The following is a 71534-nucleotide window of genomic DNA, read 5'->3' as shown; positions in this document are numbered from 1 at the left end:
TTTTAAAAATCACTCCAGAGCAAGAACTCAAGAACCATTCACTAGAGTTCCTGGCAGAGGCCAGCATGCTATGCACAGCTGTGTCAGGTGGGCAGCATCGGAGACTAAGCTTGCAGGACCGAGACAGCTCATGGCCGTTGGTGTGTTGTCCTAGGGACAATTTCACTAAACTTGGAATTACAGTCATACAAACACAGATTTTATGCATCAATCTCTCTATATAACAAAAAGAAAAGAGACAAGATAACATATTCAAAATATTTGGGTCTAAAGCAAGTCCTCTTTCAAGGTCAGGACACTTAAATTCTAGAATTGCTATAAATCCTAGATAGTCCAGGCCCTAGACTGCCTGGAACAAGTACACACAGGCCTGGCCAGCAGCGGCAAAGCTCAGCTTTCTCTAGGGCACATGCAGGCTTCTTCCCTGAGCTCTGAACACCTCGGTGGGAGCAGGAATCACTAGAACCCAGTTCTTAGCAGAAAGAATGGCACAGAGTTGGAACCCCAGAGAGCAAGACCACGTATTTAAAACAAACCTGCCTAACAGACTTTGGCTTACAATTCAACAATTTGTTAGCTTTTGCTTTCTCATTAAATCTCATTCTTTGTTTGCCATGTTTGTGGGGGTTTTTGTTTGTTTGTTTGTTGTTGTTGTTGTTGTTTTTGAGATGGAGTCTCGCTCTGTTGCCAGGCTGAAGTGCAGTGGTGCGATGTTGGCTCACTGCAACCTCCGCCTCCCGGGTTCAAGCGATTCTCCTGCCTCAGCCTCCCGAGCAGCTGGGACTACAGACGCGCACCACCATGCCCAGCTAATCTTTTGTATTTTAGTAGAGACGGGGTTTCACCATGTTGGCCAGGATGGTCTCGATCTCCCGATCTTGTGATCCGCCCGCCTCGGCCTCCCAATGTGCTGGGATTACAGGTGTGAGCCACCACGCCCGGCCAACCATCTTTGTTTTTTAAACAAAAAAAAAAATGTCCCTGTTGAGGATAGGGACATTTTAAGCTAATTTAAGGACACTTATCTGAGTTTTGTACTGCGCCTCTCTCTTCCCCCCTTTGATTTTCCTGTGTCTTTTCTCCTAAGGTGCTTCAAATCCCTGCAGGATTAGGGAGGAGGAAAAGTAAGCAAAGGAAAGGAGAGAATGGAGAAGAAGGGGGATTAGAAAGAATAAGAGAGAATCAAGCAGACAAGAAGGCACAAATTGTGTAACCCCAAAACGATGAGTTTCCCCCATATGCATGGTGTGGTGCCCTTCTACTGCCTAGCTCTGGGGTGCGGGTTGGGAGAACAGGTTGGACAAAAACAACAAAACAAGCTTCTTTTCACACCTCCTGTTAACAAGCTTCCCTTGAACAAAGCCAAGAAAGGAACTCTTTGTCTCTAATCCCACACCATGTAGAAGCTGCCTTGGCATGCCCCAGTCCCTCATCCATTCATAGGGCAAGAGGCCCCTCTGCAGACCTTACCTATCCCACCAGAAGTGCCAATGCGGATGATAGTGACGTTGGAGCACCGGGCATAGTACAGCAGCTTTATGAGCTCATGCAACATGATTGAGATAGAAGGAATGCCCATACCATGCTGGAACCAGGGAGAAACACCCATGTTAAGCCAAGGTTGTGACTTTGTCAATGTTCTGGCTGATGTTTCATGTGATGTAATTCAATCTAACATGCCCATTGACATAGTGATGAAAGATAAACTTTTTAAATATAAATTTAAGAACTAGTAACACTTTGGGAAACTTTAAAGTGTATGCAAAGCTGTCAAAGACAAAACCCCATTTGATCGACACAATTTGTCAAATAGGTAACAGCTGAGGACCCAGGGGCTCAGCAGGGAAGCAGCAGTCTGCTATTGCCAGGTAACAAACAGCTCCTTCTAGCATCTGAAGCCCTGCATAAATACCCACCCTATTCTCCCACACCCCACCACAGGTTAAAGTTTTATCTCCTTTCTCTTTTCTCCCTACACCCTCTGCTTCAGACAAACTAAGTAATCAGCTGGTTCCTCAGCCCACTGGACACAGGATGCCTTGCTGATCTTGTCTGCCTGTGCCTTTTCCTCTCTTGGGGTCTCTGCATACCTCCTTCTCCTGCTCTCCTCTTCAGAGCACCCCCCTAGTGTCACAACTTCCGTGATGCCTCTCCCCGGATGAACTCAGCACTTTCCAGGGGCTGTTCCTGTGGCAGAGCCATACAGTGGAGGCATCCCTGCTAGAATTGGTCACGGAGCCTTACACACAGGAAAGCCTTGCACAGATTATCAGTAACTGAATAATGTCTTGGCTCCCTGATATGTTCTAGTTGGTTGACATAGCTAGTGTCCTCAGCTGACTGGAGAGGTAGGGGTGCACATCTCAACAAAAGGGGTTCCCTTTCCTTACTCTGCAGCTGTTCATTTATATTGCTCCTGACAAAATCAAAACTGAAAAATGAAAAGACTTCTATGGTAGAATCTGGAGATTTCTGTGTTCACCATGCTCATTGCTAAATCAAAATGTGTTTTGAAGTAACTCACTGTGAGGTGGTAGAGGGGATTAGAGGCCTGGTACTTTGAGGCTCTCCTTCCATCCTGCTCCAGGCAGGGTGCCCCCTACTGTCCCTCCTCTACACCCCAAGCACTCTAACTCCCTGCACCTGCCACCCTCACACTGTGTAGACAGACAGCAGTGTATATGCATTTGTGTACTTAGTCGCCCCTGGAGACTGAGCCTCAAGGACGATAGCCTGAGTTCAATAATCTCTGAATCCCAGCTACTGTGGGCTCACCCTGCTCCCAGCCATTTACAGTAAGCAGGTGTTAGGGGACCAGCTGTCTGTGTGTGCAGAGGGGTGGGGCACAGGGGGTTGCAGAGCCTAGAGACTGAGCACAAGGGAAGGCAGGTACTCACACTGACAGACAGCACCGGTCCTACTTTATACATGGCATAGCGGTCAGTTCCCGCACAGATGTTGGGATAGTCTCTACCTGGGCAGTCAAGGCCCAGCTCTGCACCAACGCACCTGATGAAGGCTTTCATCCGGGAGGGGCTTCCACCAACACACACAAACTGCAGCCAGAGAAGAGAGACCCCCATTAGTGCACTGTCTATAGCAGAGGTCCTCAAGTGGGGCCCCTAGATCAGCAACATCAGTATTACCAATGAACTTGCTAAAAATATAAGTTCACTGGCCTCACCAGGACCTGCTGAATCTAAGGGGCCCAGGAATCTGCTTTAAGAAGGCCCCCTGGTGAGTGGTCAGGGTGGGCGGCCAAGCATCAAAAGGCAGTCAGCTCCACAAACGCAGGAATCCAGACCCTTGCTCTCTCTGAGGAGGTAATTCCAGGTTCTGTGCACCCTCGGCCTCCCTCCGTCATGTAGAAGGCGGCTTGTGGAGACAGCCTGGGTTTGAAACAGAGGGAGCAACTCCTCACTGTCCCTCTATGTTACCAGGGCCCCACAAAATGGGCTACTGATCGCTCTCTCACCTGGTTACTTGAGTGCCAAATAGCCAATGCTTGAGAAGAGCCAGCTGAAGCCTAGAGGAGGCTCAGGAAGTGATAGCTATTCTGGATGGGTCTCTCTCAGAGAAGTAAAAACTTTAATTTGCAGAACATCATGTAAGAAAATGTTAGTTTTGAAAAAAAAAATTTTTTTAAGTGAGTAAGTTTTTAAAGAGTTTGAAGATGACTGGGCACAGTGGCTCACGCCTGTAATCCCAGCACTTTGGGAGTGGGCAGGCAGATCACCTGAGGTCAGGAGTTCCAGACCAGCCTGTCCAACATGGTAAAACCCCATCTCTACTAAAAAATACAAAAATTAGCTGGGCATGGTGGCAGGTGCCTACAATCCCAGCTACTCAGGAGTCTGAGGCGGGAGAATCGCTTGAACCTAGGACAGGGAGGTTGCAGTGAGCTGAGATCACACCACTGTAATCCAGCCTCGGCAGTGAGACTCCAGCTCAAAAAATTAAAAAAAAAAAGTCTGAAGATAAAAGAAAAGAATTACTAACTATTCTCTAAACATAAAAAAGAAAATTCCATAGCCTGGAATAAAAATCACTATGGATTAACTTAATAGGATGAATGAAATTTTAATGAATTAAAAGCACATGGGAAGTTGTCCACCATTTGAAACCAACACTATCAAAGAACAGGATGATTGATAAGACATAACACTATTGTTTAATTATGATCCCATGTAGCAGCACTGGATTCTAGCGTCCTAGTATATTTTGATTTTTAATTCTACATGTCAGTTCATCTTTACCCATTAGACATTTCAAAGTCCTACGTTAAGATAAATCAGAACTAAGGGACTTAAGACTTTGTAGAAAAAATTAACTGGAAGCTGCATGAAGCAAAATAAGACATTAAAAGCAATTAACTAAACAGAATATCAATATGTATCTTATATTACAAACAAAATACAATGACCTTTATTTACTATCCTTTGCTTCCCTAGGAAATGTTTACATCTTTCTCTTCTCTCAATGAAGCATTAGGAAATTTGTTTTATATGTAGTTTCAAATGCATAGTCATGCCCCATGTAACGATGTTTTTTGGTAAGCAAGGAATCACATATACACAACAGTGGTCCCAGAAAATTATATAATACCATGATTTTACTGTAGCTTTTCTATGTTTAGATATGTATAGATACACAAATGCTTACCACTGTGTTACAACTGCCTACAGTATTCAGGACACTCACATGCTATAGAGGTTTGTAGCCTAGAGGCATATGGCCCAGGCAAGTAGTAGGCTCTACCACCTAGGTTTGTGTGGTTACGCTCTATGTTGTCCACACAATGATGAAATACCTAAGGCTGCATTTCTCGGACCGTATTTCCAGAGTTAAGCAATGCATGACTGCACTAAATTTGCAAAAGATGAATTAGGGAACAATTTGGCACTACTTAGGACAGTTTTACTTGCTAGTTCACATACTTGAAAGTTAAAAATTTGCAAAAATTTGGTAAACATTATGTCTTCATAAACTTGTCAGCTGTGGTCTCTCAAGCATTTGTGGGTTGGTCTACCTGTATAATATAGGAGGAGGTTGATCTTAAGACAAATTCCAAGGTGTCAACACCTGGCCTCTTACCTTCACATCTCCAAACAAGGCTGGGAAATTGTGTCTGCTAGTGGTGAGATTGAAATGATAGAGAATATCTTCTTTCATTTTTGCTATGTTTGGATTTAAAAGTCTGACGGGGCAATCACTGTTAAAAAACAAGAAAGTGGAAGGCTTATAGAACATCAGTGCCCGACAGCCGACATTATCACAGAAGTGCCCTGTGTCAGACACGAGGCTCATGGTGGGAGAAAGACAGGGCCAGATCCCGGAGATAAGACAACCCCAACATTGCCAAGGTCCCCACTTCTCTGTTCTTCCCCCTTCTCCTCCCTCTTAACCCCTGTTGCTCCCATGGCTCTGTTTGGAGGGCAATAGGGATGAAATCAGAAGAGCACACGAAAGTACACAGATGGAAATGTTTGATCTACCCATACAAGGAGTAGGGAGTATAGCCAGTTGCTCCTCTAATCAAGTTCATTCAATGTATAAACTTGAATTTATTTTAAAACTACTATGTTTACCATAGGAAATATGAACAGAAATAGAAGGAAAAACAACCTCTAATCCTACCTCCCAGAGATAACCTTTCCAATCTGCATACCTTCAATTTGTTTTTGTTTTTGTTACACTAGCTACCACTTCTCCAGCACGATATCCAATAGGAGTGACAAGATAAGACATCTGTTTATCTGCTAGAAAATGTGCTCATGGCACATGCTGGTCTAGAGCAAGCATCAGCAAACTTTTCTTCATAAAAGGCCAGATAATAAATACATGTGGTTTTGCAGGCTGCATGATTTCCGCTACTTCTCAAGTCCACCATAGACATGTGAAAGCAACTACAGATAGCACACAAATGAGTGAGTATGGCTGTGTTCCAATAAAACCTTCCTTACAAAACAAATGCCCCAGGTCTAGATGGGTCCCTCAAGCCTGTCGAAGTCCCTTAGAGCCAGCCTCAAATGTAGCTCCTTCAACAATGTATGCCTTCTGAGTCCTAGAGAAGGGTGGGCTCCCTTACAGGAAACAGAGGCAGACATGGGACGCTGATGTCAGAGCAATTGGGGACTTCTTTTTCTTCCTTCTGAGTCTGACTTTCTGCCCTGAACCCCACGGTCATGTCTCCTCCTCAATCTAACTCATGAGAAAAGAAAAAGATACAAGAGAGGCAAGGTCTCAGCTGCCACGGATTTGGAAATAACAGTTAAATAAGGGATGCACCCCCTTCACAGACATTGTCCATTCTCTCCCCACACGATGCTTGTTACACCTTATCTATATTTTAACACTGATATACATAATTAATGTAATAACTTTACCTCCAGAACAAAAATTTCTGGAGGCCATGACCACATCTTATATATCTCTGAATCCCACGTAACACACCACAGACAAGAAAAACAAGGTTGAGATGGTCCTGTCCTATTTTATCTATCATTTTATCAAATCCCTATTTCTATCTGGCACTCATCAACAGCAGACACCCAGGCTCCAAACACACAGATGGCCTATACCTGACTGCTTCCTCCTTTCATGCCTGTCAAATGTTCCTTCCCACCAATTCCCCTAGAGTGGGGCCCAGGTGAGCTCACATCTGAACATTTCAGAAAGGCTGATATAGAAAACTAAGTACAAAGGGTTATACACAGAGACAGGGAGATCTTTGTATAAGGGGACAGGGGGCTAGGTGACTGTCTCCTGTGTGGGCAGGCAGGGACTGTGCTGACTATACTAGTGAATCTGCTGAAAACCCTGCTCAGGAAGGCACAGCAGCCTGCCTGAAGCACAGAGCCACACCCGCCTGCCCCTAAGCCCACCTCTTCCTGACAAGCTATGGGGGGGAGGGGGTCTCCAGAATCAGGGTTCATTCTACTCTGGAATGTGGGGCAAGGCCATTTTTCAAGGGACCAAATCCAGAATCACGTGTGGTAAGGACCATCCTTGAACTTTTCTCAGAAAGCCTTTTTGATCTCTAGGCCAATCTGAAATTCTGACAATCTGCACACCCCACAGTATTTTAGGATCCTTTAGTGACAACTATTTTTCATGTAAGTAACATTTCCATTCTCCTCCTTCAGGATGTTAGAAATACACAGAGTACAACATAGAAGGGCTAAGAGTCATGCTTCAAAATAACAAAACAGGATGTGATTAAGACAACTTTGTCACATATTTCAAAATAAAATACTTGTCTTTTCTCCTTGATTCTGAGAAATGAAGAAGGAAGTAGGGTGTAACCGTGAAGACAGGCAATGATTTTAAAACATGAAAATTTGGCCGGGTACAGTGGCTCACTCCTGTAATCCCAGTACTTTAGGAGGCCAACGCAGGTGGATCACTTGAGCCCAGGAATTCGAGACTAGCCAGGGCAACATGGTGAAACCCTGACTCTACAGAAAATGTAAAAATTAGCCAGGCATGGTGGCATGCACCTATAGTCCCACCTCCCTGGGAGGCTGATGTGGGAGGATCACCTGAGCCCAGGAGGTTGAGGCTGCAGTGAGCCCTGATCACACCACTGCACTCCAGCCTAGGTAACAGAGTAAGACTGTCTAACAATAAAAAATAAAGTAAAATTTAAAAAGTAAATTTAACATGTACCATAATGAACCAGTAGATGCCCCAATTTATTTTTTGAAGGATTTTAAAATAACAAGTCAGAGACATACTACTTGGAAAAAAATATTTCTCTAGTCTACACATAATTTCAAGTGACTTTATTCTGCTTTATTCTACCACTTTATTCATCTAGCAAATATTCATTGAGCATCTACCATGTAAAAGAAATATATGAAATGAAAGAAATGAAAACTGTCTGGGCACGGTGGCTCATGCCTGTAATCCCAGCAATTTGGGAGGCTGAGGCGGGCAGATCACTTGAGCCCAGGAGTTTGAGATCAGCTTGGACAACATAGTGAAACCCTGTGTCTATGAAAAATACAAAAATTAGCCAGGTGTGGTGGTGCATGCCTGTAGTCCCAGCTACTCAGGAGGCTGAGGTGAGAGGATCACTTGAGCCCAGGAGGCGGAGGTTGCAGTGAGCTGAGATCACACCTCGGCACTCCAGCCTGGGTAAAAGGGCAAAACCCTGTCTCAATAAAAGACAAAAAGGAAAAAAAAGAAAGAAATGAAAACTGGCTTCTGATTCCAGGAGTTTATCAGCAGGGAAGACAAAGCAGTATCAACCTTTATATAAACTTGCCCAAATAGCTTAGGACCGGCACATGTGGAGACAAGAAGAAAATGAGATGGGTGAGACACAGGGGCCTGAGGTACTGGGGAAGGGGAAGTGGGAGGGCTCCAGAAAATGCTGGCTGAATCTCGCACCAACCAAGCATCCTGTGCTGGGTGTACTGAACATAAAGATGAGTAAGATCCAGTTCCACTCATGGAAGGCTTTCGACTTGGGGTAGAAATGAAGTTATTAATAGCTAGCACATATCAATTCATTTAATACTCTCAGTATAAACTAAGTACCATCAGTAACCCCATTCAAAGTCCAAGGTCACATCCTTCCTAAGAGGCTGTACTCCTGAGCTCTACACCTGACTGCCTTTCAGCAAGTGGAACATGATTAGCAGATAGCTGACGATAAAACAAGGGAGGGTAAAATAATTACTGAAGAGAGGGAAGGGGAGGAAACCCTCACTGAGTTGCTTGGCACTTGGTGTGCCGGCCCTGTTTTCTCCAGCCTTCATTTCTACCACTCCCCTCCACCCCCACCAGCCTCCTACTGGGCCTCAACCTCAAGCCATGGCAGGAGGAGGAAGGAGGGGAGCTCCAGAAACTGGGGACAAGGCATTTTTGGCTGTCAATGACTGAAAACATCAGGAATACTATTAGTTCAATTAAAAAATAATCACTGAGGCAGGCCACAGTGGCTCACGCCTGTAATCCCAGCACTTTGGGAGACTGAGGCGGGTGGATCACTTGAGGTCAGGAGTTTGAGACCAGCCTGGCCAACATGGTGAAACCCCATCTCTACTAAAAATACAAAATTAGCCAAGTGTGCTGGCTTGCACCTGTAATCCCAGCTACCTGGGAGGCCGAGGCACCAGAATTGCTTGAAACTGGGAAGCAGAGGTTGCAGTAAGCCGAGATTGCGCCACTCACTGCACTCCAGCCTGGGCGACAAGAGCAAAACTCCATCTCAAAAAAAAAAAAAAAATCGCTGCAGGGAATGTCCACATGCACCAGAAACTCCAAAATGGACACCAGGACTTCCGGGGAATGGAGGAGGAGAAGAGCATTGTCCATATGGAATTATGACCTGGGTATGCAGCTGTCACATGTGAGACTTCAGAAAGGTCTCAGGGAAGTTACAGAGGAACAAACGTCCAGGAGTCCAGAGCAAGGGGGGCCAGAGGTCACCACAACCCTGGGTGGTGCCAAGGTCAGAGGCCACCAAGACTGGGGAGAGGCCATGGCGGCAGGACAGAAGGCCTGCCCAGGTAACCCCAGCAGAGGTGGGAGACAACTTGGGGGGTGAGAAAATAAGAATAATCAGCAGATTAAAGTTCACATAGGAATCAGAATGAAGACAAGAAATTCTTGCTTTTCTAGCAATGCCTAAACACAAGTGGTGTCATGCCAAGCATACCAGAAGTATGACAAACTGCAAAGAAATAAGAAGGCATTTAAAATTCAGAACCAAGGCAGAGCTGAGTGATAAGCAGGGGATTTTGTTTAAGAAAGTGGCACACAGAGGAAAAACCTACTAGACAGAGATTTGAGCAGGGACTTGTCTGGTTTTCTGAAACAATATGTCCTAAGAATCAAGAGCTGAGGCCCCAGCGCCCAACCCCGGAGGTCTTTAACCATCTAATTTACGAACCTCCTGAGTCATTAATCCCTCCAGGCCTCAGTCTCTTTCACAAGCATCAAATGTGTTAATATATGTCAAGTCCTTAGAAAAATGTGTGGCACAACATATGCTCTATAAACAACCCAACCCCACCCAACCCGACCTGGAATGAAATGGAGCCTTACTTGTGACTTTCAGCTTTCTCTGCATTGGCTCCCGTGGCCGCCATTCCGCCAACTGAGGCAGGACCCTAAGGAAAAAAAAACCACAGAATGGAGTGAATCCACTCAGTAGAAACCAAGATCGTGCAGAGCCCCACTAATATGTAGAAAGTCAGTGCAATGAAGTGGAATTCCTTACACACCTGATGTAAGTGTGTGAATTGTGTGAGAAATAGAGAGAGAGGAGAGTGTGTATGTGTGTTTATAGCATTGCTAGTTTCAGAGAGGAGGTGCTGAAAATGTGCCAAAAGCCTAAGTGGACAGGCACCTCACACCTCCAGAGAACCTGTCCCCTTTATGCCTGTAAACCCAGTACTTTGGGAGGCCAAGGCGGGTGGAGATCATGAGTTCAAGACCAGCCTGTCCAATACAGTGAAACACCATCTCTACTAAAAATACAAAAATTAGCCAGGTGTGGTGGCAGGCGCCTGTAATCCCAGCTACTCTCAGGAGGCTGAGGGAGGACAATCGCTTGAACCTGGGAGGCAGAGGTTGCAGAGCGACACTCCGTCTCAAAAAAACAAAACAAAAACCTGTCCCTTATTCCCAATTTCCCAGCCCAGCAAGTCAAGACTCACTGACCCAACACATCACACCTCTCTGCTTCCCTTTTCTTTTTTTAATAGAGACAGAGTCTCGCTCTGTCACCCAGGCTGGAGTGCAGTGGTACCATCTCGGCTCACTGCAACCTCCGCCTCCCAGGTTCAAGCAATTCTTCTGCCTCAGCCTCCCGAGTAGCTGAGACTACACACACACGCCACCACGTTCAGCTAATTTTTGTATTTTTAGTAGAGATGGGGTTTCACCATGTTGGCCAGGCTGTTCTCGAACTGCTGACCCCAGGTGATCCACCAGCCTCGGCCTCCCAAAGTGCTGGGATTACAGGTGTGAGCCACCGCGCCCGGCCTCTGCCTCACTTTTCTAGAATCTCAGATGCTCTTCTCCCCAGGAAGAATTGGGTCAAAGATGGGTAAAAGGTATCAGCTCCAGGGGGAGCAGCGGGGACAGGGGACCACCATAGGAGGGAGAGGGACTGAGGCTGACGTGAGTCAGCCCACGGCCCCGTCTCCACTGCAAAGTCCCATGAAGGAAAACGTGGCATACCTGCAGTTATTCTACTAGGGCTCAGTAGTCAGAAACCCCCAAGACCACTTCTCTGTGTGGAGAAGGGCAGGGTTTTGCCAGAGCTCTTTGAAGGAGGGTGAGACTCACGTTTTGAACTCAGTTAATAAAGCAACAAATCCTCAAATGCCGTGTAATGGCCAGGCTCCCAACTCCCTGGAAAGCCTTGCAGAGTGGGCAGGATTCATGCTGAGAGGAAGAGAGTGAAGCACTGGGCCTACGGGATGATCCAAGGCTCATAAAGACATCAGTAGGAGTCTGTGAAGTGGAGCTGCTTTCCTGAGGTCAAGCCAGTTGTTTCCACCACACGGTTCTCACCTTCGTAACTCAGCAGTCTCTTGTCACCAAGCTAAAACCCAAAAGGTCCCTTTTTGGAGAATGGGATTTATTATTACCATAATACAGTGATCATTTCCAGCAAATTTTGAATGCCAGGGAAAACTACAGTTGTTAGGTGTGGGGAAAAATGTTCCCTCCAATTGCCGCCTTAAATCTCTCCACCAGGCTTTCATTCTCCCTTAGCATTTACACAACACTTCTTTGGAAATCCCAGCCTACTGCAGTCCAGCTAAGGAGAGCTAAGAAGGGGAATAAGGTGTGGTGTTGTTAATTTTTTTTTTTAATTCAACACTTTATTCTTCATTTTTTAGAAACAGGGGGCCATGCACAGTGGCCCACGCCCCTAATCTCAGCACTTTGGGAGGCCGAGGAGGCCAGATCACTTGAGGTCAGGAGTTCAAGACCAGCCTGGCCAACATGGTGAAACTCCATCTCTACTAAAAATGCAAAAAAGTAGCTGGGTGTGGTGGCGCATGCCTGGAATCCCAGCTACTCGGGAGGCTGAGGCAGAAGAATCGCTGGAACCCAGGAGATGAAGGTTGTAGTGAGTCGAGATCATGCCACTGCACTCCAGCCTGGGTGAAAGAGCAAGACTCTGTCTCAAAAAAAAAAAAAAAAAAAGAAACAAACAGGGTCTCACTCTGTTACCCAGGCTGGAGTGGAGTGGTGCAATCACAGCTCACTGCCGCCTCAAATTACTGGGCTCACGTGATCCTCCCACCTCAGCCTCCAAGTAGCTGGAATTACAGGCATGAGTCACAACACCAGTGTGAAGGGAATGAGTTTTAAAAGAGGTATCACACCTTGGCCCCCGCTTCACCAGGGGCCAAATGAAGGACAGTGTAGGGATGAAGCTTCATGAATAGGCAGAGCTACCTCTCCCTACACATGTGGAAGGAGGAGAGAGAAGCCGGGGCAGTGCTTCTTATCAAAAGGCACTACAGGAGGATCCCGGGGCGTCGGTGTCTGGTCATGATTTCAGGCCTTCTTCAGGATCCATTAAGCAGACCTACCGACTGAGGGAAGAAGTAGGGTTTAGGGTCAGGCAGAGTCCTGATCCCCAGGGCCAGTTTCTGTGGGGCAGGAACATTCCCCCGTAAGAGTGGCTCCTCTGAAGAATGTGCCCTCTTACAACCTCCCCTAAAACTCTGCCCCCTCCAGGCTGCTATTTTTATTTTTGTCTTTAGGGGTAGGGAGCTAATGGGAGGGAGCAGCCCCCCCAGTGAACCAGGCAGGGGAAGAGCTAAGAGGTGAGCTCCCTTGGGCCAGCAGCTGAGAACATCCCACTGAATCAGAGACTGCTGAGTGGCCCCTGGAAAGCTCTCCAGAGAGAATCCAACCCCATTTGTAGAAAAGGAAACCAAGCCAAAGACAGAACTTCCCATCTGGCCTTGTAGAGTAAGGATGTTTCTCTCTAGGTTTGGTTGCTTTTCTTTACTCTGAACCAGAGAAACCAAGGCCACATCAGCAGAGAAATCAGTTCCCTTGTCCAGTCACTGCCTTCCACTGGCTCCTTCCTAGTGGGCTCCAGGACCAGCCTCACTCTCTTTTTCCCTTTGTAATCTTAGTACCTGCAGGATCCCCCCTCCTGGGTGTGAGTGTCCTAAGAACTAACTTCTCTCCACTTTTCAGCCCTGCACTCAGGGAGGGTCTATTTAACCACACCCATGTAGGCAGAGAAAGTTGCAGATGTCTGCAGTGCTCCAGTGGAAAAGACCCTGGTGTTGAAGATGTCAGACTGCGCTGATTTTAGAAAACCTTTCTCCTAACATTGTACCACAATGTTCTCCAACTTCCGTAAGGAAATGAAATTCAGTTTCTCAACAAGTCTTCTCTCACCTCTCTAGAAAGCCATGCTCTTCGCTCCCCTCCCCACATAACAGGAGAGTTTTGCTGGTTTTACCTGGGCTGCAAATTCTACCTCCCAGGGAAATCCTAAACCTGGCTTAGGATTTGGCTCCCCAAGGAAGACTCTTTTCGGTGATCACCTGGGGCTTCCTACCTATTACCAGCCAGATCCATCTTACTTAAAAAAAAAAAAAACTGAAGATGTTTTTGATTTTTTTTTTTTTAGTTTTAACCCGTTAAACTCAAATCAGATTGGTAAGTTACTTGCATAAATAACTTAGCTTGTAAACATTTAAAATACTTTTTTGAATGAACATATTTCAAAAGCAAATGTGTGTGAGAGAGAGAGGAGAAGGAAGAAGAATGTTTGTTGTTTATCTTTAGGGAAGAGGAAAACCTAGAAGTTTCATTTTCTGTTATATATTTGATTTTTGGTTTTTGGGGTTTTTTGTTTGTTTGTTTTTACAATAAGTTTGCGTTAATTTTAAGATCAGTAAAGTCAACAAAATTCCACTTTGACAAAAAGCCCATGTAAAGAAACACTAATTTATCCTTCTTAAATGAAACATGAATGCCCACCAGTGCTGAAAGTATTGGAACCAAGAATATAATTTGTGCTCGATACACCTGTGCTGAATTAAAACGGTCTGCGGTGATGAGGTTTAATGCAGAGGACTAGAAGGTCAGGGTAGCCTCTGAAAAAAGAAATAATGTAAGAGCAGCTGAGAAGTGGGGAAAGCCTGGGCCAAAATGCAGATGGGCAAACAAACTGAAAGGCGGGAGAGACAAAGGCCTGCCCTGGGAATGGCTCAGCAGCGCTTGTAGAAATCCAGAGTAAGACATTCTTTCTATTCAAGGAAGTCACAAAGTCTTTTAAAGACCCGCGGTTACAGCCAATGAATGGAACCAATGGTCTTTTTAACCGTAAGACCCCAGGAAGGTAGAAAATGAGCCAAGGAAAGGCCAGGCAGGGGACAGTGGGGAAAGGAAACAGGGATGGAGAAGCAGAGAGGGAAGTGCAGAGACAGGTCACCCAGGCGCCTGGAAACTGCCTCTATGGCCTTCACGGGAAACGGCCTCTTTCTACTCCGGATCCCAGACTGTGTTTCTTTGAAACTGACCGTCAGAGGAGAGCGGCTGGAGGCGGACAGACGTCTGCAGTGGGAGGCGCTCCAGGCGTTCCAGGCAGTGTCCTGCCGGCGAGTCACCCGCGACCGCGAGTCACCTCACCAAGCCCTGAATTGGGACAGGAGACGAGACGTGTCGACGAGCTGCGGAGTTCCTCGCTTCTCTGGGCCCTGCCAGGTCCAAGAACAGGTTGCCATATAAAAGAATCGTGAAGGGACCCCCTTCCCCATGCAAATTATGTCATATAACGCATATGCCTGTGAAGTTTCTCTGCGAAGCTGCCAGATAACTCGATGCCAATATTTTATGCGGTAACATTTTGTTAAATGTTGACTCGATGGCCACTTGACGCCATCTGAACTCTGAAAGCTCGCGTAACAATCATCCTCCAAATGAAATTTTACCCCCTTCTCCCTTTAAAAGGCGGTGGGGACAAAACATCACCTCGTCACTTAAGTCACCAACTCCTTCCTCTTATCTGGGGCTCCCAGCATAGTTCTAGGGGTTGCCGCACTCCCCGTCCGGGTTTGGGCTGCGAGAAGCGCCCGCCTGCGCCCTGCGGGACCTGACCCTGCCGGCTCTGCCTCCACCCTCGCTGCGCCTCGGCCCGGTGGGCTCCCCGCCCAGGGCCCCGCGCGCTCCGTCGCCGGGACGTGGGAGAGATAGGCACGGGGTGGACCCGAGGAAGCACATCCCGCCCGCGCGCTTCCCCCCACGCCCACCTCGCTCCGCACACACCAGCCCCAGAACCTCCCGGCCGCGCGCCCGCCTCCCCGCGCAGCCGCGCCGGGCCGCTCTCTGCTCCTCTGCAGCTGACAGCCAAGGTGCACCAGAGCCTCCGTCACCGCCCCTACAGGTAAATGGGCACGTGGCCAAGGCAGGGGACGGGCTAGACCCCTGGGAAGAGAGAACGGCGGGAGCCGGGCCGCGGGCGACTCACCTACTCGGCCTGCGCAGAGACCCGCTACACCCGCGGCGCCATCCTCGCACTGCGACACCGGCGACAAACACAATGCTCCAGGGCCGGACGAAGGGACGGCTCTCGGGAGGCTCGCGGACGGCGGGGCGCGGGTCTGTGCGCCGGAGCACTCGAATGAGGGAACCACTTGCGAGGTGAATCTCATATGGAGTCTGCGAGCGGCCCCGCCCTGCCCGGGGGTTACCGCTAGGCTCGGGCCCCGCCTGCCCTGGGCCGGCGAACTCAGCTGACCGCATCCTGGGCCATCCCGCAGACAAGCCCCGGCCGCCCTCACCTTCCTCTGCCCCTCTGGCCCCGCCTCCCCCGCCTTCCTCCTCTCCCCCCTCCCGCGAAGGTCCTGGGAGGCTCCGCCCGCAATTGCTTCTCCCCTCTGCAGAGCACTTGGGCAATTGTAAAGAACCAGCAGCCAGTTCTGTTACTCATTAAACAGCCCCTACTACAGAGGAAATCTTACCCACGTGGTCCTAACCTGGGGCGGAGGAAACCGGGCTAGAAGCGGCTCTAGTACTAACCCAAGGTCACGCCGCCAGGCAGGATCCCCGGTCTGTCTGGAGGTGGCCCCGCGGCTGGGGCCAGCGGAGAGAAATGACAGCGTGGAACCAGCCCTGGCCCGGTGGTCGGGAATGTGGAGCTGGCACTGTCACTGTGTGTACCCTGGATCTCTCTGGACGGCCTCGGCTTCCCCCCTGGGGAGTTTCTCTGGGACCTTCCTGATCCTGGGAGTTCCCGCTTGCTGGGGCAAAGCCAGGAGCTCGCCCGAGGAGGGGAAGTGAGTCATTCATTTCGAGTCGCAGCTAAGTGGCCGAACTGCCTCAAACCGGCGCTGCACTCTGACCCCCAGGGGCCAGACCTGCCTGCCCCCGGCCGGTGCCCACTCTCCGTCTCAGGCGTCTTTCCTGGTCCTCTCCCTGCTTCCCGAACGCGCACTCTGGTGAGAGCACAGAGCCTGGGAAAGAAGACGACCTAGAGGCCCGGGCAGCCCAGCACCTCTGTTACTTGCTTCCTAAAGGGAACTCCAGTTCCTGAGAAAACATGGGGTTGGGCCGGGAGTGGTGGCTCACGCCTGTAATCCCAGCACTTTGGAAGGCCGAGGCGGATGGATCACCTGAGGTCAGGAGTTCGAGACCAGCCTGCCCAACATGGTGAAACCCCGTCACTACTAAAAATACAAAAAATTAGCTGGACGTGGTGTCGCGTGCCTGTAATCCCAGGTACTAGGCAGGCCGAGGCAGGAGAATTGCTTGAACCCAGCGGAGGATGCAGTGAGCCGAGATCGCGCCGTTGCACTCCATACTGGATGACAAGAGTGAAACACACAAACAAATCAAGGAAGGAATTAAGGGTTTTATTGAAAATGAAAGTACGGCCAGGCGCAGTGGCTCACACCTGTAATCCCAGTACTTTGGGAGGCCGAGGCGGGTGGATTACAAAGTCAGGAGTTCAAGACCAGCCTAACCAAGATGGTGAAACCCCGTTTCTACTAAAAGTAAAAAAAAAACAAAAAACAAAACAAAAAAAAACCTAGCCGGGCACAGTGGCAGGTGCCTGTAATTCCAGCTACTTGGGAGGCTGAGGCAGGAGAACCACTTGAACCTGGGTGGCAGAGGTTGCAGTGAGCTGAGATCATGCCACTGCATTCCAGCCTTGGTGACACAGTGAGACGCCATCTCAAAAAAAAAAGGTAAATGAAAGTACACTCCACAGTGTGGGAGTGGGCCTGAGCATAGGGGCTCAAAGGCCCCATTCCAGAATTTTGGGGAGTTTCAATGTCCTCCACTTGGGGCACACACTATGTAAATGAAAGGGATGATGCAAAGTTACAAAGTCATTTACTTGGCCTACGCAGAGGCTATTTCCTGTCATAGCTAAAGTGTGAATCGGCCTTATGTTCCCTGCCTCCAGACCCTATTTTGCTGTCTCAGACTGAAGACTGAAACTGGCCTGGTTAGGAAGTTGGCTATTCTCTCTCTCTGAAGGTAGATTAACAACTTAGTTCTGGTTTTGTTACCGGAAAAGGGTCCCAATCCAGACCCCAAGAGAATGTTCTTGGATCTTGCGCAAGAAGGAATTCGGGGCCAGGGTGAGTCCACCGAGTAAAGTGAAAGAAGCAAGCTTATTGAGAAAGTAAAGGAATAAAAGAATGGCAATTCCATGGGCAGGGCAGCCTCTAGGGCTGCTGGTTGGCTATTTTTATGGTTATTTCTTGATCATATACTAAATAAGGGTGGATTATTCATGAGTTTTCTAGGAATTCTTCCTTTTAGAACATATAGGGTAACTTCTAAATGTTGCCATGGTATTTATAAACTGTCATGGTGCTGGTAGGAGTGTCGTTTAGCATGAGAATGGATTGTAATTAGCGAATAATGAGCAATGAGGAAGACCAGAGGTAGTTTTCCTCACCTTGCTGGTTTTTGGCAGGTTTTGGCCAGTTTGGGCTGGCTTCTTTACTGCATCCTGTTTCATCAGCAAGGTCTTTGTAACCTGTATCTTGTGATACCACCTGCCAACCTTCTATTTCATTCTGTGACTAAGGATGCCTAACCTCTTGGGAATGCACTCCAGCAGATCTCAGCCTCATTTTACCCAGCTCCTATTCAAGATGAAGAGTCTCTGAGTCGACCCCTTCTGACATATTTCCTGACTCTACAACCCTTAGGATTAAGGGTTCCCTTGTAAAAGGGAAGGGGGAATAACCAAATAACTCACCCCTTTCTTGGAAAACTCAGGAATAATCCACCCCTTGCTTAGCACATATTCAAGAATAATCATAAAAAATACCCACCAGCAGCCCTTGGGGATGCTCTGCCTATGGAGTAGCCACTCTTTAATTCCCTTCCTTTCTTAATAAACTTCCTTTTACTGTTCTCTGTGGACTCACCCCAAATTCTTTCTTGTAGGAGATCCAAGAACTTTCTCTAGGGCTCAGGATCAGGACACCTTTCCAGTAAGTTTGGTGACCTGGAACTTTAACATGGGTGACTTTATTTTTATTTTTAGTCTTGTCTTTTGGGGCCTAGTGCAAGAGCTTAGTCCAAAACAATGGCCTCCTATAATTTGTGTTTAACATTTGTCAGGTTAAAACCTTGTCAGTGTGACAAACTGGAAACAAAATTGTGTCGGGCCACTACTAAACCACACCCAAAATACCTGTGTCATCAATGTTTGCAAGCAGAGAGCAAATGCAGCCCACCAATGGCCACCTACAGCAGCAGCTGCTAGAGGCAGGAAAGTCTGGAAGAGACCCAGGGCTTGCAGGCTCAGCCAGGATCCCCCTGCTCCTCAACAAGGTCTTTGGGCTCTTTCAGAGATGCAGTTGGCCCTGAACTCTGAGAGGTGGGGAGGGAAGGGGTTGAGAGGCTGAAGGCCAGGCCACACCAGATAGTGACACACCACTGCCCTTCAGGTTTCCCAAATCTAAGTAACTTCAAACTATTTGAAATTCTCCCAAAGCTAATGTGTCTACCTAAAAGAAAGATGAGACAAAATTAACATAGAGAGTTTATTTGTGCCCAGGTTGAGGACTGTAGCCCAGGACACACTTCTAAGTTGCCATGGGGAGTGCTCCAAGAACAAAAAGGAGGCTCAAGTTTTTAAAGAAAAAAGAACAGCTCAGGAGATGGGGCGATTGCAGAGTTGTCAGGAATCCTCACTGGTTTACAGAAATAACATTGGTTAGTGATTGGCCACACAGTGTTGAACTATAGGGTGGATGGCATCTTATGGCTAATTGGCCTCAGTTAGTCTACAGCCACATAGCAAGTGGCTTCAAGAGGTCACCACTTAGCTGAAGGGGGAGTGAGCCATGACTGCTGTTCCGTTCTAAATGTTCTCTGGGCCTGATAATTTAAAGGCTCACCTTCCTCAGGAAAAGAAATGTGTTTGTTGTTTGTTTGTTTGTTTTCTTTCTCAGATAATATTTTAGAGATAGTAGCTGAGGCTTCTTCTCTGTTTGTCCTCACTTCCCAATTCCTCATGCAATTGCTCTTTTCTTTCCAACCCAGCAGCCATACAGATTTCTAGAACACCCCTCAGAGAGGGCAGAAATTGAGCCGCAGTGTTTTCTAAACAGCTGCCTGGTCCATTCGTGGGTCATGAAACCCATGTGGTGGGTCACAGCTAGCATTTTCATTGTCAGTGAGACAGAATGGAGTGGAAAAGCCTCTGCCTGCTTTCCACACCGGAGCACGTACTTTTGTCACACGAACTATGACTCAGACACCACAAACCCAGACCAGGCCTCCAGGTCAGAAGTTGACTCCCCTGAGGCCTGTGGTGAGACTACAGCATGACTCAGACCCCTGAGATTTCAAATTCTTGCCAAAATACAAAAAGTGAGATTCTTCCCGCCACCTCTCACTCATCATATAGAGCTACTCAGTCCCCTGACCCACCCCCAGCTCAGATAGGCTCACAGTGGCAGGCCCACTCCCCTGGCAGCTGAGTCCAGTCTGATGAGCCATCACTTTCCCAGGTTGCTGGTCCTAGTAGTCAACAAAGAGAGTCAAACTCTGTAAAATATTTGAAGAGATTTATATTCTAAGCCAAATGTGAATGACCATGGCCCGTGACACAGCCCTCAGGAGGTTCTGAGGACACGTGCCCAAGGCGGTCAGGGTGCAGCTTGGTTTTATACGTTTTAGGAATGCATGAGACAGCAATCAAATACATTTAAGAAATACATTGGTTTGGTCCAGAAAGGCAGGACAACTCAAAGCAGGGTAGGGGGCAGGGTTCAAGGCTATAGGTAAATTTAGACATTTTCTGGTTTACAATTGGTTGAGTTTGTCTAAAGACCTGGATTGATAGAAAGGAAATGTCCAGGTTAAGATAAAAGATTGTGGAGACCAAGGGTATTTGAAGTCTTATGGTGGCTGCCCTTAGAGACAATAGATGACAAATGTTTCCTATTCAGATCTTTAATAAAAGGTGCTAGACACTTAGTTAATCTCTTTTTTTTTTTTTTTTTTTTTTGAGATGGAGTCTCACACTCTCGCCCAGGCTGGAGTGCAGTGGCGCGATCTCGGCTCACTGAAAGCTCCGCCTCCCAGGTTCACGCCATTCTCCTGCCTCAGCCTCCCGAGTAGCTGGGACTACAGGCGCCTGCCACCACACCCGGCTAATTTTTGTATTTTCAGTAGGGACAGGGTTTCACCATGTTAGCCAGGATGGTCTCGATCTCCTGACCTTGTGATCCACCTGCCTCGGCCTCCCAAAGTGCTGGGATTGCAGGCGTGAGCCACCGTGCCCGGCCAGTTAATCTCTTTAAAATTGGGAGCGCCTGGAAGAAAAAGCTCTAGCTATGTTAATAGAGATTTTTTACAGATGCAAATTTCCCCCACAAAGGACAGCTTTGCAGGGCCATTTCAAGATATGGCAAAGAAACATGTTTTGGGATAAAATATTTTTATTTTCTTCCCTGTCTTGTAATGTTATGCCAGAGTCAGGTTGGAAAGTAAGTCACGATATATAGGGTTAAATAAAACCCATCTCATGAGAATTCATCGTTTATAGGGCATGACTCCCCAGACCCCTTAGATAAGAATTTGGGCAAGATAAAAAAAAAACGTCAGAGCTTAGTCCTCACAGTCAATGGCTAGCCTCCAAGGAAGTGGAGGATTCCCACAGGATTCCAGCTGCCCAGAGGCTTCACAGGCATATCCATGTTTACAGAAAAGATAAAGGCCATGAGATATTTATACAAAACACTTAGGAGTCACAGCCAGCTACCCAGCGGATGCCAGTGGCTGACTGGTTCTTGCCCTCTCAGTCTTCACCTTTAGGAGAGGTGGTGCTGGCAGGATGTGGTATTTCTCATTCAGGGCCTCTGGAACCATCCAATCTAGGAAACACCCTTGTCTCATGCCTTGCTGCCACACAGCTCCATTTGCTCTCCAGTTTTCCAAGAAGCCTTCTACCTGACTGGTTTTGCTCTAAACCACTATCTCAGACTGAAATTCTTCACAAATTCCACCCAGGAATAATAAGGGTTCATTTCTGAACTGGACTCAGCATGCCATATGACCCATGGAGATATTTTCCTCATGAGATTTGACACAGGGGTCGTTGGCCATGCCGCACCCTAGCTGATGACTGGGCAAGTTACCAAAAACCATCTGAGCCAGCCTCCTCGTCTACGCGAGGGAATAATATGGTTCTGCAGGATGGTTGGGGTCAGGGAAAAATGTATTCAAATTAGCAAATTCTTGCCAAAATACAAAAAGCGAGATTCTTCCCACCAACTCTCACTCATCATATAGAACTACTCAGGGCCCCATGTATACATATGTAACAAGCCTGCATGTTGTGCACATGTACCCTAAAACTTAAAGTATCATAATAATAAAATTAAAAAAAAAAAGAAGGCTTTTCTGGTTCATTGTTCTGTTATTCTGCTGCTTATGTTTAGAAAACACGCAGAGAGCTAGGATGAGGCATTCTTGGAGCCACCTCGTTAGAAAAATGAAGTCTGATGCCTTGCTTTCACAATGGCTGGTAAGAGTATAGTTTTAATCTATCATTGTTTCCTTATGCTTGCTATCTCACATGCCAGGTAAAGCTATTTGCTCCCTCGTCTCACTCTATCCCATTTGTACCCCTAGGTAGGAGAATGTGGTCTGGAAAATGAGGTGTCACTGTTGATCAGACATCATCACTTTTCTAGTGACTGTCAGCTTAGTTTTGTCCTATAGTTGTCTTGATTTCCAGCTAGGTAATGAGTGTGACATATCTTTAAGGTTTGGGTGTGCCAATGTACTGGAGACAGAAAATTGACTCAGTAATTAAACCATAGCCTGAAACTTGCATGTTCAATACAGGCCTGCAATTTCCTTTACCTAGGCTTGGTCTCAGGTATTCTTCATAGTAAAGGTGATATTGCTATTGTATCACTATGATTCATGGTGTTAGGACACCAAATTCCTCATTACATCTTTATTTTAAACTTCTAAACTAGTATAGCTCCTAGGATTAAAAGGATTGCAGATTTTTAATTTTTTTAAAAAAGAGGCAGTATTTAGGTGTACCTGGTAGGGGAGAGAACAAGCATAAGGAAAAATGAATAAATTGGGGCTGTACTGTTACCAGCCATTTTGAAGACAAGGTAAAGCTTTTTCATTTTTCTGATGAGGCAGCTCTGGGAATGCATTATCTTGGTTCCCTGCATGTTTTCTGGGCATGGGAAGCAGCATAACAAACAGAACAAAGGAGTAGAAAGCTTTCTATTTCTTACCCCATGCAATTGTTTGATTTTGAGATTTGAGCTAGGTATTTCAAGGACTGCCATTAACCAGCTGTGTAACCTGGTGTTAACTGTTAAGTTTTACTCACTTCAAATTTGCTTTTGTTTCTCCAAAACGTTTTGCACATTTATAAGATAAATAAAAATCAGCATTTTTAGAAGGCAGCTATCTATGATCACCACTCTACCACCAATGCCACTAAAATCTGTATTCTTGATTACCTGCTGGAAATAAAAATGTAATTGCTAAAATACGCAGTATAAGTTAAGTGATACATTACAAGTAAAGATCTATCATGTGTTGTTTCAAGTTTCACTTAATGTTCTTAAGAAAATAATGGTAGTTTGAATTCTCTACAAATATGTTCAGCCTATAATATTCTAAATTTACAGATGCTTGAGAACACACAATATTTTTGATTAACTGAATGTCAAACTATTATCCTACCTTGTAAATAGCATAGAAATTTTAACTATAGTCTTTAAAAAATCAAATTTCATTGGTAGGGAAGTGTAAATGTATGTTTTTTTAAAACACAACATTAAAAGGTTGAGGTTATAACTTTCATAAAGATGAAATCACTATTTAAAAGCTGCACATACACTGATTATTATTGTTTGTTTGTCTTAGAAGATGTATCTTTAAATTGCTGGAAGACATCATGAATATTTTCATTGCTAATTATTGGTAAAGTCTTTAGTATATGTCAGTTCTGTTTGTGTGGGTATGGTTGCTGTAGTGCAGCTTAAAAAAAAACAATGCTTCATATCAGTGAAAACTCTTCTTTGGTTTAATTTGGGTTGTGGTTATATTGTTTTTTCACATCATGTGAGCTGATTGCAAGGGGTTAACCCAAAATGAGCCACTTCACTTAAAATTATTCTATATGTTAGTTTGTGAATTCTGTTGTTGGTATTTAAATGTATATCATAGTTTAATCATATCACATAAAGTTGTGATTTCAGGAATACTTTATATTTCTTTTGCTGTTTTTGCTTGTGACAATTGACTAGTCCACCACATAGAATTTCTTAGTCTTTCTAACACTAGTTGAACATTTGAACTGACCAGATGATTTTATGGAAAGAGCATGAGACAATGGAAGTCAAATCTCTATTCTATACCTTGCTTTGCCCCTTTCTGGCTACAGGAGCCTCAGAAGTCACTCAGAGATGCAGCAAAGTGCAGGGGATCAAACCATTGATTGCTGAATTTGAGTCTTACTTTCGTCATTTGTTATTAGCTGTGTGACAGCTGGTAAATTAACTTAATCTCTCTGTCTCTGTGTTTTCATTTGTAAATGGTATTAATATTAGTGCCTCTCCCCCAGGGTTCTTAAGGAGATTAAAGCAGTTGATATTTGTAAAGTACTTAGAATATTGCCTGTACAGCTAATTATTTAATAACATTTTAATATGATGTGACCTCATTAGATCTGATGTCTACAAACAGTAGTTTGAGAATTGTTATCATTTTAAGTGTTTCTTGCCTTTGTTTTCAATATATCTTGAAATTATTAAACTTCAACTGGTGAAAAAAAAAAAAAAGAACTACTCAGTGCCCTGAGATACCTTCTATATCACTGCTTTTTTAAAAACTTCAGGTTGGTTAAATCTTACATCTATGTTGTCATAGATCAGCAGTCCTCAATTTTTTTGGCAGATATTTTTTCTACAGACGTGGGAGTATGGGGGCAATGGTTTCAGGGTGATTCAAGCACAGTTCATTTATTGCTCATTTATTTCTATTACATTGTAATGTATAATGAAATATTAAATAATTATGCAATCCATTATCATGTAGAATCAATGGGAGCCCTGAGCGTGTTTTCCTGCAACTAGACAGTCCCACCTGGGGGTGATGGGAGATAGTGACAGATCATCAGGCATTAAATTTTCATAAGGAGCATACAACCTAGATCCCTCACATGCACAGTTCACAATAGGGCTCATGCTCCTATGAGAATCTAATGCTGCCCCTGATCTGACAGAAGGCAGAGCTTGGGTGATAACATGAGCAATGAAAAGTGGCCATAAATACAGACGAAGCTTTGCCCATTCACCCCCTGCTCACCTCCTGGTGTGCAGCCCAGTTCCTAACAGGCCATGCACTGGTTCTGATCCATGGTCCAGGGATTGGGGACCCCTGGCAGAGATGACCCTTAAAGGTGTGCTGATATAAATTACTAAGGGGTTCACTGTTCATTTTCTGGAAGTGTGGTGTGGAAATGTCCAGGAGTCTGTGAGAGGACAAGTGCTGTCAGATCATCCAGGTGCCTTGAGCTGTCCCCACGGGTTCCTTTCCTGCTCTCTGAACATGTCCTGCTGCTGCTCCATGCCTTTCCACTCAGCGTTCACTCACCCTGCAGGCGTCTTCTCTTCCTTCCTCATTTAGGTCTCACCGTAAAGGTCATCTCCCAGATAGCCTTCCCTGAACCCCAGTTCTTCTAGAGCCCTATTCCTGAAATTCTAGCCCATTGACCCCTGCATTTTTTAAATTGCATTTTAATTGATTATGAAGTTTTAAGGAATAACACAGAGGGATCCCTTGTACTCCTTACCTGGTTTCCCTCAGAGGTAATGTCTTGAAAAACTATAGGAGGGTGTCACACCCAGGATATGGCATTAACATAATCCACCAATCTTCAGATTTCCTGTTTTTCTTGTACTCATTTTGTGCTGGATTTAGTCCTATGCAATTCTGTCACAGTGAGGCCGGGCACGGTGGCTCACACCTGTAATCCCAGCACTTTGGGAGGCCAAGGCAGGCGTATCACGAGGTCAGGAGATCGAGACCATCCTGGCTAACACCGTGAAACCCCGTCTCTACTAAAAATACAAAAAAAAAATTAGCCGGACATGGTGGCGGGTGCCTGTAGTCCCAGCTACTCAGGAGGCTGAGGCAGGAGAATGGCCTGAACCCGGGAGGCAGAGCTTGCAGTGAACCGAGATTGCGCCACTGTACTCCAGCCTGGGTGACAGAGCGAGACTCCGTCTCAAGGAAAAAAAAAAAAAATTCTGTCACAGTGTGATACCATCGCAGTCAAGATCCTCAGCAGTTTCAGGATCCCTCATTTGGTCTTTTATAGCTCACCCATCTCACCCCCAATTCCCCTTCACCCACTCCAACCCTAAGCCTTGGCATCCACTAATCTGTCTTCCATTCCTAAAATTTTGCCATTTCATGAATGTTACATACATGGAAACATACAGTGTGTAACCTTTTGGAATTGGCTTTTTTCACTCCACATAACTCCTCAGACTTTCACCCATGTTGTGTGTATCGGTAGTTCATTCCTTTTTATTGCTGAGCCATATACCATGGTGTGATGTGCCATAGTTTAACGACTCACTTGTTGAAAGACATCCAGGCTGTTTTCAGTGTTAGGCTATTAAGAATAAAGCTGGCATGAAATTTCATGTATGCAATTACCATACAACTCAGCAACAACTTTTCTTCCCTCTTGGATAAATGCCCAGAGTGCATTTGCTGAGTGGTATGGTAATTGCATGTTTAGTTCTATAAGAAGTTGCCCAACTATTTTTCAGAGTGGCTATAATGTTTTATATCTGTTATCTAACTGAGATAGAGTCCACTCACCTGGCATGGGAAGACCAGTTATCCACACTGAGGTTTGTAGGCACCAAGTAAGGAGCATCAGCCAGCTCACACTTAAGTCCTGAGCTCCCTGATGCCTATCAGCTAAGGGTTTTGTTTTGTTTTGTTTTGTTTTGTTTTTGTTTTGAGACAGTCTTGCTTTGTCACCCAGGCTGGAGTGCAGTGGCGCAATCTCAGCTAACTGCAGCCTCTGCCTCCCGGGTTCAAGCGATTCTCCTGCCTCATCCTCCCGAGTAGCTGGGACTACAGGTGCCTGCCATCATGCGGGGCTAATTTTTGTATTTTTAGTAGAGACGGGGTTTCACCATGTTGGACAGGCTGGCCTCAAACTCCTGACCTCAGGTGATCTGCCCGCCTTGGTCTCCCAAAGTGCAAGGATTACAAGCCACCACACCCGGCCAGGTAAGGCGTTTTTAAGGCAGGGGTAATTTCAGGAAAGCACACGCTACAGGCAAAATTTTAAATCAATACATGGAGGTCACACATTGGTTTTGGCCTAAAGGATGGGCTATGAAATGGGAGCTTTCAGGTCACAGGTTAATTCAGAGATACTCTGATTTCCAACTGGCTAGGGAAGAGAAGCTTTGTTTTAAAATTTGGGGTCAGCAAAGAATGTTACTTCTGGCTCATCCTGTGACTTCCTCCAGACCCCTCAGGAAAAAATTTAGAATGAAGAATGATAGTCAAGAGTTCAGTCCCCAGTTCCCCTTATCTGAGGTCTATGTGCTGGCAGATCCATTTGGTAGGGGTCTGGGTTCCTGAAAAACAACTCAGGGACATATGTGAAGCTATTATCTTTAGCTTCTGTAGGGGAACCAAACATCCTGTGATTCTAGCTTCCTCGGCTATTGTTCTAAGCTACTGTTACCTTCTTATCAGGTTGCTTATGTACTTCTCAGGGCCAGCTACATGCCTAGAATTTCCCTTGAAGAAACTCAGGATTTTCCTTTATTGCTGTGCTTGAAGGGTGGGGGACCTGCAGGTCCCTAAGAGGGGTGTCCTTGCTCCATCTCACATTCCCACAAGCAATTTATGAGAGATCCATGTTCTTTGCATCCTCACCAGTATTTAATGTTGTCATTTTTTAAAATTTTAGGGATTCTGATGGATGTGCAGTGATGTTTCAATGTCTCATTGTGGTCTTAATTTGCCGTTATTGGTGGCTAATAATCATGAGTTTTTTTTTTTTTTTTTTTTTTGAGACGGAGTCTCGCTCTGTCATCCAGGCTGGAGTGCAGTGGCGCGATCTCGGCTCACTGCAAGCTCTGTCTCCCAGGTTCATGCCATTCTCCTGCCTCAGCCTCCCGAGTAGCTGGGACTACAGGCACCCACCACCATGCCTGGCTAATTTTTTGTATTTTTAGTAGAGACAGGGTTTCCCCATGTTAGCCAGGATGGTCTCGATCTCCTGACCTCGTGATCCGCCCGCCTCGGCCTCCCAAAGTGCTAGGATTACAGGCGTAAGCCATTGCGCCTAGCCAATGTTGAGCATCTTTTGATGCTTTTTGACATCTGTATATCTGCCTTGGTGAAATATTTGTTCATATCTTTTCCCCATTTTCTAATTGAATGGTTTGGGTTTTCTGTTGTTGTTGTTGTTGTTGTTGTTATTCTTATTGAGATTTGAGAGTTCTTTGTATATTCTAGATATCAGTCTTTTGTTGAGTACCTGTTTGCAAATATTTATTCCCTGTTTTAGTTTGTCGTTTTATCCTCTTCATATATTTGAGCTGTTATAGAGCATTTTAAAAAATTTTCGATTTTTTTTTTTTGAGACACAGTCTTGCTGTGTTGCCCAGGCTGGAGTGCAGTGGCGTGATCTCAGCTCACTGCAACCTCCACCACCTGGGTTCTAGCTATTCTCCTGCCCCAGCCTCCAGAGTAGCTAGGATTACAGGTGCCCACCACCATGCCTGGCTAATTTTTATATTTTTAGTAGAATCAGGGTTTCACCATGTTGGCCAGGCTGGTCTTGAACTACTGACCTCAAGTGATCCACCTGCCTTGGCCTCCCAAAGTGTTGGAATTACAGGCGTGAGCCACCATGCCTGGCCTTAATTTTCAATTTGATTTTAATTTTTAATTCATATATCATCCCTTTTGTGAATTGTGCTTTTGTTGTCAAGACTCTCTTCCCAGCCCTAGATCCTGAAAATTTCCTTTTATGTTTTTTTCTAAAAGTTTAATACTTTTCTTCTTTGCAGTTAAGTTTATGGTCTGTTTTTAGGTGTGATGGTTGGATGAAGATGATTTTTTTTTTTTTTTGCCTATGGATATCCAGTTGCTGTAGGACCATTCATTGAAAAGGCTATCCTTCTCCGTTGAATTGCTTTGGCATTTTGTCAGAGTTTAGTTGGGCTTATTTGTGTGGGTCTGTTTCTGGGTTTTCTATTCTGTTCCAGTCGTGTGTGTGTCTGTCCCTCTTCTGTCGATATTGTACTCTTTTCATCACTGTACTAGGCTTTAATATAGGGTAGAGTGATTTTCCTGTTAGATTCTTCTTTGTTAAGATGTTAAGCTATTCCAAGGCCTATCCCTTTCCATATACTTTTTTTTTCTTGAGACAGGGTCTTGCTCTGTCTCCCAGACTGGAGTACAGCGGTGCGATCATGGCTCACTGCAGCCTTCACTTCCTGGCCTTAAGTAATCCATCTGCTTCAGCCTCACTTGTAGCTGGGACCACAGGTGTGTGCCACCATGCCCACCTAATTTTTTAATTTTTTTATACAGACAGGATTTCACCATGTTTCTCAGACTGGTCTCAAACTCCTGGGCTCAAGTGATCCTCCCATCTCAGCCTCTCAAAGTGCTGGGATTACAGGTGTGAGCCACTACATCCAGCTCGTATAAATTTTAGAACACACACATCTATGTCTGCGAAAAAATAAAACAAAACATACTGGGATTCTGATAGAGATCGTATTAAACCTATAGATCAATTTGGGTAGTGACTAAGCCTCTCTTTTTTTGACCAAGCTTGAGTCAGATTCCTCTGAGTCCCCTTTCTTTTTTTTTTTTAATGGAGTCTCGCTCTGTCACCCAGGCTGGAGTGCAGTGGCGCTATCTCGGCTCACTGCAGCCTCCGCCTCCTGGGTTCACGCCATTCTCCTGCCTCAGCCCCCCGAGTAGCTGGGACTACAGGTGCCCGCCACCACGCCTGGCTAATTTTTTTGTATTTTTAGTAGAGACGGGGTTTCACCATGTTAGCCAGGATGGTCTCGATCTCCTGATCTCGTGACCCGCCTGCCTCAGCCTCCCAAAGTGCTGGGATTACAGGTTGAGCCACTGTGCCTGGCCTCTGAGTCCCCTTTCTGACTAGAACCTGATCTGTCCTTAGTCCATAGTATATGTCCACTTAGTTGAGTTTTAGCAATAATCCTGCTGAGTTAATTTAGCAAAAGTCCCGTATGCTTGATATCTGATCAAATTTCTAATTATTTGCCCTAGATACCTTATCACCTTGCCTTGTCTTCAGCAAGTAGGTTGATTCAGTTTAGCCAAAATCCCCTTAGCCTAGATGTTTCCTCTTAGTAATTTTCTATCTACTGACCCTGTACAGCTCCTTGGCTGTAAATTCCCACTTATCCTTGTACTAGTTGTTGAACCCAGCTGTAACACCTGATGGGTTCGTCCTGGCTGTTGCACAGACAAAACCAGTTCACTGAGACCACGGTATTGCAGTAAAGAAAGAGTTTAATTAAAGCAAGGCAGCTGAGCAGAAGGACTGGGGTTATCACTCAAATCAGTCTGAAAACTCAGAGACAAGTTTTTATAGATAACTTGGTGGGCAGGGGGCTAGGGAATTGGTGCTGCTGATTGAAAAATTGAGCCAGCCTCTGGGTGTGGGCTACATGCCTGGTAGAGCCATGAGTCATGGCTCCAGATGAAGTCAGCTGGTTGCCAGAAGGCAAAAATCTGAAAACCATCTCAAAAGACCAATCTTAGGTTCTACAATAGTGATGTTATCTACAGGAGCAATTGGTGAAGTCACCAATCTTGTGACCTCTGGCCACATGACTCCTGGGAAGTAAAGAATTATAGAAACTGTGCCTACATTTTAGCAGAGTTCAGGTCCCTCCCATGATCCTAATCTCATGGCCTTTCACTAATTTTGAGTCCCTGAGCAAGGAGGGGCTTAGTTTTAGGGAAGTGCTATTGTTATCCTTGTTTCCAACTTAAACTATAAACTAAATTCCTCCTGTGATTAGCTTGGCCTATGTGCAGGAATGAGTGAAGACAGTCAGCCTGTGAGACTAGAAGCAAGATGTTGTCAGCCATATTGGGTTTCTCTCACTGTCATAATTTTTGCAAATATGCTTTCACAATCTCTTTCTCCTACTGTAAAAACCCATCACAGTGGTGCCTATATCTGTTGCAAAAGTCCTGAATAAAACCTCTCTACTATCTTTAATAAGAGTCATGAATAATATTTTTCTTTAACAGTAGAAATGACATGTTTACTATGTTGAGCCTTCTAATCCACACAGTATGTCTCTCTATATATGTAAGTCTTTTAAAAACTTTTTCATCAGCATTTTGTAATTTTGAACAGGCAGGTCCTGTACATGTATTGTTAAGTGTATACCTAAGCAGCCCATTATCTTTGGAGTGATCATAAATGGCATTGTGTTTTAAATTTTTCAATTCTTACATCTTCATTGTTGTGTATAGAAGAGTGATTTATTTGTATGTCTGGGTTTCTTAAACTGCAACATTACTGGACTCACTTATTAGTTCTAAGAGTGTTTCTGTAGATTCTTTGGGAATTCTTACACAGACAATCATCTCATTTACAAATAGAGACAGTTTTATTTCTTCCTTTCCCACCTGTATGCCTTTTATTTTCTTTTTTTTCCCTTGCTTCAGTGGCTAGGCCTTCCAGTACTATGATGAATAAGAAGGGTGAGAGTGGACATCCTTGCTTTGTTTCTGGTCATTGGAGGAAAGCATCATTTCATCTTTCACTATTAAATATGTTAACTGTAGGGTTTTTTGTGGATGTTCTTTATCAAATTGAGGTAGTCCCTCTTGATTCCTAATTTGCTAAGAGCTTTTATCATACGTAGATACTGAATTTTGCCAAATGCTCTGTGTCAATTTATAGAATCATGTGATTTTTCTTCTTTAGCGTATTTACATGGCAAACTACACTAAACTAACTGATTTTTGAATGTTGAACCACCTTGCATACCTGTAATAGATTTCACTTGGTAATTGGATATAATTATTTTTACACATTCTTGAATTCTGTTTGCTAATATTTTCTTGAAGATTTTAAAATCTAAATTTATAAGAAATATTGGTCTGCAGTCTTCCTCTTCTATGCTGTGCTCATCTCATTTTGGCGTCAAGATAATACTGGCCTCATGAAATAAGTTGAAAAGGGTTCTCTCCTCTTTTAATTTCTAAAAGAAATGGTGTAAAATTGGCATTAATTCTTGAAACATTTTGTTGAATTTCCCATTGAAACCATGTGGGAAACCTCCAAGTTGTGAGGAATTATGAATTCAATTTTTTGAATAGGTATAGAACAATTCAAGCAGTGTATTTCATCTTGGTTGAGTTTTGGTAGTTTGTGACTTTTGAAGAATTCATTTATTTCTTATAGATCACTAGGTTTATGAAGGTAAAGTTGGTCCTAGTGTTTTTTTCTACCGTCTTTTTAATGGCTGTGATGTCTGTTGTGGTATTCCCTATTTCATTATTGATATTGGTGTTTGTATCTTCTTTCTTTTTATTCTTATCAGTCTTGCTAGAGGTTTGTTGATTTTATTGATTTTTTTCAAGAACAAACTTTTGTTTCATTGATTTTCTCTATTGTTTTTCTATTTTCAACTTTATTGATTTCTGCTCTAAGCTTTATTGTTTCCTTTCTTCTGCCTTCTCTGGGCTTAGTTTGCTACTTTTGTATAGTTTTTTGAGGTGACAACCTAGAATATTGATTTGAAGCCTGTCTTCAATTCTAATATGGGCATAAATTTTCCTCTCAGCATTGCTTTAGCTGCATCCCACAAATTTTGATGTAGAGTTATTCCTCAATTAGCACTGGAGATACATTCTGAGAAATGCACCATTAGACAATTAGACAATTTCCTCATTGTAAAAACAGCATAGAGCGTACTTCTACAAACCTAGATGGTATACCTAACATATCTAGGCTGGGTTATATGGTATATCCTATTGTTCCTAGGCTACAATCCTGTACAGCATAGTGCTATGCTGAATAGCACAGTCAATTGTAACACAATGGTAAGTATTAGTGTATCTAAACATATAAAAACACTGAAAATGTAATTAAAAATACAGTATTGTAGTCTTATAGGACCACAGTTGTATATGAGCTCTGTCATTGACAGAATTAGTACCATGTAATAATTTACATGGTACACGACCATGTTGTATTTTCATGTGTTGTAAGTGAAGTGAGTTTCTTATAAACAGCATATAGTTGGGTTGTAGTTTTCTGGGTTTTTGTGTGTTTTGTGTTTTGTTTGTTTGTTTGTTTTTTGAGATGGAGTCTCGCTCTGTCACCCAAGCTGGAGTGCAGTGGCACGAGGGAAAGTGCGTGCCTTTCTACTGCACATTGCACACCTTTGCACATGTAATATACATGGTGTAATATGTAATATACACTGTGTATTGTAATATACACTCTAATATACAATAATATACACTGTGTAATATATTATACACTGTGTATATGTAATGTAATATGTAATATACACTGTGTAATATACAGCTATGTAATATACTGTGCATTGCTATGTAATATACACTGTGCACTGTAATATACACTGTGCATTGTAATATACACTGTGCATTGTATGCTATGTAATATACACTGTGCATTGCCAAGCAGTTTGGACATTTATTCTTTTCTGCTTATTTCTCCCCTGTTGCCTTCTGTGTCCCACACCACCTCACCCCATGGCAGATGGCTGCCCAAAGCAGGTCTATCTCAAAAGAAATGATGGTGTTAGCTTTCCCTTGCACAACCTTGAGATATCAGAAAGCCTTTCTAGGTAACATCCTAAGTGGAGAGCTTGGTGTCCTTGTCCTGTAAACTACTTCAGCCCCAGGTCTGAGTGAGTGGAAAGAATAAGTGTTTTATACTCCACTGGCAAAGCACAAATACTGCACCAAATTAAAATAAAATTCTTTAAGTAAGGGTTTTCAAAAGGTGGCATCCAATTTGCATGTATCATATGGGGTAATGCATAGGCTGGAACACAGTAAAACAAGAAAGGAAAGCGCATAAAGGTCCAGAGGTGGACAGACATCTGTCTGACACATGCTGTGTGATAGCAGGGAAGTCACTTAACCTCTCTGAGTTGCTGTAACTCAGCAGACCTCCAACATTTTGGTCTCAGGACCCCTTTACACTCTTAAAAATCACTGAAGACTTCAAAGAAATGTGTATGTAGGTATTTAGCTATTGATATTTATTATATTAGAAATTAAAACTAATATATTTAGCCTATTTACTTATTAATTTAAAGTAACAATAATTAACCCATTATATTAGTATAAATGACATGTATATGAAACATAACTATATCTTTACAAAACAAAAAAAAGTGTGAGGAGTGGCATAATTCTACATTTTTGCCAATTCCTTCACTATCCCGCTTAATAGAGACAGTTGAATTCTCAGGTCTGCTTCTGCATTTAATCTGAAATAGAATCATATGTCATGTAGTGCAGTAAACACTGCTAAATATAGGGAGAAAATAAGAGAAAGAGATAAATACAGTTTTTAAATTATTATGAAAATTGTTCTGACCTAGCAGACTCCTGAACAGGTCTTGGGTATTCCCAAGCACCCTTGGGAACATGCTCTGAGAACCGCTATTTTATCTAAAAAATGGATCTGAATCCTATTTTCCCTTGAAGGGCTGCAGGTAGCTCACACTCCAGATGGCACCTGGTGTCTTAACTTGCGGTCGCCATCATGTACAGATTAAACTCTCACCCGGGCATTTAGACTGGGATGGCAGAGACCCAACTGTCAGGTTTCATGAATTTTGACTCCCTTTTCTCAGAACTGGAAGAAGACCTAGCAACGCTGTTGTCCTTCCCGCTTGACTGAGAGATGAGGAGCTTGCAGCTGTAGTCTGGCACCACATAACTGATGACGTGCTTCTCAGTGTCCGTGCTGAGTATTGCTTGTGTATGGTGTGAGATATGGATCTAATTTTCTCTTTTTCTCTTTTTATCTATCGAAATGGCCGTATACTTGTCCCATGTATTAAAAACTTTATTTTCTCGGTCGATATGCGATGCCACCTTCATTATACACGAATTTACCTATGTCTGTAGTTGTATTATTTTTTCATCTTTTCCACTGACCTGTTTGTCATTCATGTGCCAGAACCACACTGTTTTATTATGAAGGCTTTTTGGTATGTTTTACTTTTTAGTAGGCTTAGTCTCCCTTGTAGATTTTCCTTTTTAACTGTGTTCATTCTATTCTTGCATATTTTCTTTTCTGTAGGGATTTTTTTTTTTTTTTTTTTTTTTTTTTTTGACAGGGAGTCTCACTCTCTCGCCCAGGCTGGAGTGCAATGGCACGATCTCTGCTCACTACAACCTCCTTCCAGGTTCAAGTGATTCTCCTGCCTCAGCCTCCTGAGTAGCTGGGATTACAGGCACCTGCCACTATGCCTGGCTAATTTTTGTACTTTTAATAGAGACAGGGTTTCATCATGTTAGTCAGGCTGGTCTTGAACTCCTGACCTTAGGTGATCCGCCCACCTTGGCCTCCCAAAGTGCTGGGATTATAGGCGTGAGCCACCAAGCCTGACCTCTGTAGGGATTTTAGTATTGACTTTAAAAGGGTTATTCATATTTTTATTGGGATTGTGTTAAATTTATAAATTAACTGGCATCCTTATAATGTTGCTATCCTGGCTAAAGCAAGGGATGTCTAGTTCAAGAATACTTTTGTGTCTTCTGGAGTGTTTTAAAATTTTTTCTCATGTAGATTTTACTTGTTGATAAATTTATTCCCGAATATTTAGTCTCCTTTTTTGTTACTGTAAATGGAATTTTCTCTACCATTTTATCATCTAAATGGTCATTGTTTGTGTATACAAAACTTGCATTATGTTGCATACCATAAATATATACGATTGTATTTGTCAATTAAAAAATTTATATTGCAGATTTCTGCATATTGATCATATATGCCAATAACACTGGTTTATCTTACAGTCTGAGTTAGTTTTGTTATTTATTTTTTAGGGTTTTCCAGATATACTGTGTTATAATTTTTAAAAGATACTCGGGTTTTGTCTTTGGTTTTTGGCACACAACTCCTAAAACCTGTGGAATCTCCAGAGTGAAAAAGAGTGTCATTTATACAATAATGAGATGCCTTTTTTGGTTAGGAGCCCCTAGATTAGCTTCAGGATTAGGAAAAACCAAGATACAGTTAAAGGGTTAGAACTTCAGACTGTTCTTTCACCATGAATGGTTTTGACACCCTTGTTTAAAATCAACTGACTGTAGGCATATGGCGTTATTTCTGGACACTCAGTTCTATGCCATTGGCGTATATGTCTCTCCTTATGCCAGTACCACTCTGCCCATTAGTATAGCATTAAGTGTGTAGATTGTTTGGAGGAGTGTTGCCATCTTAATATTAAGTCTTCCAATCCATGACCACAGATGTCTCTGGATTTACTCTGTATTCTTCAATTTCTTTTAGTAATGTTTTGTAGTTTTTAGTGTACAAGTCTCCTCCTTATTTAAATTTATTTCTAAGTATTTTATTCTTTTTGATACTATTGAAAATGGAAATGTTTTCTTAATTTCCTTTTCAGATTGTGCATTGTTGAAGTATAGAAATGCAACTGATTTTTGTGCATTGATTTTGTATGCTGCAACTTTGCTGAATTCATTTATTGGCCATAGGCCATATAATAGGGGTGTGTGTGTGTGTGTGTATGTGTATTCTTTAGGATTTTCTGTATACTGCACTGTATAAGATCATTCCATCTGTCTCAGTTTGTTCCTGCTGCTATAACAAAATACCTTAGACTTCTTAATTAATAAACAACAGAAATTTATTGCTCACTATTCTGGAAGTTGGGAAGTCCAAGATCAAGGGGCCTGCAGATTCAGTGTCTGGTGGAAGAGTCACTGTCTGCTTCAAATACGGTGGCTTCTTGCTTCATCTTCAAATGGCATAAGCGGCAAACAGGTTCTCTCAAGCCTCTTCTATAAGGGCACTAATCTCATTTATGAGGACTCTGCCCTCATGACCTAATGACTTCCTGAAGTCCCCACCTCTAAATACTATCTTAATTGGGAATTTGGAGTAGGGAGACACCAACACTCAAACTGTAGAACCATTTGGAAATAGAGATAATTCTACTTATTTCTGTATTTCCAGCTGGTATGCCTTTTTTTTCCTTCCCTAATTGCAGTGCATTGTTGAAATAGAAGTGACAAAAGCAGGCTTTTTTTTTTCTTTCTTTTTTTTGAGATGCAGTCTCGCTCTGTCCCCAGGCTGGAGTGCAGTGGCGCGATCTCATCTTACTGCAACCTCCACCTCCCGAGTTCAAGCAATTCTCCTGCCTCAGCCTCCCAAGTAGCTGGGACTACAGGCGCCCAGCCACCACGCCTGGCTAATTTTTTAGTATTTTTAGTAGAGACGGGTTTCACCGTGTTGCCCAGGCTGGTTTCAAACTCCTGAGCTCAGGCAACCCACTCGCCTCAGCCTCCCAAAGTGCTAGGATTACAGGCGTGAGTCACAGCACCCAGCCAAAAGCAGGCATTTTTATCTGGTTCTTGATCTTAGAAGGAAAGCCTTCAGCCTTTCATCATTGATTTTGATATTAGCTGCAGGTTTTTCATAAATGTCCCTTATCAGGTTAAGGAAGTGCCCTTCAATTCCTGGTATGTTGAGTGTTTAACATGATATTGGATATATTGTGGGTGTATGCTATACATACATTTCTGGATGAATTTAGATGATTATGGTTTTTTTTTTTCCTTTCATTCCCTCAATGTGGTTGATTAATTTAGCCAGCCTTGCATTCTTAGGATACATCCCACTTGGTCATGACATTTAATTCTTTTAATATGCTAGTGGATTCAGTTTGACAGTATTTTGTTAAAGATTTTTGCATCTATATTCATAAGGAATATTGGATAGTAATTTTCTTTTTTTGCAATGTCCTTTATCTGACTTTGGGATCAAAGTAATGCTGGCCTCATGAGTTAGGAAGTACTCCTTCCTTTACAATTTTTAGAAGAGCTGGAGAAAGATTGTTGTTCATAACTGGTAATTAGTGAAAACTACTTCCATTATTGGGAGGTTTTTGATTACTGGCTCAGTATCTTTAATTTTTATAGATCTGTTCATATTTTCTTATTTCTTCTTGAGTCACTTTTTGTTTTTTGTTTTGTTTTGTTTTATTTTTTTTTTAATTTTTTTTATTTTTTATTTTTTATTGATCATTCTTGGGTGTTTCTCGCAGAGGGGGATTTGGCAGGGTCACAGGACAATAGTGGAGGGAAGGTCAGCAGATAAACAAGTGAACAAAGTTCTCTGGTTTTCCTAGGCAGAGGACCCTGCGGCCTTCCGCAGTGTTTGTGTCCCTGGGTACTTGAGATTAGGGAGTGGTGATGACTCTTAACGAGCATGCTGCCTTCAAGCATCTGTTTAACAAAGCACATCTTGCACCGCCCTTAATCCATTCAACCCTGAGTGGATACAGCACATGTTTCAGAGAGCACAGGGTTGGGGGTAAGGTCACAGATCAACAGGATCCCAAGGCAGAAGAATTTTTCTTAGTACAGAACAAAATGAAAAGTCTCCCATGTCTACCTCTTTCTACACAGACACGGCAACCATCCGATTTCTCAATCTTTTCCCCACCTTTCCCCCCTTTCTATTCCACAAAACCGCCATTGTCATCATGGCCCGTTCTCAATGAGCTGTTGGGTACACCTCCCAGACGGGGTGGTGGCCGGGCAGAGGGGCTCCTCACTTCCCAGTAGGGGCGGCCGGGCAGAGGCGCCCCTCACCTCCCGGATGGGGCGGCTGGCCAGGCGGGGGGCTGACCCCCCCACCTCCCTCCCGTACGGGGCGGCTGGCCGGGCGGGGGGCTGACACCCCCACCTCCCTCCCGGAGGGGGCGGCTGGCCGGGCAGAGGAGCTCCTCACTTCCCAGTAGGGGCGGCCGGGCAGAGGCGCCCCTCACCTCCCGGACGGGGTGGCTGGCCAGGCGGGGGGCTAACCCCCCCACCTCCCTCCCGGACGGGGCGGCTGGCCGGGCGGGGGGCTGACCCCCCCACCTCCCTTCCGGACGGGGCGGCTGGCCAGGCATGGGGCTGACCCCCCCACCTCCCTCCCGGACGGAGCGGCTGGCCGGGCAGAGGGGCTCCTCACTTCCCAGTAGGGGCGGCCAGGCAGAGGCGCCCCTCACCTCCCGGACAGGGCAGCTGGCCGGGCGGGGGGCTGATCCCCCCACCTCCCTCCCGGACGGGGCGGCTGGCCGGGCGGGGGGCTGACCCCCCCACCTCCCTCCCGGACGAGGTGGCTGCTGGGCGGAGACGCTCCTCACTTCCCAGACGGGGGTGGCTGCTGGGCGGAGGGGCTCCTCACTTCTCAGACGGGGCGGATGCCGGGCGGAGGGGCTCCTCACTTCTCAGACGGGGCGGTTGCCAGGCAGAGGGTCTCCTCACTTCTCAGACGGGGCGGCGGGGCAGAGACGCTCCTCACATCCCGGACGAGGCGGCAGGGCAGATGTGCTCCCCTCATCTCAGAGGATGGGCGGCCAGGCAGAGACGCTCCTCACTTCCCAGATGTGATGGCGGCCGGGAAGAGGCGCTCCTCACTTCCTAGATGGGATGGTGGCCGGGCAGAAACGCTCCTCACTTTGCAGACTGGGCAGCCAGGCAGAGGGGCTCCTCACATCCCAGACGATGGGTGGCCAGGCGGAGACGCTCCTCACTTCCCAGACGAGGTGGCGGCCGGGCAGAGGCTGCAATCTCGGCACTTTGGGAGGCCAAGGAAGGCGGCTGGGAGGTGGTTGTAGCGAGCCGAGATCACGCCACTGCACTCCAGCATGGGCGCCATTGAGCACTGAGTTATCGAGACTCTGTCTGCAATCCCGGCACCTCGGGAGGCCGAGGCTGGCAGATCACTCGCGGTTAGGAGCTGGAGACCAGCCTGGCCAACACAGCGAAACCCTGTCTCCACCAAAAAAATACGAAAACCAGTCAGGCGTGGCGGCACGTGCCTGCAATCGCAGGCACTCGGCAGGCCGAGGCAGGAGAATCAGGCAGGGAGGTTGCAGTGAGCTGAGATGGCAGCAGTACCGTCCAGCTTCCGCTCGGCATCAGAGGGAGACCGTGGAAAGAGAGGGAGAGGGAGACCGTGGGGAGAGGGAGAGGGAGAGGGAGACCGTGGGGAGAGGGAGACGGAGAGGGAGAGGAGTCACTTTTTGTAATATGAGTATTCTAAGAATTTGTCCATTCATCTTGGTTATCTAATTCTATTGGAGTACAGTTGTTCATAGTGTTATAATCCTTTTTAATTTCTTTAATGTTGGTAGCAATGTCTTTACTTTCATTTCTTTTTTTGGTAATATGAGTTTTCTCTCTTTCTTTCTTCATCATTCTAGCTAACAGTTTGTCAGTTTTGTTAATCTATTCACAGAACCAACTTTGGTTTCATTGAGTTTGTATTTTTTCCTATTCTCTATTTTGTTGACTTCTGCTTTAATCTTGATTATTCCCTTCCTTCTGCTAGCTTTGGGTTCAGTTTGTTCTTATTATAGTTCCTCAAAATGTAAAGATAGTTTACTGATTTGAGATCTTTATTCTTTTTTCATGTATTTGTTTACATTAAAAAAGTACAACATATAAAAACTTTAAAAAAACTTATGGGATGCAGTGAAAGCAGTGGTCAGGAATTATAAATTTCTAAATTTATAATGAAAATTTCTAAATTGTCTAAATTTATAATTTCTGACCGTTGCTTTCACTGTATCCCATAAGTGTTTTTTTGTTTTTTGTTTTTGTTTTCTGTTTTTTTGAGACGGAGTCTCATTCTGTCGCCCAGGTTGGAGTGCAGTGGTGCAATCTCGGCTCACTGCAACCTCCGCCTCCTGGGTTCAAGCGATTCTCTTGCCTCAGCCTCTGCAGTAGTTGGTATTACAGGCATGCACCGCCCTGCCCAGCTGAGTTTTGTATTCTTAGTAGGGATTTTACCATGTTGGCCAGGCTCGCCTTGAACTCCTGATCTCAGGTGATCCACCCACTTCAGCTTCCCAAAGTGCTGGGATTAAGGCGTGAGCCAGTGAGCATGGCCTCCATAAGTTTTTATATACTGTGCTTTTGTTTCATTCATCTCAAACTATTTCCTAATTTCCCTGTGATGTCTTCTTTGACCAACTGGTCACTTACATATGTGTTGTTTAATTTCCACATATTTGTGAAATTTCCAGTTTTCCTGTTATTAATTTCTGGTTTCAGTCCATTGTGGCTGGACAAGATACGCTGTATGATGTCCATCTTACTAGATTTCTTGAGGCTTATTTTGTTGCCTAATGTATGCTCTGTCTTGAAGAATGTTCCATGTACACATGAGAAGAATTTGCATTCTGTTGTCGTTGGGTGTAGTGCTCTGTATATATGTGTTAGGTCTAGTTCTCATAGGTCCTTACTAGGAGTATTTTTATTATATTTATTTTTAGAAATTTTGTAATTTAGGTTAGTACTTTCTCTTTCATCAAGGGCATTAAATATAAGTTGTGCAGGTTTTCAAAAATTTCCTGGTGGGAATTTTTTTAAGTTTATTGATTTTGTGATTAATTTCCAGATTTATTGAGCTGTGGTCAGAGTAGTATTTGCACATTTCTACATTATTGTGTTCCAGTATAACAACTATTTATGTGAATATTCTGTGCATGCATTTGAAGGTATACATTCTATTATCGCATCTTAACTTTTGATATATATCCGTAAGACCTATCATATTGATTACACTGCTTAGGCCTTCTATAACCTTTCTTATCTTTTTCTGGTTGATCTGAATTGCACTGAGAGTGATCTGTTAAAGTATCCTATTAGTAGTTGACTCCTTGCATTTCCTGTAGTTCCTGCCTCATAAAAGTGGTCTCTGTTATACTCGATACTTAGATATTCATAACTGTACTGTCTTTCCTGTGACTTCTGGCTTTTAGTATTAAAAAGTTCTTTATTTGTCTCATGTAATGTTTATTGCTTGAATTTTACTTTGTATGACATAAATATTGCTACCTGTGTTTTCTATTATTTCTGTTTTCCTGGTATGCCTTTGCTCATCATTTCATTTTTAGCCTTTCTGAATCCTTTGTTTCAGATGTGTCTCATGTCTCCAGCATATGACATTTGTGTCTTGCTTTGTAAACCAAAATGAAAATCTTTTAACGATGAGTTAAGCTCATTTACATTTATTGATATGACTTACAGGTGTAGTCTTAATTCAGTCACATTATTGTAATTATTATAAGTATTATATTTACTATTTTTCTTTCTCTGTAATGTTTTGTTTTTTTTTTAACTTATGTCTTTCTTAGTGCCCTTATTTCTGTTTTCTTATTTAATTTTTTACTGTCTGTTTTGTCAGTTTCTAATGGTATTCTTTGAGTACTGTGTATGACCTATCCACCAAAGGGTTTATTTTAGATTTATCTTTTCCTTTTCTAAAATTTTAGTTATGTTATTTCTAGTTTGTCAGAACATAGAACATTTATATATTACTCTCTTGTGTTTTCCCCACTTTTATTTTAGTTTCAGGTCCGCAATTAACTATATTAAGTGCTCATCAGTGGTCCTTTTGCTGAATTTTCTTCAGTCATTTTTAGCTGAGTCAGTCTCATCCTCTAGCTGGTGCTTCAGAAAAGGCTCATTCTTACAAGTTTGAAACTGTTCTTCTATAGCCTTAACACTTGAGGGACAGTTTGGCTTGGTTCATATATTCTTTCATTGAGTTTCTTGAAAATGCTACTTCAGTGTTGCCTTGCATATTGCTTTTGAGAAATCTTATGCCAGATAATTTTGCTTGACCTTGTAAGTTATTAGATCTTTAGAGAACTGGGGATATTTTATTTACAATAAAACCTTATAATTTTATTAGAATATGTCTTGACATTGTTACAAATAAGTTTTCCTGGTACATTGTGGATCTTTCCAATATGTAGATTCAAGTATTATTTCTGAAATATTTTCTTGAGTTACAGTTATAAATATTAGTTCTGTTCCATTGTATATAGCTTTTTCCTTCTTCAGAGAATCCAATTGTACATATGTTTAATCTTCTTTCATTGTCTTCCATTTCAACAAATTTCCCTCTAATCCTTTCTATTTCATCTCATTTTCACTCTCTTCGTTCTTTTCTTTCTTTTCTTCAATGACCCATATTACATTTTTATTGGAATCTGTTCTCCTTGGGGCATCTTATAGTCCTTATTTCTGATATAATTTTTCTTTTGATTCTTTTTCTTCTTGAAATTAAATAAACTCTCATTTTATTTGTTCCTTTTTTTACAGGATGGAATTAATTTCTGTTCTTAGTTTTTAAATTTCCAAGCCAGAGTGTATGTTTGTTGTTGTTGTGTATACATTTTAAAAATCTCTAAATGCTTGCTTGAGAATTGTTGTAATAGAGGTGTTTCACTGTTAATTTTTTGGAGAAAATTTTTATCAGCTGAAATATTTTTATTCTCAGTTTTTGCCTTTGTCTTATTGTTCTCTTAATAGATAAAGACTTCTAATATATTTTATTTTGTGAATAGAGTTGTCTACTGGGATGATTTATACAATTCAAATGTGCCATCTTCTATCAGTAGTGAGATGTAAAGACTTTTTTCTTGAGTGGCTGTTTTCATAGGTACAGGGGAGGGATGGTGTGTCCTTCCATTTTTTTTTGGTTTACTGTTGTTTGATAGAATCTTCCATTTTCTCCACTTCGATTTCCCCTTCACCATGCATTTTTACTATGTTCCCACCTAACTGGGACTTTTCCTTCTGCATGTAGTTCTACCTCCACCCTTGCTTCTCCTTCTGGAGTCTTTCTGGATCCTCCCTCATCTTCAGTAAAGTGTGTGGTGGGAGCTACAGAAATGACTCTGCTGGAAGTTTATGTTTGTCTATCTACAGGTCATTTTAAGCTTATGATGTCCTTCCTTTTCTAATTGTGCTGAAGAAATGGGCCATTGGTGGTTGTCTTTATATTATAGATGTACAAAGATTGGTACATCTGCTCAATTTGGTTAATTGATCTGCTCAATTTTTAAATGATGTGTGGGGAGATTTAGCTTAGATGGTTATAATTGTCTTAACTACCAGAAAGTCCCCAAGATGGAGTTTTAAAATAATTGTACATCTATAGTTCATGAGGCAAGGAATAGCTACATATTAATACATAATGGATAGTTTCAAAGAAATTAGGATATTCTTGGGTAGAAAAGTTGTATTTTATTGCAAATCTTTTAGTAACCTCATAAAAACATGGCACATTCAAAACAAAATCTCTTAATTCAAACTTGCATTGACCTAGGTTACAGGGCAGTATGTCTCAAAGGAGGGTTCATGTCTTACCACCTGAAGAGCTTGCTACTGAATCAGAATTTCTGTAGCACATTATTGTTCTTGTTAAAACTGCACAGACAGCCTCTTTATTGTTTCACAAAGAGCTCCCACATGCAATCTAAACTAAGAGTGTGAGAGCCTGTCAAAGCTGCTGAGCTTTGCTCTCTAAGGACAAAAACACTTGAAAATAATTTTTCCTCCTTATTTTCATTTTTAGTATAAGTGCTGCTGAGGTGAGCACCCTTATTTTCATTTTTAAATGTTACTAATGCTGATTTGTCCTTTAGACCTAAGTTGATCTGTTGTTTTTTAACCTTTAACTCAAGGAATGTGATATAACCACTTGTATATCCCATCATTTAGCACTGCAGGCAGCAAACCCAACACTTTCTGCTTTATAAAAATATTTATTTACTTATTTATTTATGAGACAGGGTCTCACTATGCTGCTCAGGCTGGACTTGAACTCCTGGGCTCAAGCAATAGTCTCTACTCAGCCTCCTATGTAGCTGGGACTATAGGCATGTGCCACCATGCCCAACCTGCTTTTTTTACACTGTAGTTTTTATTTTTTTTATGACATGTAGGGCATTATCTTTTTTTATTCTTAATAGACTTTTTGGGTCAGTTTTAGGATCACAGCAAAATTGAGCAGAAAGAAGAGAGTTCCCATATGCCTTTTCCTCTCAGCACTCACAGCCTCTCCTACCATCAACACCTGGAGCAGCAGTGATAACATTTGTTACAATTGATGAACCCATATTGAGACACCATTATCACCCAAAGTTCATAGTTTATATTAAGGCTTACTCTTGGTGTTATAAATTCTGTGGGTTTGGACAAACTTATAATGATATATTTCCACCGTTGTAGCATTATACAGAGAGTAGTTTAACTGGCCTAAAATTCCTCTGTGCTCTATCTATTCATTCCTCCTCCCTAATCCCCATCTATCAGTGATAGTTTTACTGCAGCCATAGTTTTACCATTCCCAGCATGCCATATAGTTGGAATTGCACAGAATAGCAAAAGCTATCACAAAAGACTCTATAAAACTGCAACCTTGAACAAAGGGTATTGCAACCATACATTAAAAAAACTTCTGTGAGGACATCTGTTCAGCCACTGCCTGTTCAAACCTGGACTGGCATCACCCTCATTATTGATCATTATAGTCAAGGATAATTATGTCAAAACAATTATGTAATCCTCCCTATTTTTGTCTTCCTTGACCTCCATGAATATGTGTGCAGTTTACTATATGTGCGTGGTTTACTATATTTGCATTGAACTGCTTCATTCCCAAATAAATACCATTTGCTTTCAGACAGCCTCTCTGCTTGTTGTTTAGGTCGACACTGGCTACTGTAGGTGGAGCCTAAATTTGATCACTGGTCCTTACTCCATATTTTGTCCCCATTTTTCCTAAACCACAGGTTTCTGTTACTATAATAATCTAAACAAAGAATTGAAGCATTCTACACTATTGATATCTGTTCCTGATGACTTTTTTGTTAAGGTGGGGGGGGGGTGTCTGGGAATGAGGTAAGGAAGGAAGAGAATATAGAGAAAGGAAGAGAATAGGAAAGGGAAAAAACAAACTTCTTACTATAATTGTATATTATTTTTATTCAATGCATACAGCCATTTGCATTTTTTACACATTGCATACATTCTCCTGTAGCATATCAGTTTGATCAATGAATATAAATATATATGCTCGATTAAGTATCTCATATAGAGAACTAATTTGAAACAAATTTTAGGTAAGCAAATGCATGATAAGTTTATTCTGGGAAAGAAGCTAAAATATCTGTGGCTTTATTTGGCTTTTTGAAAACATTCCCACATAAAATTATTTTATTAATCAATTAATGTACAAAACATAAAACTATATTTTTAAGCTAATTACTTAAATATAAACAATTTAACATTTATAAAACAAGGTAATTCAGTTTGACTATTAAAAAGTTTTTGTTAATTCTACTAAATTAAATATTAAAACAGCATATTTTTACTTAAAGGTTTATACAAAATAACAAATGTTTAATATTTTGAATATCAGTTTGTGAAAAAATAGCAAAAATTTTAAAACAGCAAATGTTACAATGTTTTATATTAAATGTTTATAAATTCATGGCATAATAAATTAAAATATTTTTCTTAACATAAACTGTATCACCATATTCTGGAGTTAAATTTTTTTGTAACTAGAAATGATTTCTATGAAGACTACAATACTAAATATTGGAAAAGGCTTAACACCTGTTCTGTAAGTTTTCTCTAGTTAAGAATCCAGTAGCAATGCCTGCTAAGAGTGGTTCACACAATAGGAGGAGCAAGTGATCAGTTCTGAGACACTGGGACATCACCAGGCCAGCAGGGCAGAGGGTACCAGAGGCCTTAGTTGTGTTTGTTAGCCAAGTGTTTCACATCCCAGAGAAATGCAAGAAACAAAAACCAACACCTGCCCCTTCTATGCAGCAATGTCAAATCTGCTGCAAGGTAAATTATTCAATGAGAGTCTATATTAATAAAATACAAAAAGAGCCTCAGAAATATAGCTATAATACAGTCATGTCATATTTAGCCATTTAAAAATTATCCTAAATACATATTGCATCAGGATTTATTTGAGCTCTGCTGGTGTTGATGCAGATACAGATTCTTCTGGGCCTGCAACACAAAGTAAATAAATGAGTAGACAAAGATGACATTTTCTATAAATTAAAAAACATTAATTTTAAATATAAGAAAACACATAGTTTTGTAGCTATTAATAAGGATTATTTCTGAAGCCTACATAAAAATTGAGCTTATGATCCTGGCATAAATAATACATTGGAAACACAAGATTACAACTTTTGCACTGGTAGACCAGAAGAGAATGCCCCATTGGAAACAGTTCAATTCATGAGTTTTGCCTGTGTATGGTGGAAAGTTTCTGCTGACATAAGCACACCGATAAGAATTATTAAATAAATAGTATGAGCACAGCCTGGGCAAGGCGAGTAGAGAAGAGGGGCAATTCAGGCTGTCTGTCAGCCTCAGCATGGCACGTGTCCCTGCTCCCAAGCCTTTTGCAATCTTCATTAATGTTGACCCTCTCAAAGTACAGTAGTGTACCAGTTTCCTAATGCCCAGCTTTAGGGCACGTCAAAACATCTAGGACAGCTGAAAAAAATTGCAATAAAGAAATAATAATAATCTTGTGTCTCATGGAGGGAAAGAAACATTAAGAAGAAGCCTTAGGCTGGGTGTGGTGGCTCACGCCTATAAACCCAACACTGTGGGAGGCTGAAGTGGGTGGATTGCTTGAGCTTAGGAGTTCAAGACCAGCCTGGGCCACATGGTGAAACCTCGTCCCTACAAAAAATACAAAAATTAGCCAGGCATGGTGGCATGCACCTGTAGTCCCAGCTGCTCAGGAGGCTGAGGCAGAAAGATCACTTGAGCCCAGGAGGTCAAGGCTGTAGTGAGCCATGATGGCACCGCTACACTCCAGGCCCGGCAACAGAGCAAGACCCTGTCTCAAAAAAATAAAATAAGAAGCCTTGACAAGATTAGTCTCCAGAAAGTTATAGCAACACACTCTAAGTGGAGAGATGTCTAGTTGGAAGGAAAAAAGGCACTTTCTAAATTGCCTATTGCTTATAAAGTTAAAACCAAGAGGGACAGCAGGGGAAATAGGAAAAAAGAAGAGGAAATGAAATACAGGAAGGAAAATAGTGGTCAGACTGACAGTGGAGAGAGTGTGGTTGTCAAAAGCTCTAGCACTAGCCTTGACATCAGAGATACTGAGAGGTGGGAGCAGGCATTTCATAGTGACCCCCGCCTCAGCTATCCAGAAACTAAGCAGAGCAGATCCTCTTCTCCACATGACGATTCTTCCAGCTCTTAGGGGCTTTGCTGCTTATTTAGGCTTTCATTAATTTGAAACGTTAAAAGGTTTCTTCAAAATTGAACAGATCTTGCTGGTAATATAAACACAAAGATTACATAACACCTGCAATATAAAGTTTATACATTTATATGAATGCCAAATGATCGTCCCTTGATCAGTTAATATGTAATATTTTGTCAGTGGTGAAGTAAATTCTATCTTCTTAAGACAATGCAGAATAATAAAACCCTTATCATATCTTATGAAGGTGATCTTCTGTACCTGCTGTATTTGTATATTCAACTTGAGGTCCTAAAGAATAATCTAAGCCCAAGGTTAGCAGAAGGAAAGATAGAAAAGATAAAAAATGTAAGAGTAGTATTTTTATTATAAACAAAATTGACAAATATTTAGCTAGACTAAGAGAGGAAAAAAGAAAAGACTGAAAAAAATAAGAAAAGAAAGAGGAGACATTGCAACTGATACTGCAAAACGCAAAGGACCACAAAGGACAACTGTGAAGGATTATACACCAACAAATTGGATAGTCTAGAGGAAATGGATACATTCCTAGAATCATACAATCCACCAAAGCTGAATCATGAAGAAATAGAAAATTTGAACTGTCTAAGAATGAGTATGGAGATTGAATCAGTTAAAAAAAAAAAACAACAACTCTCCCATCACAGAAAAGCCCAGGACATAATGGCTTCATTGGTGAATTCTACCAAACATGTAAAGGAAGAAATCATACTAACCCTTCTCAAGCTGTTCCAAAAAAGTTGAAAAGGAAGGAACACTTCCAAACTCATTTTATGAGGCCAGCATTACCCTGATACCAAAGTCAGACAAGGACACTATAAGAAAAGAAAATTACAGGCCAATTTCCTTGATAAACATAGATGCAAAAATTCACAGCAAAATACTAGCAAACCGAATTCAACAGCACATTAAAAAGATCATAAACCATGATCATGTGGAATTTATCCCTGGTAAGCAAGGATGGTTCAACATATGCAAATCATTAAATGTGATATACTACATTAATAGAATGTTAATATACTACATAATATATCATTAAATGTGATATACTACATTAATAGAATGTGATATACTACATAATAGAATGAAGGACGAAAACCATATGATCACCTTAATAGATGTAGGAAAAGTGCTTGACAAAGTTCAACATCCTTTTATGATAAAAACTCTCAACAAATTAAGCATAGAGGAAATGTACCTCAACACAATAAAGACCATACATGAGAAGCCCACAGCTAATATGATATTCACCAGTGAAAGCTGAAAGCTTTTTTTCTAAGATCAGGAGAAATACAAGGGTGCTCACTATCACCACTTCTATTTGACTTAGTACCTGAAGTCTTAGCCAGAGCAATTAGGCATGAAAAATAAATAGAAATCATTCAGATTATAAAGAGACAAGTGAAATATTCTGTTTGATGACAATGTGATCTTATATATAGAAAGCCCTAAAGACTCCACCAAAAAACTGTGAAAACTGATAAACAAATTCAGTAAAGTTGCAGGCTACAAAATCAACAGACAAAAATTGGTAGCATTCTATATACTAACAACAAATGATCTGAAAAAGAAAGTAAGGAAACAATCCCATTCTCAATAGCATTAAAAAATACTTGGGAGTAAATTTAGCCAAGGAGGTGAAAGACCTGTACACTGAAAACTATAAAACATGGATGAAATGAATTGAAGAAGACACAGATAAGTGGAAACATAGCCTACATACATGGATCAGAATAATTAATATTGTCAAAATGTCCATACTACCCAAAACAATCTACAGATTCAATGCAATCCCTATCAAAATTCCAAAGACATTTTTCACAGAAATAGAAAATAAATCCTAGAATTTGTAGGGAACCACAAAAGGCTCTGAATAGCCAAACCAATCTTGAGCAAACAGAAAAAAAAAAAAACACACAGATATATAGCATCATCTGATTTCAAAATATATTACAAAGCTAGAGTAAGCAAAACAGCATGGTACTGGCATAAAAATGGAAGTATAGATCAGTGGATAGAACCAAGAAATAAACCTGCACATTAACAGTCAATTAATTTTCAACAAAGGTGCCAAGAACACACAATGAGGGAAAGGACAGTTTCTTCAGTAAATGATGCTGGGTAAACTGAATATCCACATGCAGAGAAAGAAAATTGGATCTTCATCTCATTTAATATATTAAAATCAACTCAAAATAGATGAAGACTTAAACAAAAGACCAGAAACTGTAAAACTGCTATAGGTTGAGTATCCTTTATCTGAAATCCTTGGGACCAGAAGTGTTTGGGATTTCAATTATTTTTAAATTTTGAAATATTTGCATACTTACTGGTTGAGCATCCCAAATCCAAAAATCCAAAATCCAAAATGTTCCAATGAACATTTCCTTTGATTTCAGATTTTCAGATTTGGGATGCTAAACCTATAGAAAAAATATAGGGAAAAAGCTCCCCAGCATTGGTCTGGGCAATGATTTTTTGGACAGAACACCAAAAGCCCAAGTAACAAAAGGAAAAATAAGTGGGACTACATTAAAAAGTTTCTGCAAGCAAAAGAAACAAACAACAAAATGAAAAGACAAGCCACAGAGCAGGAAAAAATATCTGGAAACCATACATCTGATAAGGGGTTAATATCCAAAATGTATAAGGAACTCAACTTAGTAGCAAAAAAACAAATAATCCAATTTAAAAATGGGCAAAGGACTTGCATAGACATTTCTCAAAAGAAGACATGCAAATGGCCAACAGGTATATATAAAAAAGCTCAACATCACTATCATCAGGGAAATGCAAATGAAAACCACAATGAGATATCATCTCATACCTGTCAAAATGACTATTATCAAAAAGATGAAAAGCAAGTGTTGATGATAATGTGGAGAAAAGGGATCCCTTACATACTGAAGGTGAAATGTAAATTAGAATAGCCATAATGGAAAACATGGAGTTTCCTTAAAAAACTAAAAATCGAATTCTCGTATGATATAGCAATCCCACTGCTGGGCATATATCAAAGGAAATGGAATCAGTATGTCACAAAGCTACATCTGCGCTCCCAAATTTTCTGCAGCATTATTCACAATAGCCAAGCTATGGAATCAACCTCACTGGCCATGAACAGATGAATAAGGGAAAAAAAATGTGGTATATACATGATGGAACACTATTCAGCCTTTAAAAAAGAAGTAAATTCTGTCATTTGTGACAACATGGATGAACCTGGAGTACATTAGTCTAAGTAAAATAAGCCAGGTACAGAAAGACAGATACTGTATAATTGCAGCCATATATGGAATCTAAAAAAATTGAACTCATAGAAGTAGAATAGAATGTGTTACCAGGTGCTGGGGATGGGGCAGTAGTTGATGGGGTAAGAGGAGAAGTTGGTCAAAGGGTGCCAAGTTTCCCTTAGACAGGAGGAGTTAAGTTTTAATTATCTATTTCACAGCAAGGTGAATAAAGTTAATAATAATATATTGTATATTTCAAAATCATTAAAAGAACAGATTTTAAGTGTGATCACCACAAAAAAAAGGGTAAGTATTTGAGGTAATGGATATTTTAGTTACCTTGATTTAATGATGCCACAATGTATACATATATCAAAACATCGCATTGCACCCCATAGTTGTATACAATTATTATTTGTCGATTTAAAATAAAATAAAAAGTAAACTAAAAAATAAATTGGAGTCTCCGATGGCTTTTTACTTATGTTTTCCAGTATGACTCTCACATGACGAGTAATACAATGTGTGTCCATGAACTAAAGTATGTTTTTGCTTGTGTAACATGAATAAAAGAATAATAGGCCAGGCGCGGTAGCTCACGCCTGTAATCTCAGCACTTTCGGAGGCCGAGGCAGGTGGATCACGAGGTCAGGAGATCGAGACCATCCTGGCTAACGCGGTGAAACCCCGCCTCTACTAAAAATACAAAAAAATTAGCTGGGCGTTGTGGCGGGCGCCTCTAGTCCCAGTTACTCGGGAGGCTGAGGCGGGAGAATGGCGTGAACCCGGGAGGCGGAGCTTGCAGTGAGCGGAGATCGCGCCAATGCACTCCAGCCTGGTCGACAGAGCAAGACTCCGTCTCAAAAAAAAAAAAATAAAATAAATAATAATAATAATAATAATCCTGTTGTAATTGTGTAAGCGATCCTCTTTTTGCTCTCCCTAAGTTAAGTTTCTGGAACTCTGATTTTTTTAAAGCATACATGGCACAGGCTTTGTAGTCAGAATGCATGCAGTTTGGAGAAGGACATTCCAGGCTGCCTAGAGGCTGTAGTCTCAGAATGCAGGACTACGTCCATCAATTTTTTTGTGTAAGACTTTTTGTGTTTTGGTGCTGGTTACTTTATAAGTACTCACTTTGAGAAGACTCGGTAATAAAAAGTACATTCGTTGTTCAGGTTAATGAAACAGATCAAGTATTAAAAGAAGTCATAATTACTTAAAGATTTAATAAAAATTCTGTATTACTTAAAACAACAATAAGTCATAAAACACTCTTGACATTGTAAAGTTCAATAGGGCAACAAACTTTTTTTTTTTTTTTTTGAGAGAGTTTCCCTCTTGTTGCCCAGGCTGGAGTGCAGTGGCACAATCTCGGCTCACCTCAACCTCCGCCTCCTGGGTTCAAGTGATTCTCCTGCCTCAGCCTCCCGAGTAGCTGGGATTACAGGCATGTGCCACCACTCCCAGATAATTTTGTATTTTTAGTAGAGACGGGGTTTCTCCATGTTGGTCAGGCTGGTCTTGAACTCCCGACCTCAGGTAATCTGCCTGCCTCGGCCTCCCAAAGTGCTGGGATTACAGGCGTGAGCCACCGTGCTTAGCCAATAGGGTGCTTTTTAACAACACTGAGTATGAACTTGTCACCATCTCATCCTCCAGGATAATAAAGGAGAGAGTTGGCCAATAAGTGGCAGATCTTGCTCAACAAATACAGTAAGGAACAGGGTGTGGAATGGCAAGCGGTGACCTCACTTACAAATAACCACACCACACCAAACACTTCAAATGTCTGAAGAGGTATAACACGCCATCTTTCCTCTTAATCAAAGAGCTCAAGCCTCAAGAGTAAAAACAGGTTTCCCAGAAGCAAATGGTCAATAATTAATAGAGCTATGGATACTGAACACAATGTCAATAGGCTTTAAGATGGATGTGTTGAAAAAATACAATGAATTCTTTCTGTACTATTAAAAATAAAAATGAATGGCTGTGCACAGTGACTCACACCTGTAATCTCAGTACTTTGCAAGGCAGAGGCAAAAGAATTGTTTGAGCCCAGGAGTTTGAGACCAGCCGGGGCAATATAGTGAGGCCTTGTCTTTATGAAAAATAAAAAAATAGCTGGGTGTAGTGGTGCATGCCTATAGTCCCAGCTACTTGGGAGGCTGAGATGGGAGGATCACTTGAGCCCAGGTGTTCGAGGCTACAGTGATCTGTGATTGTGCCACTTCACTCCAGCCAGGACAACAGAGTAAGACTCTGTCTCAAAAAATAAATAAATAAAATAAAATATTATAATAAATAAAAACTAATATGGTACTTTGAACATCTAATTGTGGAGAAAGTTCTAAATTATTCAAAGCTTAAGACATGCCAATAATGGAGTAATTTTAAGTTTGAATTTTGACTTATTTTCAAAGCTTTTTAAGAAGTGATCTCAAAAAGTACCGGCTGCTTATGCAAAAGTCCTTTTAGGGTCAACATTTTTTGGATCTGGAAGATTAAAAGTTGATACTATTTGGTATATTATTTGTTTGTTGTATCAAATGGACTGTCAAAATTTTTGACAAATAAAAGAAAATGTAAAACCCCAAAAGTCATGACTTCCGCTATTCATTTGAATAAAGAGGAAAGAGCAAAACATGTATTACCCTCTTGCTTATCTGTAACCTTAGTACTTCTGTGGGCGTTTTCACATGGTTTTTGGGTTACTCATTTCTCATTACGAGACGCATCATGTGATAAGAACGTCAGCTGCTGCATCACAATTAACCAAGCCTCCAGTAAACGCAGATGGCTGCCTGTGCCTCACCTGGGGTGTCCTCAGGACCTTCAGGAGCCTCTGCGTCCTGGAGCCTGGCTGCATCCTGGGGACCTTCCAGGTCTCGTGGGGACTGAGACGACACTGATGCCCTGGAGGTCTCCGGGGTCCTCTTGTCTGAGTCAACTCGCTGCTGCTGCAACCACTCATCCTTATAACCATTGCTAATGAGTTTGGAAAAATTGGTAGGTGAACTGTTTTTTTGACCAGGCCTTAAAAAGAGTAAAAGTAATGTGAAACTTAAGTACAAGGGTTAATGATAAAGCAGAAGCAGTATTCCGTGAACACACCAAATAGGAGGTGTCACTGTCCCTTTAAACCTAACAAACCTCTCTCTCTCTGTCTTTCCCTCTCTCTTTCTCCCTCTATCTCTCTATGCCCCTCTGTCTCTCCCTCTGCTTCTCTGTCTTACTGTCTCCATTTTTAAGCATAGCAAGTGCATGTCAAAGCATCCCTTGTACAGGGATGAGAGCATGTTTAGTTCAGCTTCCAAAATCTTTCTTTGTGATAGTCAATTAAGAATTAGTAATAATTCTAGTATTTCACAGGGAAGCCTTCCTAAGAAAACACCACGCCCTTCCCTCATAGTAATGGATTGCTCAGAACTACCTTTAAAAACAAAACAAAACAAAACAACAACAACAACAATAAAAAACTGCTGGGTGCGGTGGCTCAAGCCTATAATCCTAGCACTTTGGGAGGCCGAGGCAGGCAGCCACGAGGACAAGAGATCGAGGCCATCCTGGCCATCCTGGTCAACCTGGTGAAACCCCATCTCTACGAAAAATACAAAAATTAGCTGGACATGGTGGCACACACCTGTAGTCCCAGCTACTCAGGAGGCTGAGGCAGGAGAATTTCTTGAACCTGGGAGGCGGAGGTTGCAGTGAGCCAAGATCGTGCCACTGCACTCCAGCCTAGGCAACAGAGCGAGACTCTGTCTTGAAAAAAAAGAAAAGAAAGAAGAGAGAGAGAAAAAAAAAAGAAAGAAAAAAAGAGGAGAGAAAGAAAGAGAAGAGAAAAGAAGAGAAAGAAGGAAGGAAAGAAAGAAAAAGAAAGGGAAGGAAGGAAGGGAGGGAGGGAGGGAGGGAGGGAGGGAGGGAGGGAGGGGGGCACAGTAGCTCACACCTGTAATCCCAGTACTTTGGGAGGCCGAGGCGGGCAGATCACTTGAGGTCAGGAATTCGAGAGCACTCTGGCCAACATGGTGAAAACCCATCTCTACTAAAAATACAAAAAATTAGCCCACACAGTAGTCCCAGCTACTCAGGAGGCTGAGGCAGGAGAATGGCATGAACCCGGGAGGCAGAGCTTGCAGTGAGCCAAGATTGCGCCACTGCACTCCAGCCTGGGGGACAGAGTGAGACTCTGTCTCCAAAAAAAAAAAAAAATTAGCCAGCTGTGGTGGCAGGCACCTATAGTCCCGCTACTTGGGAGGCTGAGGTGGGAGAATCACTTGAACCTGAGAGGTGGAGGCTGCTGTGAGCCGAGTTCGTACCGCTGCACTCCAGCCTGGGCAACAGAGCAAGACTCCATCTCAAAAAAAGTGTGATGATTACTTTCTTATTGGTTCTTTCTTGTCCTTATCAATGATTATCTGCTGCTATTTTACTCTCTTACACAGGTTTGTCTCCAGTCATTTCTTGATGTTAGCTTAGCCTTTCACCATCTACTGCATCTTCAAATGTCTTATCCTGACCCACACTGAAGAGTGACAGGGCAGTTTGACACGGTAGAGGTAGTGTGAGCTTTCAGCTCGAGCAGTAGCAGCCCACCACCTGTTCTCTCTAAGCCTCCATCTCAGCACTTTGAGAGACAGAGGCAGGAGGATTTTTTGAGCACAGGAGTTTGATACCAGCCTGGGCAACATAGTGAGACCTTGTCTCTACAAAAAATAAAAAATTGGCTGGGTGTGGTGGTGCATGCATATAGCCCCAGCTACTTGGGAGGCTGAGGTGGGAGGATTTCTTGCGCCCAGGAGGGGTTCAATCACTTTGTTATCAAGGCCACTCCTAATGCTTTATTTTCTCTCTCTTGTACATCTATAAATACATGTCTAGGTATACATATATACTTACATATATATAAACACATATGAATACATGTATATTTCCCTCTGAGCTTGGTGCTCTCATGGCATTTGTCACAATGCAATGTATCTGATTGTTTTTTCCCCATTGGACAAGAAGCTGTTTGAAGAATTAGTCAGGTAATTAATAACATTTATCCTAGCATTAAACTTGGATTCTGGGAGAGTAAGAAGACACCTAAGGCCTCAGGGATTTCACTCTGCAGCTGGAGGATCAGCAAATGTCAGTGTGTCTGCTATATCTTCCAACTGGAAACAGAGCCAGCACACTTACAAGGCGCGGACACCTCAGTTCAGGCCTTGGACACAGAAACGTCAGGACCTGGTGGCCCCTACATGCAGGACAAGCAGTCCCCGTGAACTGTGGTGAGGGTGGTATCTAGGAGGGAGTGTGCTTCAGGCAGGGCACAGCCTGATGGAGAAGCAGAGCCTCCACACTGCCAACCTGCAGCAAGCATGACCTGGAAGGGCAGATGTGTTCAACAGGGGCAAAATGACATTAGGAAGGAACAGAAACCACAGTGAGGAGGCGACAGGCACAGCCAGGCCAGGCCGCAGACAGGGCTTCGGGAAGTTGTGTGGATGCTGTCACTGGCGCAGTCATCACCGGATGAAAGACGGAAGGCCAAACCCAAACCCAGTCCAGACAGTGAGGGCATAGCTCAAGCACTTACATGGGGGGGAAGGAGAGTCTACTTCCTGCAGGGTTCTTAGGGCCAAGTGGGGTGCCTGCTTTGCTCAGATACTTTGAGTCAATGGCCGGTAGCCTCAGCTGTGTGAGGAAACACACAAAACCTTGAGTTAGTGGAAAGCATTCAACAGCTAGAGAAGAAAACTCACTAATGGTAGCAAAGATACAAAGCTTATAGGCTGGACTTTCAATATGGTCATTGTAAATGCTCACAATAAAATATAATTCAATAATCTCATTCAACAAAATAGTTACGTAAAAGGGACTATCACTAACTCAAAAGCAGTTGCTATATTCGAGTAAAGATGCCATCTGCTCAGGAGGAAAAACAATGAACTAAGAGCCTGGTCCTGAAGGAACTTCCCACACCCAGATGAAAATATATGTTCACAAAAGCACCTGTACGCTTTTGTAATAATCACCCAGAACTGGAAACAACCCAGATGTCCACCAACAAACGAATGGATAAACAAATTGTATCATGATCAGCCAATGAAACTCAGCAACAGAAACGAATGAACTACTGACACTCAGAACAGCATGGCCATGCGTATGTAATGTAGATTCATAATGTAAATGCATTACACCACATGGGAGAAGCCAAGCAGGAAAGACGCCATGCTGTATGATTCCATTGATTTCACATTCTGGAAAAGGAAGTGTAAGAATTAAAGAAAGAGGAAAGAAACACGAAATGCGGCGTGGCAGTCAAAGACAGGTTTTCTTTAGTTAAAACCTGAGAGGCGCTCCTGGCTGATTGTGGTCAGGAGCACTTTCTCTTACAGACTAAAAGTATATATCAGTTTTGGGGTGAGGGGGCTTATCAGAAGCTTGGAATGTTTATGTGTGTGGAGAAGTTCATGGCTGGGTTGGAATCTCTCTGGGAGGAGGGGAGGTTATCTTGGGGCAGACATCTTTCAGCCCGGAGGGGGGTTAACTCGGGCCTGGCATCTTCCTGGCTGGAGGGAGCTTATTTAGGAGCTACCATGTCTCTGGTCAGGGAGGAGTTTGGAATGTTTCTGGTTGGAGATGTTACCTATGGTTCATGGTCGTGTTGACCTTAGCCATTAGGCTGATGCCCCTTGGATTTAGGCGGTTTTTTTTTAAGGTGAACTTTTAGAATGAGAGGCTTGTCCAAGATGGCGATGTTCCTGCTCTGTCCAGAAGAACTATAAAGACTGAAAACAGATCAGGGCTTGCAAGGGGCAGGGGAGGGGCTGACTACAAAGAGGGGTAGAAATGCTGGGGGCAACAGAACTGCTATATGTTCCTTGACAGCTGTGGTGGTACACAAGGGACGCCTTAGTCAAAACCTGGGGAGCAGTTCTCTATAAAAGGTGGGTTTCGCTCTATGTAAATTGTATCTTATTAAAAGAAATAGAAATACATGCTATGGGAAAACGGGAAAAAACAAAACCAAGCAAACAAAATCCACGGAGGTATTGCTAACAATTATAGGAAGAAAAGATGGCTATTCAAAACAAAGAAACAAGATCCCCCGATCACCCTGTAGGTGAGCAAGACCCCCAGGAATGCTGGTAACCAACAGGCAATATATGTGCCCTAAGTCTTGTCAAGTGTCCACCATGTGTCCCGTGTGGGGCCAGGGCACAGCTGAGGAAGCGCTTTGTCAGCTGGCCCACGCCCATGATGTGATCATCACTCATAGGTGACCTTCATACCAAAGCGGTGATGGTGTTGTCTTATTAGGGAAATCAGAGCCCATCCCGATGCAGTGCTCATCCCCTGCACCTTACCCAACACCATGTCCCTCTACCTGTTAAATATTCAGCATGTGTGTCTTTAACCACCACCCCGTGTCATCCTATCTCCTTCCCCATAGTGAAGGGCTGGCTTCAGGAACTTTGTGTAGCTCCTAGCACACCTTTTGTAAATGGGTACTAACTTAAAAACCCCACTTGATTTGAGAGTGATACAGCATTTAGCATTTTAAGGTTTCTGTAGAAATGAGCTGTAGCCACGGTTAATATCCAAAGGTTCATTTATCACTAGAGGTTGTAGCTCAGTGTAATTGGTCACTTGCGCAACACTAAGAGATAGATCTGATTCTTAACATGGTCCATTTTGGCTGAGTGTCTACGGTAGTATGCACCTGTAGACCTAGCTACTCGGGAGGCTGTGGCAGGAGGAGCCCTTGAGCCCAGGAGTTTGAGGGTGTAGTGAGCTATGATAATGCCGCTGCACTCCAGCCTGGGTGACAGAGCGAGAACTTCTCTCTAATTAAAAAAATAAAATAAAAAACAAAAACAAAAAAACAACAATAAAAGGTCTAATGCCTTTGCACAGATCATGGAAACAACCCAAAATCCGAATCACAGCTGGACATGGAGATCTTAAAGAAAAAGCATGTGGCCCATTGCAGCCAGTTGACATTCCACTTGGTGTTCAGCTACTCAAGTCCCCAAAATAAACTGAGGGGTTTCCCTTCAAACCAAGATGCTGAGGCAACAGCCTAGGAATCAGGCATAAATAGTTCACAACAACTTCCGCGTAAGCTGAGACACATCCAGTCTCTTCATTGCTCAAAATGATCACCCATCAGGTGACAACAGTGTTCACTCTTATTCTCAGTATCAAACACTATTGTTATTTGTAATATGAACTTCACCGTTTCACTCACAAACCCTGAAGTTGCAAGAACTGAGACTAATCTGAGACCTGGTGCTGATGCCCCGGGCAACACTGAGCCCTTGGCGGAGCTGAAGGCCTGGCTCTTGTTCCTTCCAGCACCAAGGAAAGGGGATAGAAGGGCCTCCCATCAAGACTTCCCAACAACAGAGCTGGCAATTCAAGATTGCTTCCAACTTTCTCCATTGCATTCTTAAAATACACATCCTCTGAGAAGGCTTCACTGCACAGCCAGTCACTCCTTTGTGATCAAATACACCACCGGACTTCATACAGAAGAGAATTCATCTTCTCTTCCTTTATTATCAACAAAGAGTATCCCAGAAAACTCTTAATACTTAAATGAAAATATTCAGAAATGGGATGACTAAATATAAAATTCCTTTTCTATATTGGCCTGATAAGAAGTGCTATGCCAGTTTTCCTCTAGATAAGCATTAACTATCTATAAATCATTTAGCAAAAAGAAATCTTACCTCTTAAAGTCATTATTCATAAAAAGAAAAAAAAAGACCATAGTATGGTGCCTGCTTGCCTTTTAGTAGATCCAAACTTAAAATACAGAGCACGTGGCCGATGCCACGAGCAACATAAGACGCCACCAGCAGCTAACATCACAGCACTTAATTACTCGGGACCACAGAAGCAAAGCGGATGCGGATGCCGTCTACTTATGGGCTCCCGTCACCTTTTTTTTCTCCTTTTCAAGTTCCTCAGCCTCTCTTTGCCAAACTGTTTTCATGTCGAAGTCGAAGGGCCCTCTTCTGGATGCATAGCTACCATTGGCTTGATCGGGGTTAAATTCTTCATGAACCATGTAATCCGGCATGGAGACAGCCCGCACTCTGCAAGGACAGACAGCAGTTACAGCCTGGTGCTCAGAGCCATTTCCACTCCCTCCCTTCCTTCCATCTCCATCGCTGGCTCTCCCTTTCCCTCCCTCCTTCTGTCTCCCTCCTTCTCTCACTGTCTCCCTCCTTTCCTTTCTCCTCTTTCTCTCCCTCTCTCTCCCTCTCCTGCTCTCTCTCTTTCTCTCTTTTCCTCTTCTTCTTCTTTCCCTCTCTTTCTCTTTCTCTCCCTCCATTATTCTCTTCTCTTCCATCTCTCTTGACATCAGCACTACTCATCCTCCTTGAAAACACAGACGGGCCCTTCCCTCCTGTGCCTGCTAAACAACACACCAACCCCTCCAGGGCCTGCATCCCAGGATCAGGAGGCCCACTCAGAAATCACAAGGTCTCAACGTTAGTAAAACGAGATATACTAAAATATGAATTTATAAAACGTACCTTATAAAATAATTATTTCTTTTAGAATAGCATCTACCACTTTGACCCCTTAAAATAGCTAAACACCCCTAAACATTTACCATTTAACATGTTCATTTAAAATAATAATAATATGCTCTGTTTCCTGTTGGATGGTCATTTTTAATGTGGGTATTTAAACTAGCAACCAGTCTTCCCATATACGCAGCGCATACAGGAGGGGCATCCAAAGGCACTAGAATGCTTCAGCCTTCAGATCCCTGAAGGTACCATCTGTACACATAACCAGGTTTGAACAGGGAAGAACACTGGATTCAAGTTTGACACAGCAACACAAACCCCCCATGCAGTGTCTGAGGAGCTGCAGGGATGCCCCCATGTCCTGCTCCTCATTTGTACTTGTTCAGGGCTCCAGGATGCTGAAAAAAGGCTCCAGCTGCAAAGTGGGCATCAAGGGCAAGGTCGAGGCGTGGGGTCCTGGGCACCACTGCAGCAAAGCACCTGAAGGAGGTGGCTGGGGGCCTCCGAGAGAGCGAGTGAAGAGGCCAGGGAGCAGTGGTCAGAGGCTAGAAATGCAGGCTTGGAAGGTGGACGCAGATACCCAGTAAGAGAAGCCACTGAGTGTGGCTGAGCTGCTCAGGGAGCACAGGTGTGAAAAGCGGCACCTCTCCCCAGGCCTCCCACTTCTGATGTGGTCTCGGCAGGAAAAAGCCCACAGAGACAGATGAGCATTGAAAACAACAAAGGGAGGGACAATTAAAAAAAAAGCATGTTAAGTTATAGCTCCTGGGTTCCCAGATTTTCAGTGAAGGAAGGATTTCTCCTGAGCTTCCCACTCTTCACATCCTCTGCCTGTCCCAGGACCTGGAGCAGGTGGTCTGCGGTCCAGAGGAGGACAAGGTCCCAGGAGGATGGAAAACACTGAAGGCCCCAGAAGTAGATCATCCTAGAAGGCTTGGACAATTGGTAAGGACATATGGGGTGGGAGGAGACAGCAAAGGGACAGGGGTACCAACAGTCTGGAAGAAAAAAAGCAGAAGGAAGGGAAGAAAAAGTCCATGTGGCAGTGTGCAGAACATTCAAGTATCACCGAATAACCACTTGGAAATATATTTGTGGTAGTCCTATTTTCAAGCCAAAAAAAATGGGGAAATGGCCTGAAATGATTTTTCATTTTACCTCTCAATCCAAGAGAGGTGGTTCTGGAGATAAAGTTTGCATGTCCACAAATAGAAATTTCTTAGACATTTCAAATATTATGGGAACGATGGCTCCCCATAACTCAATATTGAACATAGAAATTTAGGATTTCATGTATTTCTAGCTTTACCTAGTGCCTTTTGTCCTTAATGAGAACCCTTTGGGATAGGCTGCTATTTCTACATCAGGAGGATGTGGTCAGTCCTACTGAGAGACAGGACTAGCTGGATTTCCTAGGCCGGCTAAGAATTCCTAAGCCTAGGTGGGGAAGGCGACCACACCCATCTTTAAACATGGGGCTTGTAACTCAGCTCACACCTGACCAATCAGGTAGTAAAGAGAGTTCACTAAAATACCAATTAGGCTAAAAGCGGGAGGTAAAGAAATAGTCAATCATCTATTGCCTGAGAGCACAGGGGGAGGGACAATGATCCGGATATAAATCCAGGCATTTGAGCCGGCAGTGGCAAACCCCTTTGGGTCCCCTCCCATTGTATGGGAGCTCTGTTTTCACTCTATTAAATCTTGCAACTGCACACTCTTCTGGTCTGTGTTTGTTCCGGCTTGAGCTGAGCTTTCACTCACAGTCCACCACTGCTGATCGCCTCCGTTGCAGACCCGCCGCTAATTTCCACCTCTCCGGATCCTTTGGAGTGTCCGCTGCACTTCTGATCCAGCGAGGTACCCACTGACGCTCCCCATCGGGCTAGAGGCTCGCCATTGTTCCTGCGCAGCTAAGTGCCCGGGTTCCTCCTAATGGAGCTGAACACTAGTCGCTGGGTTCCACGGTTCTCTTCCGTGACCCACAGCTTCTAATAGAGCTATAACACTCATGCATGGCCCAAGGTTCCATTCCTTGGAATCCGTGAGGCCAAGAACCCCAGGTCAGAGAACAAAAGGCTTGCCACCATCTTGAGAGCAGCCCGCCACCATCTTGAGAGCAGCCCACCACCATCTTGGAAGCAGCCCGTCACCATCTTAGAAGCTCTAAGAACGAAGACCCGCCGGTAACAGTACAGTGCAATTTACCGAGAAGGAGCCCAAAGACACACGACTCTAGGGTGGCACAAAATGCCACAGGTTTCCAGAACTCTGGTTTTCTGACAACTTAGGCTACATCCCTCAAAGAGCAGGCTATTGTAAAAGAGAACCTGAAGTTGTCATATCACATGCTTGCTACCAGTATTAGACATTTGTATTTTTAAAACTAAAATTGGGCTATTTTTTTCCTGTAAAGATAAACGAAAATGTGAGTGCTTTAAGGTACTTACTCTTGCTGGCTGGCTGTTGGTGGCTTGCTGTGGTGGATATACCAGTCTGGCAGGGAGTAGGCCACTGGAGAGCCTTTCCTGGTTCCAGGGGCAAAGTGCTTCAACAAATCTCAAAGAGAAAATGACATGGCTGTGAGACACCCCGCCGCTCCTACACAGACGCACAGCATTGCCAGTGATAGGCTCAATTTACAAGGCGAACTGTAGGTCTCCCTGTAGTTGCCTCTGGGATCCAGGGACTAACAGAGCATCCCTGATCCTCACCTGTCTCTGCACAGGCTGACAGGTGGGCGTCCTGCTTTGTGCTCAGGCAGGGACATCCTGTATGCCTCCCCACATCTCACTCTTTGCAGATCTGGACAGAGCTCCTGGTCTTGAGCTGCATCTATGCAGGCCAGCATCTACCAGCTCCTGGAGGGGGCCCATCCCTCCACTGCTCAGGTCTCCAGGGGCTGCACATGCTGGCTCCCTCATCCTCAGCTACCCCCACACCATTCTCCTAGCATAGGACAGTCTGACTGTCCTCTGCCACTGTGGAGCTGTCCCTAACCCCACCCCTGCCATTTCCAGGAGAAGCCACACCTCCAGGTTTCCAGATGGGAAGTAGGATACAAGCCCCTGAAAGGTACCTGGGAGATTTCACAGTCACCTTGGAGCCAACCCTGAGAGGCACAGAGAGCACAGCCTCCTTCTCAGAGGCCCAGGCCAGCTCCGGACTCACCCACTTGCTTTCTAGCTCCCCACACTTCCCTCCCCTGGTTTCAAAAGGCGGGGAGTGGGAAGAACTGACTTTCTTGATCATAAGGACAGCAAAATGATAACAGTGCCTGTGGCAGTAGCAGACAACTTTGGTTGACCTATTACTATCAGTAAGAAAATTTTAACTTTTCTTTTTTTTTTTTTTTTTTTTACTTTTAAAGCACTTTTCATTGTTAAATGTTTCAGACTTACAGAAGCATTGTAAGAATAGTATGAGTTCCCCTATACCCTGACCTAGGCTCCCCAAACAATATTCTACCACATTTGCTTTATGTTTTCTCTGTTTGTCTGTCCCTCTCTCTCATTATTATTTTTGTTGTCGTTATTGTTTTCAGAATCACTGGGCAGCGCGTTGCAGACACAATGCCCAGTCCTCCCCCTATACCTCAGCGGATGCTGCCAAAAGACATTCCTGACATAATCATGGCACGATGATCACACTCAGGAAACTACTATTGATGCAATTCTTTTATCTGATTTACAGACATTCAGAGTTTGTCCCCTTAATGTTCTTTTAACCAACAGCAGGAGGAGGTGAATCTAAGAAAAAATGTCTAGGTCTTGTTCTCTGAGCATCACACCTAGTCCATCAAATTGTTTGGTCCAGGCTTTTTAATATTAAAGCAAAGATGTTGCCATTTTGCTTCCCATTTTCTCTCTGACAATCCCCACAGGGGTAATGGCAGCTAAAGGGGAAAAAAGGTTAGTGTCTCTCCAAGTCACTGACCACAAGGCTGGCTCTGAGACATTTTAGACTCTGATCAGTAATTTCTATTGAGCTCAAATAACTTAGTTTTTAGCATAGTTAAGCAGTACTTTCTCAATTAAATCATGTATCAAAATTTGGTCCTCATCAGTGTCATACTGAAACTCCTCTATGGTCTTCATTTTCTAAAAGTTTTCATACAAAGGACAAGCCGCAATGAGAATAAACAACAAAACCTTTTCACAATTAGACAAGAATTGGTAGCATGCAAAGACAGATTCTCTCTTGGAGGCAACTTCCTGAGATTCTCTTTGTAATTAGAATATAAAGTGGGTGAGGGAAGGGTTGAATCATCGCAAAGGCATTACTCAGAAGAAATATCCTACACAGGAAATTCTGTGAATTTGGCCTATTTATCCTAGCATCATAAAAATTAGCTCATCCCTGGAGATCATGCTCATCCTTACACCTAATTAACCTAGCTTTCCAAAGGCCCTAAGCTAAACATACAGACTCTATAGTAATATTTTTATATGGAAGAAATTAGGAACAAACGCCCCCCTCACCGCCCGCGAGGCTGCCACACTGAACAGGGCAGGAGGGGGCTCACCGGGCCTGCCGCCTTGTTTCGCGAGCTTCACATATTCCGAATCTGTTTCTTTTATCCAGTATCTCCGAGTCCCAGGCAGGTTCTCGCTGTGTGAGTCTCCCAAATTGCTGAGACCTGGGATCTGGGACGCTGGTGGGGCATCTACGGCCTTCTCAGAGCGCTTCACTGGGACGTGGTAATACCAATCTATAGAGGAGAGAGGCGGAGGGCCACACTGTTGCTGTGTGTCGGGGTGGCCTCTAGGCCTCTACCAGAGTATCTCTATGCAGACACCATCAGGCGGGGCAGTGCAAGCCACAGAGCCCATTAGCAAGGAAGAAAATGCCCTCTTCTGGGTTACTGACGTGAGTCATAACACCAGCCATGCAATCCAGTCTCTACTGCCCACCAAGATGCCACCACTGGCACCAATCAAGGGGAAAGCTGCTAGGGCTCAGCCTCTTTCATGGGTGCTTTCGCTTCCCAGGGAGGTACCCAAGCCCCATGATGTCTCTGTCTCTCTCTCCTAATCCTCCATAAAAATAAGACAACTGTATTTCTGGTTATGTTGGGGAATATACATTCCTGAAAAATCCCAAATCACTTAAAACGTTATGGGTAAGCCTGTGGAATACATGACTAAATGTTGACCAAGATTTGCTAAATTCAGTATGTTAAAAATACTGAAATCTAAGTTCTGTCACAGAAATAACAGCCTGTTTGAACACATTTACTGATAGCACAAGAGTGAGAAGAGGTAGGACTGGGGAGTGGTCAAAGAGGCCTGTCCACCGAGCAATGGCACTCGAATCAGCTCAGCAGCCTCTCTCCATACGAGCGAGTACAGTGTGAGTTCTCCCTTTCTCTCCACCCAGACTCCCCACATGAGAGTTCATCTCACCTTATCACTCTCCCTCTCCCTCTCTCCTTGTCCCTTTCATTATTATGAATATGTAATTACTGTTTTCAATCATAATGGCTTTGCTTATGCCTGAGGCCAAAGAGGGCTGTGAAAGGTGGCCAGAGGTCTAGATGGTTCCTGAAAAGTGGCGGAAACAGGTGACTTATGTGTTATGGAAAAACGTCTCAGCTGGAGATTCAGAGATTCCTGAGGTGACTGGGTGTGGCTCCTTTGAGAAAGATCAAGTTGAAACACAGTGAGTGTAGATTGTGTGATTTCTATTGTCAAAGGTCCCACGAAGAAGCCAGGCACAATCGAGTGGAGGAAGAGAGCGGTTCTCTGTCCATCCTCCCTTCTTGATTGGAGCCCATGCAGAAAGGTGCTGTGGACAGAGGAGCTGAACATGGGCCTGGTGAAGCCATGAGGCTCCCTAAGGCCTTGAGCTGAGGGTATCCAGGACAGGCCCTGCAGGCCGGCTTGGGACCACCCAGGAGACTCCCTGGAGTCCTACTGGGAGTTTCTGTCAAGTGAGTTGGCAAAATCCCAGGGACCTGGGTTATCAGTGTTTATTGATGACCCCCACAGAGAGAAGAGATCTGGGGCACTCAGACAACTGAGGTTCTAGGTAACTATTTGAATCTGAAATTGATTAACCAGATGCCCAAATATAAGAAAAAAAAATCACACCTGATTGAAAACTTTAGAAACAAAACCCAGGAAGAATGTCAGATACAAAAGATGCAATTAATGTGATACAAGTGACTGGGTGTATTCAATAGCACTTATCAGAACGTACTGTCACAGGGGCCGTATGTTCAGAGTCTAACACAATATCCTCTTCTTGGGTAGGTATAATGTCTAATTTTATGTGTCAACTTGGCTGGACCATGGTACTCAGATATTGGTAAAGCATTATTTTAGCTGTGAAGTTTTTTAGATGAAAATAACATTAAAAACAGTAGAATTTGAGTGAAGTAGACTGTCCTCTATAATGTGGGTGGGCTTCCTCCAATCAGAGTAAACCAAAAATAAAATTCTAAGCTCCCCACCACCCGCCAGCTGACTGAATGAATCCCCCGACTCAGCCAAGAGCATTCCAAAGTAAACCTGAAAAATTAGTTCAGGCCATAATGGGAAGGAAGGCTGGACGTGCCTCCTTATACCCTCCTTCCTTTGGAATTCAGGCACAGCAGACCAGCATTATCATTAAAACAGAGATCTTAAGACTGAAAAAACAGACTCTTTGTGGCAGTCAGAGACCAAATTGCTACCTGACTCTAGTATAGCATCACATGACAGATAGCAGGTCCTGAAAGAAATTGAAATATTTTACCCCAATATAGATTTCTTTGACATAGTTTGAAATGGTCCTACAAAGCTGTCTCTTGTGGAGAAAATCTACATTCTGTAGAGAATCCCCTTCCTTTTCCAGCTCTTTTTCTGATCCAGGAGAGAATTAACTGAGTCTGACACTTTTTTAGGTCTGATAAGAGATGTTCACATCTACTCTCTCTGAAGTTGGCTACCTGGAGACTTCATCTGCATGACAAAAATCTTAGTCTCCACAACCCCTTATCTTAACCCAGTCACTCCTTTCTATCGATTCCGTGTCTTTGGATAATAACTTGCAACCAATTACCAATCAGAAAACCTTTAAATCCACCTATGACCTGGAACCACCCCCCACCCACATACGCACACATACTTGGAGTTATCCCACCTTTTCAAACTGAATCAATGTATACCTTACATGTATTGATTGATGTCTTCCTATAACTTCTGTCCCCCCAGAATGTATAAAATCATGCTGTGACTCAACCATCTTGGGCACATATTCTCAAGAACTCCTGGGGCTGTGTCACAGGCCTTGGTCACTCATATTTGGCTTAGAATAAATCTCTTTAAATATTTTACAGAGTTTGACTCTTTTTGTGGGCAGTTAATTGAAAGTCTTAAGAGAAAAGAATGAGATCCCCCAGAAAGAGGAAATTCTTCCTCCAGACCACTCTGAAACTCAAACTGCAACATCAGCTCTTCCCTGGGTCTCCAGCCTGCTGGTCTGCACTGCAAATTTCGAACCTTCCAGCCTCCACAATTATGTGAGCCAATTCCTTAAAACAAATCTCTCTCTCCCTTTCTATCTATCTATCTATCTATCTATCTATCTATATATCTATCTATCTATGTATATGTATATAGAAAGATAGACATGGATATGCTGTTGGTTATTTTGGTTTGGAGAATGCTGACTAATACAGTAGATGCACAGGAAAATAGTACTGAATAAATTGATTTATGTGAGCACAGAGAAATGAGAAGTAACCATCCTTTAAAGCTAAAAGCTTAGACATTGAATTTTTAATGGATGATATTTAATACAGACAATCTTTTAAGTATGTAAAAGACATTAAATAGCTGAATCAACACTATATGGTTTTGAAAAGGAAAGAAAAAAATTGGAAAAGATTTAAAGAATTGCACAAAAGATCACAGAGAATCAATTTAAGAATGAATAAGAGAATTTAGCAGCTTCATACTCTGATCATATTCAGTTCAAATATTTTCTATTTGAGAGAAGACGTTTGATTGTTGCATTATTTTTCCGCTCTGTGTTTTGATTACTAATTAATCCCCAGAGAACAGTGTGTCTTCTACCTTCTTCTCATTACTGGAAGCTGTGGACAGGCACTGAACTCGAATCTGGTTGGCCATTTGTAAATGCATACAAAGGAGGCACTCAGAGAATGAGGGCCCGGATCAGTAAGAACCAATTGTGACCACCTCACGCACACGCACGCGCGTGCACACACACACACACACACACACACAGAGGGTTAAAGGGACTAAGAGTTATCTCAGCTTTTATCATGCAAAAAATTGTTGGCACTTGTACAATATCAGTCATTTACTATCCTATAGATTTTTTATATATATATAGCCTTCCCTGCCTTCTCGTTTGCCAAATATTAGTACTCTTATTTCATCAGTGAGGAAACACAGTCTGTGACAGTCTATGAGATGAACTGAAGATCCCCCAGCTCTTCTGGTCTCTAAGGCACAAGGCAGTGTGTTATATGTTCACATACCCGCAGGGGCACAGGCTCCTGCTTTAGGCTGCTGTGGCCTCACAGAACAGCTGTGGAGCCACTTACGAAGTGTGTGACCTTGGGCAAATTACTCCAAACTCTATAAAATGGGGGTAATGTTACCTTGTAGCATTGTTATGAGGTTAAATGAGTTAGTGTATATTAATATAAAGCACTTAGAACAGTGCCTGGCAGTTGTTAGTGTTCCTTACTGCTGTTCATACAGACAAGGTCACTAGAAGGCACCCAGAAGTCACATAAAGGCTCCAGAGCCCACTGGGAAAAGGCAAATCAGCCAGGCCTTCTGTGCTGTCCCCTTTCCAATCCCCAGCATGGCCACACTATCTTCAATAGTGGTCACAAGGTAGAGCTCTGGGCTGGCAGCATGTTTAGAGTATGAAGAAGGGTCACATTTGGTTCACTTCTGAGCAGATGTGCTGGCTCCAGGGTGCCGACCAGCTGCAACTCAGCTGTCCCAGCTGATCCCCAGGACCCTCTTCTCTACCCTCCTACAGCCTTTCACAAATAAAAAAGCAATAGCAAAAGAAAAAAAAAAAACCAGAAGACAGCATCTCAAGACTTCTTCTTCCTTCCCCTCTCCTTCACTTCAAACCCTGGCACATAAGAAGACATGAACCTCACTGAATTCCTTTTCCTGTATCCAGACACTAAACCCAGAATGTATATTTAACTTGCTTGGGGTCTAAAGTAGGAGCAAGGGCTAGGGATTCAGTGAAATACCTCGGGGATTCTGCTAGAGAAGAAACTTCCCAGGTCAACATTCAGGAACGCAGTTGTGAGAATTGTATAGGGTTGAACTATGACAAAGAAAACTTCCAAGGGATCCTGTTGCTCCAGATTGAACCAAGATAGGTAGCCTTGGTTCTCTCTTGTTGAAAATAAAGAAAAACAAGACTCCCCCCAACTCATATTTAAGTCTTGATTTCACACTCAGGCACAGGAGCAGTTCGTGGCTTTCTTTGACTTGTTAGTTTTATCACTTGGTCCTCCATCGTTCACACCCCCCTCCAGCCCACATAGAGGACGTTGGGTCCACAGCGTGTCTAGCAAGCAGAGTGCACGCACCCAGCTCTTTCTGGCCGGGACGCGCTCAGGGCGCACTCACCGCAGGGAGCATAGCGGTGCGTGGCGCCCTGAAGTTCCTTGCTTGTGTTCCTCATGGTCAGGCGCTGCACGCTGCGGGAAAAGACAGATGCTGCGGGACCTGGTGTTCGCGGGTGCGCTGGACGCTGCCTGCTTGACCAGTTGCCAGGAGCTGCAGCTGCAAAAGCAAAATCCGCGCGCCCCGTCTGGGTCGGTCTGTACGCCTCGCCCTGACACGCCTGCAGGCGCCTTACGATCGCCTAGCGCTGGCACGTCCATGCAGGGTATACAGCAGGGGGCATGTCCACGCCAGGTAAACAGAAGGGAGCACATCACGCCGGTATACAGCAGGAACACACGCACGCCGGGTAGACAGCAGGGCACGTCCACACAGGGTACACAGCAGGGACGTACGCACTCCGGGTACACAGCAGGGGCACATTCACGCGGGGTATTCAGCAGAGACACGTGCGTGCGGGGCACACAGAGGGGGCACGTCACGCCGGGTATCCACTACAGGCACGTCCACGCCTGGGACACAGCAAGTACAGAGAGGATAAGCAACAGGTAACCAAGGGGCCGCGGGACTTGGGCCGGCTTGGAGATCCCGCCCTATGCTCATCCCAACCCGGCGACAACGTGGTCCCCTCCCTCCAGCTCCGGCGCGCACTGCCCGCACTGCGAGCTCCGCACAGTGGACAAGGCCCGGGACCAGAGTGGGCGCCCCCATTGTCCTCCAGCCCGCTCAGGCTCACCAGCTCCCCGCGGGTCTCCGTGGGTGCTGCCCGCGGCGCCCGGCGTTGGAGTTTTTACACGGCTGGCTGGCTGCAGCCAACCAAACCCAAACTCCCAGCGCGCCGCGGAACCACAACATCGGCGTCGCCAGGGCAACGGCTGAACGGCCAACCGGCGGGCGCGGCGGGAGCACTCTCAGCCAATAGGGGAAGCCTGAGGGGCAGGGGTGGGCCAATCAGGGCCGGAAGCGGAGCGCGGGCGCCGCCTGTCAACTGCCCGTAGCCCAGAGCCGGACCAGGGCAGGGCAGCGCAGCGATGCCACGGGGACCCGGGCGGGACGCAGCGGGGGTGAGAGCAGGGCCTTACTGTTGCAGGGGTGTGGGGGCGTGGGGGCTTGGGTGCGTGGGGACGTGGACGCAGGGAAAGAGTCAGGCCTCAGTCCTCCTCATGCCGCTCTGGCTGGGAACCACAGTTACTGTAGAGCGGTCCAGAAAAATTGGGGACATGCATCACGTTTTCCAAATAAGTATAACTGTCTCACCCTAAAA

The 71534-nt window shown here is 43.5% G+C and overlaps 2 protein-coding genes and 1 long non-coding RNA gene across 11 annotated transcripts in view; 1 reads left to right on the top strand and 2 right to left on the bottom strand.

The window, feature by feature from the left end:
* Positions 1-16984, bottom strand: part of UPP1 (uridine phosphorylase 1) — a 20526-nt gene extending 3542 nt beyond the window's left edge. Inside the window, exons 1-6 of one of the 8 annotated variants that reach the window (XM_055347362.2) lie at positions 16021-16984; positions 14523-14637; positions 10057-10121; positions 5095-5212; positions 2898-3056; positions 1471-1585 (exon numbers count right to left, since the gene is read on the bottom strand). In XM_055347362.2, coding sequence (XP_055203337.1) covers positions 1471-1585; positions 2898-3056; positions 5095-5212; positions 10057-10100 — 436 coding nt within the window. In that variant the 5' untranslated portion in view covers positions 10101-10121; positions 14523-14637; positions 16021-16984. Of the gene's footprint in view, positions 1-1470; positions 1586-2897; positions 3057-5094; positions 5213-10056; positions 10122-14522; positions 14700-15251; positions 15327-15469; positions 15809-16020 lie in introns of those variants that run through there. The other 7 variants (XM_019031677.4, XM_055347360.2, XM_004045425.5 and 4 more) reach the window with 7 other exon arrangements.
* On the top strand, positions 16984-23000 carry LOC134758923 (uncharacterized). Its single transcript, XR_010134675.1, has 2 exons — positions 16984-17189; positions 21918-23000. It is a non-coding gene; the product is annotated as an uncharacterized lncRNA (long non-coding RNA).
* A 22564-nt stretch (positions 23001-45564) lies between these two features.
* On the bottom strand, positions 45565-71141 carry C6H7orf57 (chromosome 6 C7orf57 homolog). 2 transcript variants are annotated; one of them, XM_055347358.2, is made up of 8 exons: positions 71007-71141; positions 70274-70429; positions 65182-65367; positions 63107-63215; positions 60056-60212; positions 56702-56799; positions 53930-54150; positions 45565-46632 (listed from the first exon to the last, which is right to left on the bottom strand). In XM_055347358.2, the coding sequence occupies exons 2-8, from the start codon at positions 70326-70328 to the stop codon at positions 46586-46588; spliced, it is 873 nt and encodes a 290-aa protein (XP_055203333.1). In that variant the 5' UTR covers positions 70329-70429; positions 71007-71141; the 3' UTR covers positions 45565-46585. The 2 variants fall into 2 exon arrangements, with proteins under 2 accessions (XP_055203333.1, XP_055203334.1); XM_055347359.2 differs by having other exon boundaries at positions 53930-54102; positions 71007-71092.
* Positions 71142-71534: the final 393 nt, after the last annotated feature.

The sequence above is a fragment of the Gorilla gorilla genome, chromosome 6 (assembly GCF_029281585.2).
Source record: "Gorilla gorilla gorilla isolate KB3781 chromosome 6, NHGRI_mGorGor1-v2.1_pri, whole genome shotgun sequence".
NCBI lineage: Eukaryota > Metazoa > Chordata > Mammalia > Primates > Hominidae > Gorilla > Gorilla gorilla.
Note: the sequence above shows the minus strand (reverse complement) of the source record. Positions and strands in the feature narration are given on the sequence as shown.

Coding starts and splice junctions, on each gene's coding strand:
- C6H7orf57 (XM_055347358.2), bottom strand. CDS start 70,328: ATGAGGAACACAAGCAAGGAACTTCAGGGCGCCACGCACCGCTATGCT. Junction 65,368..70,273: donor GCACCGCTATGCTCCCTGCG/GTGAGTGCGCCC, acceptor TCTCCTCTATAG/ATTGGTATTACCACGTCCCA. Junction 63,216..65,181: donor GAAACAAGGCGGCAGGCCCG/GTGAGCCCCCTC, acceptor TTTCTCTTTGAG/ATTTGTTGAAGCACTTTGCC.